The sequence below is a fragment of the Magnolia sinica genome, chromosome 18 (assembly GCF_029962835.1).
Source record: "Magnolia sinica isolate HGM2019 chromosome 18, MsV1, whole genome shotgun sequence".
NCBI lineage: Eukaryota > Viridiplantae > Streptophyta > Magnoliopsida > Magnoliales > Magnoliaceae > Magnolia > Magnolia sinica.
Genome location: NC_080590.1, coordinates 8,398,649 through 8,463,601, shown reverse-complemented (window position 1 = coordinate 8,463,601; position 64,953 = coordinate 8,398,649). Strand labels below are relative to the sequence as shown.

At 42.1% G+C, this 64,953-nt stretch overlaps 2 protein-coding genes and 1 pseudogene across 8 annotated transcripts; 2 read left to right on the top strand and 1 right to left on the bottom strand.

Moving 5' to 3' along the window:
• The first annotated feature begins 21,478 nt into the window (after positions 1 to 21,478).
• On the top strand, positions 21,479 to 23,806 carry LOC131233001 (pentatricopeptide repeat-containing protein At5g46580, chloroplastic). Its single transcript, XM_058229552.1, has one exon. It carries the CDS (start codon positions 21,535 to 21,537, stop codon positions 23,683 to 23,685), a length of 2,151 nt encoding a protein of 716 aa, XP_058085535.1. The 5' UTR covers positions 21,479 to 21,534; the 3' UTR covers positions 23,686 to 23,806.
• A 1,139-nt stretch (positions 23,807 to 24,945) lies between these two features.
• On the bottom strand, positions 24,946 to 53,413 carry LOC131233555 (protein phosphatase 2C 29). Of its 7 annotated transcripts, XR_009165277.1 has the most exons (5): positions 51,473 to 53,413; positions 45,775 to 45,888; positions 45,233 to 45,497; positions 42,463 to 42,681; positions 41,951 to 42,376 (listed from the first exon to the last, which is right to left on the bottom strand). XR_009165277.1 is itself a non-coding variant. In XM_058230314.1 (4 exons), the coding sequence occupies exons 1-4, from the start codon at positions 53,321 to 53,323 to the stop codon at positions 25,577 to 25,579; spliced, it is 2,307 nt and encodes a 768-aa protein (XP_058086297.1). In that variant the 5' UTR covers positions 53,324 to 53,413; the 3' UTR covers positions 24,946 to 25,576. The 7 variants fall into 7 exon arrangements, 6 of the variants coding, with proteins under 6 accessions (XP_058086297.1, XP_058086295.1, XP_058086298.1 ...); XM_058230314.1 differs by lacking the exons at positions 41,951 to 42,376; positions 42,463 to 42,681; positions 45,233 to 45,497; positions 45,775 to 45,888 and adding exons at positions 24,946 to 25,648; positions 28,231 to 28,500; positions 28,779 to 28,892; XM_058230312.1 differs by lacking the exons at positions 41,951 to 42,376; positions 42,463 to 42,681; positions 45,233 to 45,497; positions 45,775 to 45,888 and adding exons at positions 24,946 to 25,648; positions 28,236 to 28,500; positions 28,779 to 28,892.
• On the top strand, positions 38,489 to 40,816 carry LOC131233556 (pentatricopeptide repeat-containing protein At5g46580, chloroplastic-like; annotated as a pseudogene).
• Positions 53,414 to 64,953: the final 11,540 nt, after the last annotated feature.

Here is a 64,953-nt window from a genome sequence, read left to right as displayed (position 1 = left end):
ATACTTTTCGCCTCTCCGGTGAGTTTCAACTCTTTCCCTCCCCTTCATTTTTAATTTTCACAGTAATGTGAGGTTCTCAGAGCCCCCGGGAGGGAGCCTCTAGTAATGAGGGCGAAGCGAGACATTTTTTGAATGTCTCAAAATCACCCTCGCTGTTGGCGGAGATGGCGATCGGTGCCAATGAAGCTTTCCAATTCTCTGAGAGAGTATCTGGGACTTCAGCGGAGCGTCCTACTTCGGCAGGTCCTTATGGAGGTATGTCGCTGGTGACTGCCTCTAAAAGACTCAATCCTCCTAGAGATGACGTGAAAGAGGAGGATAAGGAGATTGAGGGAACTACTGGGGTGGTTCCCACTAGGAGGTCGGCACAGATTACTGAATCGGGTGCCGAGGAAGGGGAGGTCGCCGAGGAAGGGGAGACTGGAGATGAGCAAAGGGGTCCGGTTCCTTCGGTCTTAACTGAGGTGGACTTGGACAGGATTAGAATTGGGTATCATGTCCCGGACTCGGTCATCCTTCGCCTTGCTCTGCCGAGTGAATTACCCGACCATCCTCTTGCTGGGATGGTCGTAATTTTTCAAGTCGCTTTATAATGCGGCTTGCGTCTGCCCCTCCAACCCGTTGCTTGGGATTTTCTTTCCCGACTCCAAATCGCTCCCTGGCAGATAGTTCCGAACAGGTGGAGGAACTTGTTCGGGTGCTAAGAGTTGTGGGCTAAGATAGAGTAGCCCCCATTGACTATCGACGAGTTCCTCTATCTCTACCAAGTACGGCCGAACCCATAACAGCCCGATTGGTACTTTCTATGTGCTTGGCAGAACAAGGGTGGTCCTTTGATAACCGACCCTCTTACCTTCAATAAGCACTTGAGAGAGAGATGGTTCTGGGCATGTGGTCTCTGGGAGACTGCCGAGTCAGGGCTCTTCGAGCCTTGTGTTCCTTGGGCGTTCTCTAAAGCAGGTGACTCGGTATGTCCTTTATATGTCTTTCTTCGTTATGATACTTTTGAGTCTGACTAAATGTGTCTTGTAAATATCCTCAAGAAAAGGCTGAAGCTAGAAGCCGGCGCTCTAGCTCGGATCAAGGATTTGAAAACGCTAAGTTCGGAGGATCGGTCTTGGAAGGTTCTTCTTCAACCGGAACGTCTTCTTCTCTCGAATTTGGACTCAGTTGTGACAGGTACTTTCTGTAGTCTTGATGCATTTTCTTGAATTTTATCTAATTCCGTGCTTCTACTGATGTAGAGATGAGTGAGGCTCAGCCCCTGCTAAAACATGCTTCCAAAATGAAGGCCCCTCTGAGGTTGGCACTTCTATCAGAGACTCGACCTTCAAAGAAGTTGAAGGCGGCTCTAAAGGCCAAGGAGCCAGTCGCCCTAGTCATCCCGACCGTGGTCGTACTCTCCAATCCGAAAGAAAGGGTGGAGGAGGCGGACGCGGTAGCTACCGAAGCCCAGATGGCTCTCGAACCAAGACCCATTGCAGAGTAGGTCTTGGAACAGAGAGAGGAGTAGAGATGAGAGACCTCTGGAAGGAAGATAACTCAACAGGAGCCTTCGCTCCTCCAGCGGGCTGTGTCAGACATGGTCCCTTGGGCCATCTCTTACGAGGGTGAGAAAGACTTCGTTGGCCTCATCTCCTTCCTCTCGAGGCGAACTCTTGCTCATGCGGCGAAGGTGTTGCTCGAGGTAATGTCTTTGATCTCGTACTTTGCCTTGAGCCTTGCCCTTGTCTCGGCGACTTAGTTCTGACTTAAAGTTTTCCTTTTGTAGTTTGCCCCTTGTGTACTTAGAGGTAGCTCGGATCTTGCCGACACCGAGAAGCGAGTTGCAAAATTGGAGGCACGGCTTGAAGTTTCCATGGCTCAGGTTGGCTTGCTATCAGGCAACTTGGGGTTTGCCAGGAAGGCTGCTGATACTGTCAAGGCCAAGTGTGCCCATGTAGCCTTACTGTTGAGAGAGGCTCAGGAGGAGAGTCGGTGACTCCATCAGGCTCATGCCTCTTGCGATGAGAGGCTAACTCAGGTCAAAGCTGAGGCCAGGGCAGCCATTGAGCAGGCCAGAGACCAGGCCAAGGATCAAGCCATAAAGGCTTTTCTCGAGTCCTGAGAGTTTTCGGACGAGAGGGATCGCTTGTTTCAGGAAGGGTATGCCGAATGTATCCGAGTGATGAAGCAATCCTTTCCTGATCTTGATCTCTCGGGATTCGATGATGATGCCACTGGATCTGAGGATCTAAAGGGTGAGGTTACCGAGTCTGCTAATGCTGCAGCTGGTATCGAGGTTGAGCCTGAGGATGCTTCTAAGGGGGCACCAGAGGTCGCTCCTAGCGGCGGCAGCAGTTGAATCCGAGCCACTTCCTGTGTTAACTCCTGATGAACCTTGGGGATAGTATGGTGTCAAGCACTTCAAGCACACCAAGCTTCAAGGCAAGCTCGAGAGCACCTGTAGCCGAAAGAAGACATACCGCGTTGTGGCCGACTCCTTTTGCTTTTATCTTTATGATTTTATCAATGTAATTCCACCGTGGACACTCATGTAACCCGAATCATTTGATGAATGAATGTACTTAGTCTTCTTACTCATTTGATTCATGAATGCTAAATGCCCGACTTATGGATAATAGAACTTTAGATGCTCGGCGTTCCATGGACGGGGCAACAATTGACCAGTTAAGTCTTCCAATCGGTACGTTTCCGGTCGGATGGTGCTTGAGATGACATAGGGTCCTTCCCAATTGGGTCCCAGTGTGCCTGCACCAACTTTCTTTGTGTTTAGGAACGTTTTTCGGAGGACCATGTCCCTAACTCGGAAACGTCTGATCTTGACTCAGGCGTTGTAGAACTGAGCTATTTGCCGCTGCCGAGCCATCATTCGCAGCCGAGCTCTTTCCCTCTGTTCTTATATGAGGTCGAGTCTGAGCGCCAGGAGTTCTTCATTGTCTTGCTCATTGAACGAGCTGACCTAGGCTGAGGACAGTCCTATCTCGACGGGGGTGACAGCTTCCGATCCATACGTGAGGTAGAAGGGAGTCTCTCCCGTGGCTGTTCGAGCGATGGTTCAGTATGCCCATAATATTTTAGGAAGCTCCTCGACCCATGCTCCTTTGGCTCAGTCGAGCTTGGTTCAGAGATGCTGTTTTATAATTTTGTTGACTACCTTAACCTGTCCATTAGTCTGAGGGTGATGGGGGGATGAGTAAACGTTTCTGATCCCGAAATTAAAGCACATTTCTCGGTACTACTTGTAACGCCCCGATTTCTAAAACCCGAGTACGAGACTCGTTTTCAAAAATTCAGGAGTTAATGAATCAGAGAAACAGCGGAATGTAAACTCAGAGTGTGATAGCCAAAAGAAGCATGTATATTCATGAGAGCTCAAAATTTGACCCGCTCAGCTGGGGGTCTTAGTTACAAAAATTCATAAGTCCAAAATACCAAACCACTGAAATATAAAGTATCAACTATTGATTAACACCAAAATACGCCGCTGCATCCTGATGCGGCTCGCCCTCGTAATACTCCTCCTCTGGCTCTATAGTGGCATCATCAAGGCTGGCATCGATGAAACACATGATCTCAGTGGGTCCCACAGATTACATGCATGCACAATATAATATTATGTATATCCATACAGATATCTACATATTTTTTTTAAAAAAAACATCCAGGCCTAACGTCCTTTGCTGGACAGCCTGGATGTGCCAAGTCATCAGAGTGGGGCCATATACACGGCCCACCAACTGTAGTAAGGTGGGGTCCACCTGCTGATGCAGGGTGCAGCCCACCTGCACGTGTGCAAGGCCCAAAACCAAGTCATTCCACCGGTTTTTGGGTGAGGCCCACTTGCATTTGTACAGGGCCCACCTGCATTTGGTGAAGCCCATGTGCAACCCTCCTTGGTCTTCAACGTGTACAGCGCCCTACTCCCTGTGAACGTGGAAACAGCCACCGTTGCAGACCATTTTCGAAGGCTGTTTCCGGCCCAATCTTGGCTCAAGCACAGTATCCAACCAGGCCATTTTTCAATCCATCTCAGCACACAACGGGACACAGTGGTAGCCACCACTATCAGCCAAGGGACGATCCTGAGCAGAGGCACTTTCTTCCTGATTAACGGACTATTTTCAGTCTATCTTTTGGTGCATGTTGCAGCTCAAACAGAGCTCGTTTTCAAGACGCTCTCCCCGCCATTTTCAATACGTTTTCTCCTGTTTCATAGGCTATTTATGTGGCTGATTACAGGCCGTGTTCTCAGCTGCTTCTCAGCTAAGAAACCCATTGTTTACACGTTTGTTGGGCGTCTGATTTTGCTCTCTGTGTGGCCTACCTCTGGGCCATTTTTTGGTCCGGTTTAGAGCTCAAGCAGGTCCTGTTTGAGGGCTGCTCCAGGGCCGAGTGTCAGCCCACAGCTGAGGCCATCTTCCTGTCCGCACTTAGGCTGGTTTGGCCTTAAAATAGAGCCTACACGAAGGTCACGTTCGACCTTCAAACAGAGCCTGTTTTTGGCTCCACGAATGGTCCTTGTTGATGGGTGTCTTTCAGCCAAGGTGAGGTGTGATGGGGCTTAGTTTAGGTCTATCTTAGAGTTTCTTTAACAACAAGGGAGGGAAAGGTTCTACCTTTCACTGTTGGGTCCAATCCGAACTTTGGGCTGGCGCGCAAGCACCCACCGCTTCCTACTCCTTCCTCTCCTTTCTCTCTCTTTTCTTTCTCTCTGCCACTCAAGTGGTGTGGCTGCAAACTCACACTGACTCGGCTCGGTCCGTCTTCCACGGACTGAGTAGGGACAGTGCGCGTTGAGCTCACCAAACGCTCACCCTATCACTCTATTTTCTCTCTTTTCTCTCACTGCTAACCTCTTCTCTGTGTGGAGGCTAGGAGGGCTTAACCTTACCTTATATAGGCAGAGAGGGAGAAGGCTGACGGTAGGTGTTATTGCAGCCTCGAGAGACAGCAGCTGCGTCGCCGCCCTCCCCATCCTAAAAAAAAGAGAAGTTTCAGACCTTCTGCCTATCCTCATGATGGGGAATGGACGGTCCATCTTCATCTCTCTTGTTCCTATGAGCAGGTCTAAACCCTTATATGGTTTTGATTAGGGGACCCATGTGAGTGAAATGGACGGTGTGGATCGTCCAGAAAATGACCAGGGTGGGCCACCTAGAAGCTCAAAGGTCGATTCTTTTAAATAGGGCGCTGGCGGGAACGTTCCTAAGAAATTTGTTTGTAACATGGTTCGGTTAACCGTGGTTTGTTATTAAGTAATCATCCAATACACCTTGTGCATTAGTATTTGAGGTGTACATGCGCCTAGCTTTGAGGGCTCATCACGACTCTGGTGCTTGATCCGCCCCGCTCAACTGTCTTGGGGACTGGTCATAAGGGTCTCGGCCCAATTTGGGGCAGGGCAGAGGCCCAGGTGGGTCGTATCATGCCTTTTAGGGGTGAATTTGGCCCGAATGATGTGATCTGTTGGTTAATTGAGTTCGATACTTGTTTTCAACGATTAAATATGTGTCTTCAACGCAGAGATACCCTATTGACTATTCGTTGACTCCCGGGGATTTAGTCCTTGAAATAATGCCAACACAAGTTGTCTTAAAAATTTGATCTAGCTTAGGTTATTTGATCATGCTTACCTCTTTGATCGGTGTGGAGCGTAAGTTGAGTCTCCCGAGTCGTGGCGGATGGTCTCAATGCTGCTTGGGAAATCCTGTCCTGGGCATGTTAAGTTAAGTTGTTAGGTTGACGGGTCTCAAGTTTTAATAATTGTCCATTTAAAGGGTAACACCCGAGTATCAGAGGTACGGGGTGTTACACTACTTGTTATCGAACCGCTTTCCGTTGTCCGATATAATGGTCCGAGGTATTCCGAATCAGTAGATGATATTTTTTCAGACAAAGTCTATGATCTTTTATTCGGTTATCTTTGTCAATGAATCAACTTTGGCCCATCTTGTGATGTAGTCCACCGCGACGACGGCAAACTTGGTCTATCCTTTCCCCAAAGGGAGCGGCCTGATGATATCGATTCCCCACTATGCAAATGGCCAAGGACCGGCCATGGGAGTCAGTTCTTCGAGAGGTTGTCTCAAAACGGCCGCGAAATGTTGGCACTTATCGCAGCTTTGGACAAGTTTGCGCGCGTCGTGCTGGATGATAGGCCAGTAATATCCTTGACATAAGACCTTGTGCGCGAGTGATCGTCCACCTGAGTAATTTTCGTAAATACCCTCATGAATCTCCCGCAATACATAATCAGCTTTGTTGGGGTTCAGACATCATAACAAATGAGCAAAAAATTCTTTTTTATACAATACACCATTGAGTATGGTATAACAGGAGGCTCGGATCTTCAATCGTCGGGCCTCAGCACGATCCTCGGGCAACTCTCTACTACCGAGATATCGGACGATTGAGTCAAGCCAAGTAGGTTCTGAATCGATTGCATGTATAGTCGAGCTAACCAGATCATCCATACTTGGTTTAGCAACGTACTCGATCGGGATGGACCTAGATATATCGTCCTCGTCGGCAGAGTCAAGTTTTGCCAAAAGGTCGGCTTTAGCATTTTCTGTTCGAAGTATCCGAGTGACAATACATAGCTGAAAACCTTCGATCAAATATTTAGCTTTCTTCATGTATGCTTTCAGCTACTCTTTTCGTGTCTGATACACACTAGTGACCTGATTAACGACCAATTGCGAATCCCTGAAGACATTGAGATGAGTCATGCCCAGACTTGTTGCAAGTCGGAGGTCGAGCAACAAGGCTTCGTATTGTGCTGTATTGTTCGATGCTTGAAATCTGAGTCTTAAGACATATTGCGTGTAAGCTTGATCGGGAGTTTCTGAGACGACTCCTGCCCCGCTTGCCTTATAGTTAGAAGAGCCATCGACATACAACTTCCAGGGTTTCGGGTCGACCGAGGATTCAGGAGAAGTTACAGTCGATTGATTAATTGATTCATCTCCAAGCTCGGTAGTTAGATTTAATGGTGGTGTCACTTCGGCTATGAAGTCGGCTACAGCTTGTCCTTTAATAGCTACCCTCAGTTTGCATTGAATGTCGAATTCGCTAAGCTCGATCACCCACTTTGTTAATCGGTCAGACGCTTCTGGTTTCTGATGGATCTAGCGCAGTGGGAGGTCTGTCATAACAATGATTGTATGAGCTTGAAAGTATGACCGAAGTCATCGCGAGGAGACGACTAAGACCAGGGCCACCTTCTCAAAAGGCGGATATCTTGTTTCTGCTGGTAACAATGCCTTGTTGACGTAATAAACCGGCAATTACTTTCCTTCGTGTTCGCGTATCAAAGCCGAACTAACAGCTGTGTCGGATACAGCCAGGTATAGCAGTAGAGTTTCTCCTGACTCAGGTTTTGATAAGAGAGATGGGGATCCGAAATAAGACTTTAATTGTTGGAACGTTGCTTCACTTTCTTCCGTCCAATCTAAAGTTTGTCATCCTTTTAACTGTTTGAAGAATGGGAGGCATTTGTCGGTAGCTCAGGAGCGAAAACGGTTGAGTGCGGCTATCCATCCGGTCAACCTTTGCACGTCTTTGATTGTTCTCGAGGACTCCATATCAAGCGGTGCTTTGATTTTCTCTGGGTTCACTTCGATCCCTCACTAACTAACAAGGAATCTGAGAAACTTTCCCGAGCTCACACCAAAGGTACACTTGTTCGGGTTTAACTTCATTTGAAACTTGCGACGGATTAAGAACATCTCTTCTAGGTCGGCTATATGATCGGTCGCGTATATACTTTTGACAAGCATGTCATCAATGTATACTTCCATTTTTCGACCAATCTGCCAAGCAAACATTTTATTCACCAATCATTGATAGGTCGTCCAGCGTTCTTTGAACCAAATGGCATCACACGGTAACAATAAAGTCATTTGTTAGTGACAAAGGTAGTCTTAAATTTATCAGATTGATGCATTACAATTTGATTGTATCCAGAATAAGTATCCATAAAGCTAAGGAGTTCATGTCTTACTGTGCTATCTACCAGCTGATTGATTCTCGGAAGAGGGAAGCTATCCTTTAAACAGGCTTTGTTTAGGTCGGTATAGTCAATAGAGACTCACCACTTTCTATTGGCCTTTTTCACAAATACGACATTAACTACCCATTTCAGGTAGTATATCTCCTCTATGAATTTAGCCTTGAGGAGCTTGCTGACCTCTTCTTCAATGATAGCATACCTTTCAGGGCCGAGGGGACGTCGTTTATATCGGATTGGCCGGTAGGTCGGATCAATGTTGAGTCAATGAGTTATCACTGAAGGATTAATTCCCGGCATGTCTTCATGACTCCATGAAAATACATCAGCATATTGTCGGAGTAGAGTTATCAGCTTGTCTTTTAGGGGAGACTGCAGAGATGTGCCAATCTGCACTATTTTGGACTCGTCTATCTTGACCAAAGGCACCAGGATAAGGTCCTCTACCAGTTGTCCTCGCTCATGGGTTCGGTACGAGGATCCAATGATTCAATCGTGGATACCTCGATTGGAGCTTTCACGGCCATGGCATAGCAGCGTCTTGCGTCCTGTTGGTCGCCTTTAATGAGTCCTACTCCCGACTCGGTCGAAAATTTCATGAAAAGGTGGTAAGTCGACACCACAGCTTGGAAAAGACATAGAGAGGGTCAGTCGAGTATGCATTATAAACTGATGGTTCATTAACTATCAGAAAGTCAACCATCACTGTTACTTGATGGGGAGGGTTCCCCGCAGTGAAAGGTAACGAAATGACTCATTCAGGGAGTGTTCGTCCTCTCGAAAAGTCGATCAATAGGGTGTGAACCGGCCACAAAGCTGATCGTTTGATTCCCATTTTGTCGAATGCTTGAGTGAACAGTACATCTGCAAATGACCTTGTATCAACGAGAATGCAGAATACCTTTCGGTTTGTTATAGTCAGCGTGATGACCAATGTATTATCGTGTGGATGATAGATGCCTTGGGCGTCTTCATCGGTGAAGGATATGCAATACTCTCCCTTTTCTTCTCCTTTGGGGGCCAAGATAGGATCAGGATTTCGGGCTCAGGTCGACTGATGTTCCTGGCATAATTTTTTCGAGCATTGTTTAAGTCACCCCCACCTCGAGGACCACCTGCAATTGTTTGGATTTCCTCACTGGGTCGGTTATCACCCTGACGTTTGTCTGTTGTCTCGGTCCTCTCGACATTCTCTCTAAGTCGGCCTTCTCGGATAAGCCTCTCAATTTCTTCTTTTAAGTGATAACAGTCACTTGTATTGTGGCCGTGATCGCGATGGTAATGACAATATTTGTCTTTACTCCGTCGGTTTAGATTGCTTCGGAGTTTATTTGGCCAATTGACGAATCTTTCACCCTTAATTTCCAATAACACCTGCTTCTGCAGTTTATTGAGTGGAGTGTATGTTGAAAATTTGTAATCGGGTCGCTTACCTGACCTACGCTCATCACGTGCCCTATCTTCCTTACGCTTCTTTCCTCCGGCCGAATCAACTTCTTTTTTTGCTGACTCTTTGGTCAGTATTTTTGCGTTCTGGTTCATTTCGCGCATGATCCGAATTTCCTCGACATCTTCATACTTATCTGACCAGGCCATGAATTCAGCCAGAGTCAGGGGTGGATTTTTGTCCAGAGGCGCTAGGAACGGTTTGTCCCTAACGCCTTGCATGATCGAGTTAAGGGTTGTTTCGTTTGAATGCTTCTGGACTTAGAGCAACTTAAAGTTAAAATGCTTGATATAGTCTTTTAGTAGTTATCCCTCCTTCTGAACTATGTTGTTTAGATGTGCGGGCGGTTTCAGTTTCTTTTTCCCACCAATGAAATTAGTGAGGAAAGCGTCGCTAAGTTCCGTGAATGAGCTGATGGATTTCGGTTTTGACTATTTGAACCAAAGTCGAGCTATGTCGACCAGAGTAAGAGAGAAGGCTCGGCACATCACACAATCTGAGACATCCTGTAGTTCCATATATGTTCTAAAGGATTCAATGTGCGGGAGACGGAATTGTTCGGGCAGCCGAGCTTGCATAATTTCTTTTATGAACGGGGACGCTTTTGCCTCAGGCCTCGTCTAGTGTGCATCATGACCTTGTTTCATGTCTGCAATCTCCTCTCGTACTTCCCTCCTGAAGTCCTGGAGGTAGACTTTCCAGGGCTCATCGCTTTCTGCAGTTCCCTCAACCGGAGGCCTGCTATGCCTTCTTCGATCTATTTCATGTCGAAGATCGTTGTTAGGCAGCGGGGCAGTCACAGAATAAGCGGGTATTGGCTTGGATGGGCCATGGTGCCGACTTTGCTGAGGGGCAGATTGTGGAGCAACAGGCTGGGGGTCTGCAAATTGTTGTAGAGCGTTCGTCGCCTGACCTTCCATACGCGGCGGTAACAGGAGTTGTTGGCGATGAATCTGTTCCAACATTTGCTTCGTGACGTTTATATCAGATCCGAGTTCCTGAACCTCCCTGTCCAAATGTCCATTGCCTCGGTTCCACTGGGTATTCTTAGTCGCGGCAGAGGTTGCCGGACAGGCAGCGAAATCATGGCGATTTTTGGGTCGATTCTAAGCTCCTTGGGCTCCGTTCGTACTCAATGGTCTTGCGGTTGTAAGCGGTCCAGTGGCAACGACCTCATTCGGCTCCCCTTGACCAGTTCTTCTAGTTATTGCCATTAACACTCGTTTGAAGCTTCTGAATAGAGCCTGAAAAATGACTTTTCGTATCGTTTCCCACAGACGACGTCAATTTGTTGATGCAAAAAACTGTTGCATCCTCTTCCCACGTCTGGCCACCTGCACAAGAAAGAGACGAGGGAGATCATAGCTCAAGCCGGGGAACCTCCGATGCTAAAGTCGGCGCTAGGACTGTGTAAGAGAAGAGTTTTTGAGAGATTTTTCTATGTACCTTTCATCGTAGAGATTTCTTGTTTTTATAGGAATGGGAGGTTCCCGTCGTGCAGGGATTCTCTTCCAAATATCTCAGAAATTTAATTTTGTTGTAATCTGTTTATGGATTCTGCCCGATCCCGAGATCTTCGGGGTCGGGAATCCTTTTCACAAAAGTTTCGGGACGGTATTTATATTTACACCGTCTCTTCCTTGCCCGGCTCAGCCTTAACCGACCATGGTGATAAACGAGTCTCGGTTGGCTGTAAGGATGAGACTTCTCGCCTTCTGTCGGATGAAATAGAATCGGTCTATAACCAATATCCTTTCTTAATCCGATAGCTGACGTTGTAACCGACCTAATATGGGGCGGTTTTATAGTTGGTCAAAAGACTTCTAGCGTTCGGATCTTAATCGGCCCCTTTAGACGTTGCTGCCTCGTTATCCAAGTTAACTTTATGCGTCTTATGTATTTTGCTTAAGACTCATGACTTTGTAAGTCTCGGTCGAAGTTCATTCTTCACCATTCGAGCTAAGTCTCTCCCTGAGGCATTTAATTCTTTTACCTTGGTCAAGCTTATTGCCTCGGAATCCCGAGCAGTGTCGATAGAGTTAGTCCATTCTATAACTGGGTTTCCGGACTTGTTATATTTTTCCCCCAACAATTATTATTATCCATCTCATGTGCATAATATTATAACATATATGTTGTTGCATAAATAAACGTGTGTAGTGCAAAAAATAATAGGAATAGACTATAAAGATGATGCTCTCAACATTTATGGAAACGAAAGTAAAAAAAAAAACAAAACAAAAGAAGATGACGTAGAGAGAGAGTAGCTTCGTAGTTACCGTTGGCCTTATTCCACAAGCTCTATTAACCAAATAGCTTTATAGCCAAAACTTTCAATTTTTATAATTATTCATTGTAAAATTTTTTAGAACAATTATATTCTATGTAAATGCAATTGAGTACACGAACTTAAAAAATTGTCACTGAGTACTAATAAAAAGTAAAATGACTAAGAAAAGAGTCTTAGCATCTATGAAATGAAAAAGAAAAAAGACAAAAAAAAAGTATATAAAGAGCAAAGAAAGAGAAAAGGACAAAAACTACTCCGTTAAGAGAGAAAGAGACTTGTGGCACATGTGTTGCATACTCAATAACCATCTGTTATATTGAAAATGGTATTTCTAAATCTTATTAACATCACAATTCTAAGAAATAAATTTTTTAACTAATTAATTTTTCAATTTAATTTTAACTATAGTTTATTTAATGACTAACCTAATGAAATTAAAACATGACAATAATTTTTAACATTTGAGGACTAATATTTCACATTGGTGAGAAAAGCTATACATCTCTAGTGACCTACGATTAGGATTACTGACAAATAAAACTGAGAGGGAGCAAAGAGAAATTAGATGGTACAGCTTTAGTTTTCCTCGATAGGCATGGGCTTCATAGTCTGTAGTTGATTTTGCCTTTCTAGCTAGCCAACTAAAATGGCCAGGTTTGGCTACTTGGATAACATTGAGTAAGACTGAGCTTAAAAGAAAATTACTGGGATGGTGCTACACTATCTTCACCTTTATTAGGACTCTTTAGTACCCAAACTAAAATTAAAAATGGGTGTTTATGTATCAAAAAGAGGTGTAAATTTCAGCTACAAGGCACCAGAGCAACATCTAGAAAGAGAATTAAGCTACAATACCAAAACTAAAAATTGGGTGTGTATGTATCAAAAAGAAAGGGTGAGTATATCAGTTACAAGGCACTGAACCAACATCTAGAAAGAGACTTAATTAATGGGGTGTTTATGTATCAATAAGAGAAGGTGCAGATATCAGCTACGAGGGACTGGAGCAACATCCAGGAGGAGAATTAAAGCCTACAATGCCAAAACTAAAATGGGTGTTTATGTTTCAAATAGAGAGGGTGCAAATATCAATTAAGAGGTCAGGCACTCGAGAAACATCTAGAAAGAGAATTGAATGGCACAATGCCAGAACTAAAAATGTGTGTATATGTATAAAAGAAGAGTGTGTAAATATCAATTACAAGGTACTATATTACAACATAAAAAAAGAGAATCAAAGGGTACGACTGTACAAGGGCCATTCACATGAATGCAAAACCCGTCTAATTAAGAGACTTGGAACATAGGTATGAAATGGCCAAAATGTTAAAAAAGGCCCATAAAGGGCGTGGTCTTCTATAATGACAAAAAATGAGATGGGGCTTATGGGGATGTGTGGACCTTATCACCTGTCGCTTTTGGGCCTACACTTTCGGCCCCTTTGTCTATGGTGCGATGTATCTCCAACGGTTGTCAATAAACGTCACCAGCCCATAGAAAACTACAAGCTTTATTTTTTATATTTTTTCTTTTAGACCATTAAGTCACTGTTTTTGTTGTTTAGCAGTATTTTGATAATAGAAAATTGGAAAAGGGCACGTCCAAACGCTATACGAAAAAGCCAAAGTGCACAAAAGTCACTTGCAATCCAATTATCAGTGAAAGATGTCTCTACTGCTTTTTTAGTTTCGTCCTTGCATTACTCGAGAAACACATGAGCACGTCCGAGGCTATGCTATGAGGGCGTCTTGAGTTATAGTTCTAGTGGGCCTGGTGCTTGTTTGGCATCATGACCATCCATCATGTGTGGATGGATGGGGTGGTCCACCATCCGATGATTGCAACCTTTCTTCTTCTGTCCATTTCCGTGGAATATGTGATGCGATGAGAAACTCGTGATGGAGCTGTCGATCTTTCCCTTTGATTCTGGGTCATTGGATGTTTTGTTTCGAGATATCTGCTTTTATGACACCAATCAACGGTTGAGATCAACGATTAAGCATGATTTTTATATCACGACCACTTCGTCCTAGCGCTTAGTGGATGGATAGATCTGATCATCCACCAATCATTGATTGACACGTGTTGGTTAACATGAGTCGCGATAAATTAAGAACCTAGTATGTAGGCACGTACTCGTGCATGGATACATGTGCTTGTACGTGCCTTGGGAGAATACTTTTAAGCGTTGGCAACTCGAGCCTCATGGTTCGTGACCGGACTGTTGATCTAACGGACCAAGTTCCACAAAAATCTCCAAGATTGGAAGATCCTGACCTTTCCACTTTAGCACGTGTACGACAAAACCGGGTAGCCATCTCAAAGGAACGTGTACGCTTATCATTAACTCCAAGACGAACAAACCCACGTGTGATCTCACTGCAGAAAAAATGCATGTCCCATCCCTGTCACCTCACCAAATGAATGTTGCTGTCTAGTGAACGTTCCACTCAAGTGGCTTCCTTATGTATACAGCTGTCACAGACGTGCGGGATCCAGACCGTTCATCTATTGTAACCTCGACCATACGTGGGAAATCACAACAGTAAGATGATACAGGCAATCGGTTGGAAGATTTTTGCACGTTGAACACCAACAGGTGGTTGGACTATTTCCTAACCACCCATTTATATTCATCGTGAGTCCTTCAATCAGCGGCTAGGATTGTCCAGATTTTGGGGCACACCCTATCCATGTTAGGGCCAAAAAATGAATATCTGGCTCTCGGCTTGTACTGAATGAGAGCTGTATATCCTCCTAGCACGGATCGCGGTAAATCAGCTTGTTTTGATCTGAGGCCGGTTCCCCTGAAACGTTGCAGAATAAATTTATGTATGGGGCCACCATGGAGCGTTTGTGACATTCAACTCGTTCAACAGGGTCTCCCGCCATCAAGCGGACAAAATCAGGCCATTCTAACTTTCACGTGGGCCACATGAATTTGAGTGTTTTTGGATGACTGTTCATTTTTTTCAATGGTGGGACTCATGGGATGATCGATGATTAGCTAAAATTTTGGAGACATTAGACGAACTGTAGTTGGCCTTCCCTTAAGTGATTGGTGCATGGTGTTCCTGTGCCAGGTCCACTCTAATCGAAAGATTCACCGTTTGGCTATATTATATGTTTTACAGGGTGTATACAGCATCTTTTTTTTTCTTTTTTCTTTTTTCTTTTTTTTTTTTTATAACACACGCACACACACCCCACACACTCACGCTAGGGGTGTATACAACATCTGGTATTGCAAGAAAAGGAGCGGTTCAGATCAACTCGAAGGTGTGCACTTCATGTTTCCTAGATCAACAAAATGGTAACTAGTTGTTTTTCTTATCGATGTTACAAGTGGGGCCAATTTTTCATTAATGCAAGTAATTTGCATTAGTGTACTGATTTATGTACTTGTTTTTTTAATAATGTGTGTTTGTGTGTCAATGAGTCAGTTGAGTCATTTGAAAATGAAGATCGAAAATACAAAAGAACAATGAGCATTAAGATAATGAAAAACAAGTAAATGAGATGCTTGATAACCCTAATCTTAAACCAAAACCAACATTAATCTCTAAATGATCCTAACCTTTATAAATAAATATTATTCGATCATCACATAAGCCTACATAAGCCTTAAAATCCTTATTAGATCACATTTAAATTGGCTTCAGAGGTTTTGAGTTACTAGTAAACAAATTATCCAAACCAACAAACTCTGAGTGAGTTCAATCGAGCTCGATCTCGATCTATCAAACAAGGTCAAAACAATCCAGCGAGTTCACTGGACTATTTTGGCCTAACTTGATTGATCGAAGGTCAGGCTCAATTGATTGAGGCTATTCGTTTAATGATTATTTTATGACTGTTGGAACTCATTTCCTTTATATATAGTATTTGGTTCTTAAGCATTCTGATGAGTTTTTTGTGCAATTAGAGGCTATGTGATTTTTCACTCATATCACACATCCTAAACTCTATTTCAAAGAGTTTCATACCAATCTTCTTATAATTATTTACTTTAATGAGTATTAATTCATGTTCTTATTCATAGTATTGAATGAACTCTCACATTTTTAAATATTAGACATTATGTCGATAGTCAAATTCTTATCTAAACCCTCAAAACTACTCATTTAGGTGAATTCCTTAAAATTATAATATTCTCATAAGTAATAAGAGATTCTACTATTATTCCATTACCTTTGTCACATCAATGGAGCATCGCATACAAGATGTTTGTTCATGGAGTTGAACCATCTGCATCAATGGATATGTAAGCAATTGAGGAGTGAATTCAAGCACAAAAGAGCTTTGAATAAGCAACTCAAGTAAAGTGCTACATAGAGTTCAATCTCACAAGTAAGTTGTCAAGTGTGAGTCCATATATTTATTCATTATGTAAGTTTGAATATATGAATTTATAACTCAAATTCAATAGGTTCTTATGTAAGACTTAGGCTCTTATGTAGGGCCGAATTCACCAATATGGGTGTATACATGGTCCACCAAGCACAAGTGCGTATGTATTAGTTTTCGTAAGAGCTTCCGATGTAAGTGTACGAATTAGGACTACTAGTGGTTGTTAGTTAACCGATAAAAAACTAATTTAAGCCTCGTGTGAGAGCCATCAACATGGGTGGAAATGTATGCCTTCGACACTGGAAGATGCGTATATTTAGATCCTTTCATAGGACTATAAAAGTTAGATCCGAGCATGATTTAAAATCTCTGATAGTAAATATATGTACATTTAAAGAAAGTACATTCGTCGAAAATAAGGTATGGAAACCAAACCATTATATATGCTTGTATTGAAGATTATAAATGTTTGCAATTTTAATAGACAACCACAATAATTTAAATTTGCCTGCTAGTCTCATTGTGTATGAGCCATACCCAAGTATCTTCTCCATCAGATGATTCTAGTCACGTATGAGCCATACCCAAATATCTTCTCCATCAGATGATTCTAGTCATCCGATTGAACAATCACAGTCCGCAAGTAATGGTAAACCATTCCAATTGTTAGAAACATCTGATGGTGGGGATTTCTAGGATGGCACACCACCCTATGAGCGGTTTGGATCACGAAAAGGTGGAATCAACGTATGCAAGTTGTAGGGCTGAGCCAATTTATAAAATGAACATGTTGAGAGAGATTAAAGAGATGAATCGGGTCACACATGCCAATGTTGAACACGTGTGCAATATGAAGGCCGGTTATTAGGTGTTGCTGATCATATCCTGGCGCATAGATCTGTTCAGGACAGCGAACGGCTCTTCTATATGGAAGATGGAAAGGTGGACAATGGTCCATGTTCAATATACCATTCATAGCCCCCACTGAGTAGTCCGGCACTCGCTTGATGGACGGTTAAAAATACCAAAGGACTATATTCACGTTAAGCCCCACCTGTTAAATGTCCTGGGTTTCTCACACGTGTGCAACATTCGGTAGGTGTGCAAAAAATCAGGAGATCTCTCTTCGCCCACTTAGCTTCAAGTTGCCAAACAGCTTAGACAGAGCTGACCCTTTGGCCCAACCACCGGACCACTCGTCTAGCAGGTCACATCCAATGTGATGACTGAATTTTTTCCACGTGAGCCGTCTATGTTGGGACCTTCTACATGAACGGTCTTGATCATTGGTTGGTGGGGTAGAGAGCGCAAGCAGCTTCTGCGAGCCTTGAACGGCTAGAATTGTCCGATCGGTTTATTTTCAGTCGTATGGCCCATCAAGACTTGGATTTAAGCCCAACCCAACTATTTCATCATGGGCTTGGGCCTCCTTTAATAAGCCCATACTGGAGTTCGTGAGCTCGGGAGAAGGCCAGGCTCAGGCCTAATTTATCCCGGCCCAATCCTGGTCCATTACCACACATAGAAAAATCACTTTGACGGTTTTCTCGAATAAATTTCACAAGTAAGATCGCACCAGTCATATATTATGTGACTTTCTAGATGAACGGTTTGGATCATCAATGGATTGGGGGAGTTTGTAGGAGGCCGGCCTTGTAGGCGAACTTCATCTTAGCAAGCTTAGTATCTTAGTTTCTTTCCTTCAGTAGCAACTGCAAAAACGACAAGCCGTCTGTTTGGCAGGACTCAGTAAGCATGGCAATGGAATGGATATGGCCCGAGCCAACTAGGCCCGGCCTGGACGGGCCCAAACCTGAGCCTTTAGAAAATAGTTAGGCCCCAGCTTACAGCCTGGACTGACCCTAAAATGATCAAGTCGACATTCACCTCTGTGAATTTTCATAATCCATCTCTTGATCAAGTGGGCCACACATGCATAAAAACCAACTGGACATGTGAAGATCCATGTATTGAACTGATTATTGTATAAAGCCTGGCCCAGTGAACTGCAGCCATCTGTTATGTAAATGATGAGAAAAGCTCCGGACCTAGTGTTGTTCATGCCTAGCCCATTGGCTAAATACTCTCTGACCAGGCCTAGACGGCAACCCTGTTGGCCAAGTATCTATTCCAACGGATTTTAAGCAAAGTCATTCGGGCCTTATGCATTTATATCGGGCCTCTGCCATCTAGTTGTTGGGCCTCAAATGTCGTTCTTAACCCCAACTTGTGGATTTTTAACCTCATGCCAAATCCAGGCCAAAGTGGGACTGGATATAATCTGAAGAGTTCAGGCCCACCACATAGATTACTCGGCAGAATTTTTGCTAATGTCTTCCATCTCCATTGTTTCTCAGTGAATAAACGGTTCTGATTACTGAGATTCTTCCCCATGTATTTTTTTTGGCGGTCCCACATACTACAATTTACAGTACTCATGCATTCCTCCTAAAAAAAGAGGAAAAATCTACAGACTACAGCCCCTGGGCACGAGTCAAGACTACAACGGGCGTTCACCTCAACTAACTATATTGGAGCAACTCATCCAACGTACAGTCGTTTATATGCATGCCAATCGGACCGTCCAAATCGTACGATCAGAATTGGATGGTTCATACAACGAGGGACCCACCGATCTAACGATTTAAACCCTCTGATTTTTTCCGCTGACTTTTCAGAGCATATTATTAACCGCCCATTCCAAACAAACCCTATTTTTCCAAGTGAGGGAGATACACCGAAAAATAGCAGATCCATCTCTCTACATGACACATGGCAAAGTGACTTATCATTTGTGACCATCCATCTAGTTTTCCCACCGTGAGTACTAAAATACTCAAAATTACATCCATTGAATGTTCCTGTCATCTGATCAGTGGCCTCCAAAGCAGTGGCAGAAAATAAATTGGTTAATGGTTAACCTTAAGTGCTGAAAGGAGATGAAAACTGACAGATAGAATCCATGAAAAAGGTGTAATCTTTTGATAAATGGGTCATCCAAAATATTCCACGCTTGATGGACCATCCAGATTAAAGCATTAACATGCCACGTGTAAGAGAAAAAGAGAGGTCTTCCATATTCTGGTTCTACCTAATCCACCATATCATCTCCCTTTCAGATGAACGAAATATCCAAAAGAGAAATTTACGACGGTTCGACCCCCTTATGGCCCATTTAGGAGACTAAGCCCACCTCATTTTCCCTTGCGAGAATACGCCCCAGCTGTACGGATGGCTTGCCAAAGGTCGAAAATGCCCCTGCTTGTTCCGTCAATCGGATCGGTGGTGCTCGAAGACGAGCGCTGACACTCCTCGAACTCCGAGTTGTACGAACGGTTCAAAAGATATCAAAGTTACATGGGCCCCACAGTTACGTATTTATTATATCCACAGCGTTCATCCATATTTCGAGATCATTTGGGAGCATTATCAAAAAATAAATCATATCCAAAGATCACCTGGACCACACCACAAAGAGCAACTGGAAAATTGATTTTCACCTTTAAAACTTTTGTAGGGCCCACCATAACATTTATTTTCCATCCCATCTATTCATAGGGTCACAAAAGCATGGATGAAGAGGGAAACAAAATTTCATAATAATCCAAAACTTCTGTGACCCCTAAAAGGTTTTCAATGGTAGACGTTCAATCCTCCACAACCTTTTACAGTGTGGTCCACTTGATAGCTAGATCTGTCTCATTTTTCATCTCAAGCCTTAATACAAGTCTGTCCAATATATGGACGGTTTGGATATAACACATACCTCATCATAGGACCCATAAAAAGCGGTGGGGATTACAGAAGTAAAAAATAAACACGGAATGCATGCAAATGATCGTGAAGTGAAGGGAATTGACCATGAAATGCCGCGAAACGACCGTGAATCAATACGAAATTGTTTGGGACGACCGTGAAATGTATGGAAACGATCATGGTTTGAAGCAAATTGACCGCGAAATGCATGAAAATGACCGTGAAGTTAAGGGAATTGACCATAAAATGCCTCGAAATGACCGTGAATCAACACGGAATAGTTTGGGATGACCGTGAAATGCATGGAATTGTCCATGGTGGAAGGATTTGACAGTGAAATGCATGAAAATGACCACGAACTGATTGAAATTGACCGCAAAGTGAATGAAATGGATTTTCGACCATCGACCTGATGGAATCTTGGAAAATAACTAGGTTAGTTGGCTAAAGTATCTTCTCCTACCCCAAAATCATATACGGTACATCAAGTAACTAATTTTGGTTTAGAAGATACTCTTGTTAAATGAATAAAGAAATAAATGAAAAAATGAGAGAATTTTTTTATATATACATATTTATATAAATATGTATTAGATAAAATTGTAGGTAAAATAAAGTTCTCCATGTAAAAAATAAAAAATAAAAAATAAAAAAATAAAAAACTTTGCGTAGACTTTTACGAAATGCAATTATGGCTACGGCTATAATCTGTAGCTATATCTTCGATACATATCGAATACACTTCGATTAATCGAAAATTGCAAGATTTTTTATGCAAAGTTGTTGGACAGTTTTGGACCTTTTTCGATTAATCGAAAGACATTCAATATATCGAAGTACATATCGAAAGACCTTCGATGCATGGTAGAGGACATATTGAAAAAGCATTGGCTGCGGTTATCTCTACGGTTATAATCCGTAGCCACAGATACTAGACTTTTTTTTTTCCTATTGTAATCCCCACCGCCTTTGTGGGTCCTTTTATGAGGTATGTGTTATATCCAAACTGTCCATCTATTTGGCGAACTCGTACTATCGCTTGGGAAGAAAAATAAGATAGATTTAGCTATCAAGTGGACCACACTGTAAAAGGGAGTGGAAGATTGAACGTCTACCATTGAAACCCTTTTAGGGATCCCAGAAGTTTTGGATCATTACAAAATTTGTTTTTCCTCTTCATCCAGGTCTTTGTGACATTATGAATAGATTGGATGGAAAATAAATCTTATGGTGGACCCTACAAAAGTTTCCAAGGTGAAAATTAATTTTCTGCTGCTCTTTGTGGTGTGGTCCAGTTGCTCTTTGGATATGATTTTTTTTGCTTGGATAATGCTCCGAAATGATCTCGAAATATGGATGAACGTTGTGGATATAATAAATACGTAACTGTGGGGCCCATGTAACTTTGATATCTTTTGAACCGTTCGTACAACTCGGAGTTCGAGCAGTTTCAGCGCTCGTCTTCGAGCACCATCTATCCGCTTGAAGGAACAAACAGAGGCATTTTCGACCTTTGGCAAGCCATCCGTACAGCTGGGGCGTATTCTCGCAAGGGAAAATAAGGTGGGCTTGGTCTCGTAAATAGGGCCATAAATGGGTCGTACAGTCGCAAATTTCCCATATCCAAAACCTCAGCCTCTCCGGAAGAGGAATAGAAACCTCTCCCCAACACACACACCCATGGCAGCACCTACAGCAGCAACTACAACGACTCCAGCATCCTTACATTCCAATTTCCCAAAATACCCCTTCCTCTCCCCACCACCTCTGAAACTCCAAACCACCACCACCAGATTTACAATCCTCTGCCACTCCACCAAATCCCCTCCAAAACCCCCTCCAAACCTATCATCATCAGATCCTAACCGTCCATCATCAAATTCCACCCTCTCTGACCAGCTCAAACCCCTCTCTCAAACCATCCTTCCCTCCACCCCACCTTCTCCCAGCCTCACCTCCAAGCCCATCTCCACATGGGCCAACCCCACCAAGCCCAAGCCCACGTCACTCTCTCTCCAACGTCACAGGCGCTCTCCATACTCCCATAACCCCCACCTCAAGGACCTCAAGCTCTTCTCTCACAAGCTCAACGACCCAGATCTCTCCCCCCAAGATTTCACATCCACCCTCCATTCCCTTCCCCACCCACCCACCAGAGAAAACGCCCTCCTCATCCTCAATTCCCTCAGACCATGGCCCAAGACCCTCCTTTTCCTCGATTGGATCAAGACCCAGAACCTCTTTCCGCTTGAAACAATCTTCTACAATGTCGCCATGAAGTCCCTGCGGCATGGGAAGCAGTATCAGCTCGTTGAAGACCTGGCAAACGAGATGGCCCAGCAAGGCATTGAATTGGACAACATTACCTATTCCACGATCATCACCTGCGCCAAGAGGTGCGGCCTCTTCGACAAGGCGATCGAATGGTTTGAGAAGATGTACAGGACGGGCCTCGTGCCAGACGAGGTCACTTACTCCACTGTCTTGGATGTTTATGCCAGGATGGGGAAGGTGGAGGAAGTGTTGAGCTTGTATGAGAGGGGGCGGGCTGGCGGGTGGAAGCCGGACCCTGTTGCATTCGCCGTCCTGGGGAGGATGTTCGGGGAGGCCGCCGATTATGATGGGATCCAGTATGTTTTGCAAGAGATGAAGGCAGTTGGCGTGGAGCCCAATTTGGTTGTATACAATACCTTGTTGGAGGCAATGGGCAAGGCTGGGAAGCCTGGTTTGGCTAGGAGTCTTTTCGAGGAGATGGTTGTGGCCGGGGTGACGCCGAATGAGAAGACGCTAACCGCTCTAGTTAAGATTTATGGTAAGGCGAGGTGGGGTCGCGATGCTCTGCAGCTTTGGGAGCAGATGAGGTTGAAGCGGTGGCCAATGGATTTCATTCTGTATAACACGCTGTTGAGCATGTGCGCAGATCTTGGGTTGGAGGAGGAGGCAGAACAGCTTTTCGAGGATATGAAGGGGTCGAAGCAGTGTCGGCCCGACAGTTGGAGCTACACGGCAATGCTTAATATATATGGCAGCGGGGGGAAGGTCGATGAGGCAATGAGGCTGTTTGAGGAGATGGCGGAGAGTGGCGTGAAGCTCAATGTGATGGGTTGCACCTGTTTGATCCAGTGTCTGGGGCGAGCCAGGCAGATCGACGATGTGGTGAGGGTGTTTGGGATTTCAATGGAGAGAGGAGTGGAGCCTGATGACCGGCTCTGTGGGTGTTTGTTATCGGTAGTAACTTTTTGTGAGGACAGCGAGGTGGGCAAGGTTCTCAACTGTTTGGAGAGGGCTAATCCCAGGTTGGTTGAGTTTGTTAAAATGCTAGGGCGAGAGGAAGTTGGCTTCAATGAAATTAAAGAGGAGTTCAGAGGCTTACTCAACGACGCTGCAGTTGAAGCGCGGAGACCATTCTGCAATTGCTTGATTGATATATGCCGAAACCAGAATCGTCCTGAGCGGGCCCATGAGCTGCTCTACTTGGGCACTCTCTATGGCCTGTATCCTGGTTTGCACAACAAGAATGTCAATGAATGGGCATTGAATGTGAGATCACTGTCGGTGGGTGCAGCTCATACGGCGTTCCAAGAGTGGATGAGGAGTCTCTCTAAAGCTGTGGAGCGCAAGGAGGAGCTGCCCAAGTTGTTTTCCGTTCATGCCGGTGCCGGAACTCACAAGTTCTCTCAGGGACTGGCGAGCGCTGTCGCTTCGCATTTGAAGAAGGTGGCAGCACCATTTCGGCAGGATGAAGAGAGGCCTGGTAGTTTCTTTGCTGCCCAAGAAGATTTGATCTCATGGGTGCAATCTGGAGGTGCATCTGCTTCTATGACGGCATAGAAGGTCGAACTGAAAAGAATTACCAAATTCCCAATCAGTGCTTAAGAGTTCTGAGTTGTCTGTTTTTTGTCCAGCCTTTTAATGTTTTTTTCTCTCAAGTAAATTGCAAGTTTGAAATTTATATGCTTTCATAGCCATTGCCTCTTTAGATTTTCTTCGCTTGAGTTTACAATTTTATACTATCTATGGATGGATTCAAGTGATGGAGATAAAATGAATGTTAATCTTACCATGCAACCCTTGCTCAGCACGTGTTGAACCAGGCGTGCATGCAGGATTAGAGGTTTATCAGGTGGGCCCCATCATGTATATGACCCTACCAAAAACTCAGGTTGTTTGGACACTTGAACAATCCTAACAACTTGATTTGAGGAAAAAGATTGAAACTGTTGATGGATGGTCCACATTGAATGATCAAATTCACTGTTTACAATTCTGACCAGCCTGTCTTGTTAATATGGTTACATCTAGGGTGTAACTTGGTAGTGTTTCCCATATATAATTATACATGTTGCATGCTCAACCCAAGCTCAACCCGACCTGGTTTCATGTTGATGATTTCCAGCCTGAGCCCAACCAATCTTTTTTTGTTTTTTTTGTAACACACGCACACAACCCCCACACACTCACGCCGTAGTGGAATTTCACCACCTATGGGTACTGGAACCCTTGCCCAGGTGTTGAAACTCCTAAGAGTCTACCACCGGAGCCAGAGTATGGACCCATCCCAATCTCAAGCTTGGGTTTTCTAGGATTTCATGCAATGGCAACCAATGATCTTTTTGGTGCACATGGCCCACAACTTCAGCTGTAACATCCCAATCTGAGATGAATATGAAGTTGAATGAGGCTTTAGTTTAAGCCGTTGCTGGGAAACTCAATCCTATGTCCTACTTGATGCCAGCTTGAGAGGGCTACCAACTCGAAATGACTTGTAGTGACTCTGACAAAGTCACTGTTATTTTCTTTTTATAAAATTCTAAGGTTGATGAGAGGTATCAATCCCACAACCTCCAATAGAGGAGAGACTCACATATCCATGGTGTCATCAAGTAGCAGGATACTTGAAATTTTGTTTTATTTTCTTTATGCTAATACCATTTAGATGTTGAGTTGAGTTTTCCAGCTAAAACTATGGTTTTTCTTAGTTCATAATCTTTGGTAATTTCTACTTATCTTGTGAGAATGGCCTCATCTATGTGCCTCTTTAAACACCCTTTGTTGCTCTCAGCAGATGAAGAAATGAACAAGTTCCTCGAAAAATAAAAATAAAAATCCACCTTTATAGAATTCTTTGGTGAGACACCACCTACAGATTACAGATGCTCGCTTACAACAAAAGGGGAATTGAACAAGATCGCCCTAGTATTTCCCCCTGAAAAACCCTTTTTCCTCTGCAGGGGAAAAAAGAAAGAAAGGAGAAAATAGAAAACCATGTGACAATGAACCTCCACTCCTGTGCATTGCCAACCACAGAGGTAAACCTCTCCCCAACGAAGTTCACAACAAATCATCTGCTTTCCCCATTTTCCAATCCCCGAACAAGTCTTTGCATCTGGTTGCTGAAGAAGCAACCTTAGTGTGTGTTGAACCCCAGCCTATACCAATTAGCCTCCAGTTCCCTCCAGGTGTTTCTCACATGCAACCAATTGATTGTCCTATGGGCAAAACAAAAGAATCCTTGTGAGACCCACAAAAAATCAGCCAGTGAGACTTGTCACATGAAGAAGAGACAGCCCATGACCTTCCACTCGGTTTTGAGATTTCTTCGGCAATGAGCTGCAGTCACTTGTATGCATAAGAAACTGCTACAAATGCAGCCAGCTGTCTGGAGCGCTTCACACATACTTCCCTGAGGATTTCCAAATTCTTCCTTCCAGCGATATGACCATTACTGTAACATCATCATGGTACTTTCTGCGGTCTCCTTGCGGTATGTCCAATAATTCATGGAAATCCATTCCTGCTGGCAAGGATGGTTAGCATGAATGGGCAAAGATCAATGAGTTAAAAGTCATCGTTAGAGAATCAAATATACTCTCATCTCAAAGAAAAAGAAAATCTATATAAACTCTTCTTCTATTTTTTGAAATATAAATAAATAAACATTGAGATAATGTGAAGGAATTCTCAATAATCTATTCTACTTGTCGGTTAGTTGGAACAGTTCCAGTGAAAACCTATTGACTTACAATTTGGTCTTGGAATGACAAGCAAATTGAATGGTCTCACTGAGTGAATTTCAACCATATGGCATCACATGATGGTATTTGATTTCCACATATTATGCAGTTTGAAATTGTTGTGACGTGACCCTTTATGTGTCACAAAGGACTGAAATAAGTTTCTTTGGCACTTATAGTAGAGGTGACCATCCCAAGTACCCTGACCCCCATTCCATCCATCACCATTCAAACTGCCTAGCATTAAAAAGAAAGAACTAAGCAAGAACATGCATTTTTTGCTGATCACCTTAGTTGTATGTATTAAAGATAGCTGAATTTATTGAGAAAACACAAGTTACAGCTTAAAGGAGGTACAAAGAGCTGATAGCACAAGTGGCCCTCTTGCTGTTCCCTCTTTCACAGGAGAATCTGCAATCTCATTCACATCCGTCAATAAAAAAGCTATATTCAGATGAGATGCTAGAGCCTAATCTCCAAGATTGCAACAGCAATTTTTCACGGCCCTCTATCCACCAGAGATGCTTATTTGATAGGGTTTCTAGAATTTCCTTCAACAATTTTTTTTAAAAAAAAAGTAATGAAGAAGATTTATTAAAAGAAAAGCAGAATACAAAGAGGACTGCTGAGATAGCAGACCGAAGACAAACTAAGAGCTGTGGAAATCAAAGAGGACAGCAGAATTTCCTTCAACAATGAGTATCATATCTCCTTGGTGTTCCTCAAAGTAGTGTTTCCAGACATTGGCTGGTGGGAGTTTGCATGATGATTTCCTTTAGACTTCTCTGAAAGTGAATGGCTAATTTCCAATCTCAGAAGAAATCACTTCAACAAGCATCTTTGACTCAGGCCTTCTGAATTCCCAAGCCAAACTCTTTATCTTCCTCCTGATATTTTTCCACTTAGGAAACTGTCACTGAGAATTCTACCATTCCATTCTATCTGCAAGCCTGACATAACAGCTAAGGTATCATTTCTCATCACATGTTACCTCTAGTAGCGGAAGGACCCACAAGGTTTGCCTGTGTGTTTGACACCAACATGCCTAGTTATGTGGGGCATGACATGTCTACCCATTACCCTCCCCTCAGATCCATACATGCGTTTTGTTATTTTAGAGAAGAATTTTTGTCACTCATAGAAAAAGAAAACAAGCCGTCACACCACATCACAACTCCGGATTCAAATTGGGAAAACTATTTTGGAAACTAGGGTAATAACTAACAATGATTGAAGTCATAATGGTTCCTTGAAAGAAGGCATCATCAAGCGGGGGTCAGGACAGGGCAGTTTGTGAGGATAAAATATTTGTTTTTTTGAACTTAGTGATGGCAGCATCATTCCAAAAACTCACCGACTTGACTTGAAAGTCAGCCAAGTCAACTTGACTCAGCAATAATTGAAGCCAAGTTGCTGGGAAACTTAGTGCTGAGCCTGACTCGGCCTGGAGTTGGTGAGACTCATCAAGTCAATGACTTGGTTGACTCGCTCGACTCAGTGGGAGATGAACCATGTCACTCACCTCCTGGGTGATTTTTAGTTTTTTTAAAGGAAAGTGGGATTCAAACCCCCAACCCTAACCCGAGGAACCAACGCTCTTAACCAGTAAGGTATTCCTGGAGTTGTTGATTTGAATTATGTTCTTTATACTTTATACTCAATTTAACTATTTTAAATATCTATCTACACTACTAATATTTTCTACATGGAGTAGAGTTGGGTCGAGTCTTCGAGTCAACTGAACCCAGCTGAACATCAAGTCGAGTCTAGTTTTCAGGTTTTTGAACTATTGAGTAGCAGAATGAAAGTTATAGATAGACTGCTTCACAAATCCTGATTATGAACACTGGGAAAGTAGTAGTAATCATTAATTGATTATATTATGCTTGCCTCAATATTTAAGATAAGATGATGATCATCATCATCAAAGCCTTATCCCAACTAATAAGGATCAACTTTCATGATAAAAGTTGTGGCATAAGATTATCATTCAAAAAAGAGAAATATGTGTCATAAGATTTCAAGTAACCAAGTCTCACTTTCCTTTTATACAACCTTATGAAAGAAAACAAATTGACAAATACGGAACACGGAATGGGCATCCAGGAGATTCTTGATTAAGAAGTTAATAAAATATGACTTCTTTCTACATTCTTTTTTTCTTTTTTCTTCTTCTTTTTTTTTTTCTTTTTTTTTTTTCACCTCTCTCCATTTTAACAATATTCTGAAACTACAACTTTGAGGTTCAAGGGAATGAGTACCACCACAGGGTCAAACCGAATTTCCTTACTACAGTTTGTTGTATTTCATATAAAGAATAGAAAGCTTATGAATGAGCTGATGTGCAAGGTTAGAGATTCACATTACCAGCTTTCCTGGCTGCACGAAAAAGAAGCTCCTCAATCAAATGTTGTGCAGGGTCTCCATCTGGAAACTTCTCCATAAAATTTTCAACATGAGGAATCACTTCCTGATTGCTCAGATACTGATAGAGGCCATCAGATGAGAGTACTAAAAACTGGTCATTTGGACCAAGTTTATGGTGGCAGAAAGAAGGAGAACAGGTTATGTATGGTGCTGTACCAATATACTCATTCCGAAACATTTCCAGCAACATGTTATTCCATTTGGGCTGCAACACACCAGATATGGCAAGTCATGCAAATCTTCATGAAATTCATGCTGAAAAAAAGCATGTGAGAGAATCACATGAGATATTGTAAATAAATAAATAAAACATAATGATAAAGTGGTAATCTCCATAAAGCATGCGTGCATTGGTATACCACTTTTTTCTTCCACTATGGAATAAAGCACTTAGTGTCATCTATAAGCAGAGATGGGGTATTTTAGATCAAATGGGCATGGTTTTAAGAGGAGGAATCTTTAAAAGAAGAAATAGATGCACACCTGTTTAAGAAATCCAGCTCCAAATGCTCGAGTGACCTTAAGACGACCTTTCACCCTATCATTGACGATACATTGACAGTCATCCGGGTGTTCTGCCTTGATTCTCAAAACCTCCTACAGAAATAAACAAACATCAAACCGGGAGCAAAGAATGCTAAAAGAAATAGGTGACAATATACATCAATAATGAAAAGGAAAAACTGATGCCAACATATTATGTACCAATCTTTTGAGGTTCTCACATCTAAGAGTGCATGAGATACATCAAAATGAGTAAATTACTAAATGATGTTGCAGGCAAGGTAAGCAAGTAGGCAACAAAACAGGGTACTACATTAACTTTGTCACCTATGCAGATCTGAAATATTCACAATAAAAAGAAAGAGAAAAAAAAAAAAAATCAGCATCCAAACTCTCACATAAACAAGCATTCAAAATGAGATTTGCAACAGGAGTAAACATAGGTGCATTTGGCTCCGTAATCTGCAAATCATAGCATCACTTATCAATCACTTATGAATCCTGCAGTCTTTTTTACTTCTAAATCATCAAAGATCGCCAATGAACTGCAGGCTTCAGTTACATGTGACCCAAATTTTTTAATAAGCTACCATGTTAATTCCTAGAACTCAAAACAAGCATGCTTAGATGAAACCCAACCTCTCATGCTGTGGTTGAGAAAAACAGAATTACTGGCCAAAACAGATCTACCCTATGTCTGACAAAGGTAATGAGACCCTATCCAGAATGTGTTTTGTCCAGTTCCCTAAAACGAAATGATAGCTAGGTCCTGACTGCAGTGGTTGCTCCTATACTATGGTTTTATGCTAACCTCTGCAACCATCTGCAAATGCTGATTACTCCAACAGACGAAGTATGGCAGCTTCCATTGCAACAAACTTAGATAATCGAGCAACTAATAAGAAGTTTGTATGCTTGCCTTCAGGAAATCACGTAAGGATACGGACACCCCCCTTCAACACCATTGTCAATGTTCAGAGGCAGTAGTGTAGGCAAATAAACGCTTCTGTCAAGATTTTCTAGTAGGTCAAGGACTATTATCAAAGTGGACTCCATTAACTGGTAGGAGGCTGATGGGAGTACTCCATGTCCAGTACAGAAGGATCAGAGAGAGCAAAAATTCCCCAGACACTGACAGATACAAAAACATGAAATAAGAAAACCAAGCGTTACACAAGCCTTGCGCATAATTACAAAGTTGCATCACATCTTTATACACCTGGTAGGAGGCTGATGGGAGTACTCCATGTCCAGTACAGAAGGATCAGAGAGAGCAAAAATTCCCCAGACACTGACAGATACAAAAACATGAAATAAGAAAACCAAACGTTACACAAGCCTTGCTCATAATTACAAAGTTGCATCACATCTTTATACACCTCTGACTGCTTGTGCTTGGAAGATTAACCAATCCCAGATTTTTTGCCTTTCCCTTCAGTGCTTCCTGCATTGATAGCTGCTACTAAGAAGACTCAACTAAGGAGAGAACCGTAGAAAAGAGTCATGCATAACAAAGTGATGAATTGGAGGTTCAACGCTACAAGGCCTGTAGATTATCATGACTTCAGTGCCCTATATCAGGACAGCCTAATCTGTTTGCTTAATGGAGAAGATGCTCTTCTTGCCTGACGGGACAACCATAATGTTTCAGGCATGGAAAAATCAGCTGTCAAGTGGTAATTATTAGTTGGCTCATCGTTATTACCACCTTCAGTAGGTATTGGAAGCACTAAAGAAACTGGAGTTCGGAGTCCCAGATTGCAATTAAAAACTGTAGTGAAAGGGGCCCTGACAATACCTCCAGTGGAACCACTGTTCGATGCCACCAATAGAAGCACTGAAAGCACAAGCAGAACTAGTGCTAGGAGTCCCAGTTTGCAGCTTAAATGTGAAATGGACAGTCCTTGACAATTACCCTCTGGATTGGAAAAGGGGATGCAGTAGCCTAGTCTATCAGCTGCTCAAAAATAGAAATTTCTAAGAAGACTAATTCCTAGAAACAATGGTCTTAATAGTGGTCACAAATCTTTAAAAAAATCAATCTGGCACTAAAAAAAACACAATTTGACTCAACTTGGTACAGCCCACGTTAAGTTATACATGCAGCATGGCCTTTTAGAAAACCAATACAAACTTGTAAGTACTCATAACATTTGAGTCTTTATCAACTTTCAGATTTTCCCAATTTGAAAGGAAAGAGTTAAGCACGATCCTATAGTCTTATTTATGGGATTCCTCTAGACATCGTTTTAAATTCAAATTTGCCCATGGGATGAGGAAAATGAAATTAAATGTCAAAGAAAAGGACAGTAGAGGATAGGAAAAACTTCTCTCCGCCTCCCTTTTGAAAAGGCTAATAAGATCTGATATAATGTAGACAGTAAGCTCACGGACCACTACCAAAGTTAATTATACTCTTTAAAGACAGGCAAAAGATGATGACTAGAAATCTAGGATGGTAAAGTTTTCTCACTGGTCCAATATGCAATCTGGCATATTCCATGACATGCACTACACTGAAAGTTGGAACTCGGTCCATAACTGTAAGTTTTATTAAAGGGGCACAATGGGCTATCTTTTGTAAGTTTTATTAAAGGGGCACAATGGACTATCTTTTGTAAGTTAAAAAGCTTTCATAACCTTTCTCCCAACCTCTATCTGAGTCCTTTTAGGTGTTCCATCCCTCCTTCCAGGCCCTTCAACTCTAATCAAAATTCCCTTCCATTAAATAAATAAATAAATAAAGAGCCCTGCCTTACTAGTGTCATCTCTGGTTTCCTTGGGACATTGCCGAACAATCTCAATCAGCCTGCCATTTTATCTCTCCAACTGCGACTTCTCTCAAGTTGCTTCAAATGGCTTCACTCTTAACTCTCTCTTTCCTATTCTTTCCACACATCCATCTCAAAAATTCTCAATAGCTCATCTCTGCAAAATCATCCTCTGCATGTCTCCTCTTAATTGCTCACACAACCCCACAGAATAGTTGGTCTAATATCCGTCCAGTAAAATTTTCCCTTCAGTTTCTTTCGCATGTGGCTATCACACAGCACTAGATAAGCATATCTCCTCTTCATTCACCCAGCTATAATTCCATTGAAAACACCTTTCTCAATCTCTCTATAATTTTTAATGATATAGCCAGGACACTCAAAGATCACTTTGAGGAATCTGATAATCTCTTTGTTATCCAGTTTACCTAAAGCCTCACATCTATGGCTATTTCTAGTGTAGTTGCAAAACAGATGCTGTCTTAGTAATGCTAATTCTTGAACCATGTTTTATCCGAATCTCTAATCCAATTTAGCATTAACCCCCTTTGTAGTCTCATCGGCCAACACTGCATTATCGGCAAACAACATACACCAAGGGACCTCATCCTCTATGCAAGCACTTAATTCATGTATTACGTGTGTGAAAAAGCCAGTGCTTGATGCAAACCACGGTCCACTACTAGTGGAGATCCACTGTTTCCAAATATGCACCTCCCTCTCCAAAAGTCAGTCTCACTCCTATAACAGCAGGCAGCCTCACACGTTTAATGATGTGAATACATCTCCCTAGGATTCCTTTCCTGCTCATCAATCCCACCACCTAATCTGCCTCGGTACTCTATTGTATACTTTATTCAGGTCGACAAATTACTCCTCTTCCCTATACTGTTTCCCTAATTGTCTGAGTGAAAAATAGCTTCAATCGTTGATATCCGTGGCATTAAGCCAGATCATTCTCTAATGCCATTGTTTCTTGTCCTAGCCTTTGCTCTGCCACCCTCTCAAAGAGCTTCATAGTGTGCATGACTCATAAGCTGATAGTTGATGACTCTATGTGCATCTCCTTTATTCTTATAAATGGGTTCCACCACTCACTCACCTAGCATTTCATTTGTCTGCAAAATTTTGTTAAAAAGACTAGTTCCAAGCTAATCCAATTTCACCAGCTACCCTCCACACTTATAGAAGACTATAATCACACAGCCTTTCCTTTCTTCATCCTTGTTAAGGTCACCTTTACTTCCTTGGCTGAATTCTCTGACAATAGCATGCCCTCCCAATGCCCTAGGATCTGAGGCCAGTCCTCATTCTACTCTACAATACCAATATGGTTGGAAATTTGGAGGTCACGGGATAGAGGGATTTAGTGATATTAGGGAGAAGACTTAGATAAGATTAAAATGAGTGACGAAATATTGTTTTAGAAGGTGCTAAAATTTGTTGGATTAGCAAAAAGGGTAGGACTGCAAAGCACAATCAACAATGAAATCAGAAAATGTTGCACCAAGGACGGTTGGAATGGAAGTGGAGAAAATAATAGAGTTTCTAAAAGAGAAACCTCTGAATGCCTATGGCAATACCGGCAACAATTTACTGTGAATTTGTTATAACAAGCTCAACATAGCAACCAAAAACAATTGAGACACCATGGAAAGATGACATACAAAGAAGTTCCAATGTGTGAGGGATTTGGTGCACCAAGGCATAAAGCCAGCACAATACTCAGCCATTTCCCTAATGATAGTTGATTCCTTGACCAAAGGGGCTTCTGGAAAGCGCATGATGATTTAACAAGAGAATATGGAACGTAAAATCTACAAAATCAAATGTTCCTATGCCACTGTCTAAGGATGGACAATAATCAAATCATCATGAATGACAGTAGTGAAAGCAATGGGATAACATTTCTGACTTGGAACCGAGTCTCGCTAAAGGATCAACATGATCAGAAGAATCATATAATATGGAAACTCAGCTGAATAAGTAGAACCAGACATCCTCACTCTTCTACAAACATTTGTTGCGCACAATATATAAAGACCTGTGTTTGGGAGCTTGGAAACTGAAAGGAGAGAAGTGACATTATCTTTGAAAGTTATTTTCCAAGAAAGCATTCTGAAAGAACAAAAGAAGAAAAAGAGAGATAAGACTGGGAAAAAGCTTTTAGAACTTTTTCTATGAAAACACATTCTTTGAAAATGTTCCCAGCCAAAAAGTGAACTCCCAAACAGGGGAAACTGTCATTTGCGGGGTAGCGGGGGTGGCTAACATGGAGTGTCTGCACTGACATGGTGTGTACTAACAAGCTAACTCAGGAAAAAAAAAAAAAGAAAAAAAAGAAAAGAGAAATGAAAACTGTCATTTGCGGGGAAAATATTTTCCACCACCAAAATACCTTCCAAGCTCCCGAACAAGCCCTAAAATATTTTTCTATCTTTTAATTCATTTATGTGTCTATTTATTCAACAAGCATATCTCCTAAACTAGAATGATTTACTTAACATACCACATATGATTTTGGGGTAGGAGAAGCTAATTTAGCCAACCAACCTAGTTATTTTCCAAGATTCCATCGGGTCGATGGTCGAAAATCCATTTTATTCACTTCGTGGTCAATTTCAATCACTTCGCGGTCAAACTAAAAATTAAGTGGGGCAAAAATGAATTTCAGCGGGGCAAACTAAAATTTGAGCGGGGCAAACATGAAATTTAGCGGGACAAACATTAAATTGAGCGGGGCAAACTAGAAATTTAACGGGGCAAACATGAAATTCAGCGTGACAAATATGAAATTGAGCAGGGCAAATATGAAATTGAGTGAGGCAAACTAGAAATTGAGCGGGGCAAACTAGAAATTGAGGGGGGCAAACATGAAATTCAGCGGGGCAAACATTAAATTGAGCGGGGCAAACTAGAAATTCAACGGGGCAAACTAAAAATTCAGCGGGGCAAACATGAAATTGAGCGGGGCAAACTAGAAATAAAGCGGGGCAACCTTTAAATTGAGCGGGGCAAACTAGAAATTCAACGGGGCAAATATGAAATTGAGCAGGGCAAACGTGAAATTGAGCAGGGCAAATTAGAAATTCAACGGGGCAAACATGAAATTGAGCAGGATAAACATGAAATTGAGCGGGGCAAACTAGAAATTCAGCGGGGCAAATATGAAATTGAGTGGGGGTAAACTAGAAATTCAACGGGGCAAACATGAATTTGAGCGAGGCAAACATGAAATTCAGCGGGTCAAACTAGAAATTCAGCGAGGCAAACATGAATTGCAGCGGGGCAAACTAGAAATTCAGTGGGGCAAACATGAATTTTAGCGAGGCAAACATGAAAATCAGCGGGGCAAAATAGAAATTCAGTGGGGCAAACATGAGGTCTGTGTTAGGGACCGAATGAATTTTATATAGGGAAGTGGCTATGGGAGAGAGTCCACCCATTGTAGAACTCTTTCACTTACTTACGTCTTCTCAATCTCTCACGTACAAGGAGAGAAGTCATTCTTCAATACAATTCTATCTTGAGTTGTCTATAGTACTTCATGTCTATAAAACCGTATATATCCAATGTGATTAATTTACACCAATCATTGCATTACCAGATGAAAACATACCATACATGGCCAATGATTCCAACATTCTCTAACTTGGGATAATCATGATATTCTTCAATATGTAATGTATTATATGGTAATTCATTAATGATCGAGATTCTACTAGATATTTTAATGGATCCTGTAAAGTATCCTGAATTATTTGGTCGATTGGAACTATCAACACTAGACCACAGTAATCATCACCTAATTTATCAAAGTGGGACTAGGCGTGATCACAATGTCAGCATTTCCAACGACATAAATACTAAAAACATTAGTGTAAAACATGAAAATCTTATGCTAGGTGTAACTGGCATGCACACTTCTAAGTAGTCCAATTATCTCTATCAAGAGATGCCTTAGCTTCAATTATAACCATTCATAACTATTCATTTCACCTTATGCATGCATAATGAGTATATCTTAATAAACAAAAATCGAAACTTAAATCAGCGATTAAATCTTAATTTACTGAAATGCGTATGCCAACTTAATATTTGTACTCGCACTGAACATGAGCATCCTACGATACAATTATCAGATAAGGTTTACAAACAATATTTAACGATTACAGATCATCTTTCTTTAAAAGAACCTTAGTGTATGCTCATTTGTACTGCATTATCGATTCGAAGACCCATGAGAAAAATCCTATCTTTTTCTTTCTTCAAAAATCATTTCAAACCCTCCTTTTTTTTTGGGGCTGTCAGTGTACACTCCACTATTAGCCACCCCCACTAGGGAATCGATATCAAGACCTCAATGTCGAAATGAGGTATCTTCACTTAGTCTACCGCTTGAGATATGGTCCAGGGTGTAATCCTTTCAAACCCTTAAGCATGTCTAGCAGTAACCCTAATATCGATTGCACCAGTATATATAATCAAAACTAGAAATAGAAATAAATTGCATAAAAACACTCAAAACTGTGTAACCTATCTATCCATCGAGTTAATCGGTCGAAACACTTTGATCGATCAGGTCGACATGTTAACTAAAGCTTTCGACATGTCGAAAACTCCAAAAATTGTCTAAATTTTTTTGTCAAAAATTTAAATTTCTTTGATAACCTTCAACCTTTATGTTTTCCCTGCTCAATTTTCGGTTTGCCCCACTGAATTTCTAGTTTGCCCAGCTGAATTTCTAGTTTGCCCCGCTCAATTTCATGTTTGCCTCGCTCAAATTAGAAATTGAGCGGGGCAAATCGAAAATTGAGCGGGGAAAACTAGAATTTGAGCAGGGCAAACTGAAATTGAGCGGGGCAAACTAGAAATTGAGTGTGTGGGATCCAATTGTAATGTCGTAGCTTTCAAGGTAACTTGAAAGAAGCATAACTGTGGTTTGAATTTTTAGTTTGCCCCGCTCAATTTCATTTTTGCCCCGCTCAATTTCATATTTGCCCTGCTGAATTTCTAGTTTGCCCCACTGAAATTCATGTTTGCCCCGCTGAATTTCTAGTTTATCCCGCTGAATTTCTAGTTTGCCCCGCTCAATTTCATATTTACCCTGCTCAATTTCATGTTTGCCCCGCTGAAATTTATGTTTGCCCCGCTCAATTTCTAGTTTGCCCCACGCAATTTTTTGTTTGCCCCGCTCAATTTCTAGTTTGCCCCGCATAATTTAATGTTTGCCCGGCTCAATTTCATTTTTGCCCCGCTTAATTTCCAATTTGATCGCGAAGTGATTGAAATTGACCACGTAGTGATTGAAATTAACCACGTAGTGATTGAAATTAACCATGAAGTGAATGAAATGGATTTTTGACCATCGACCCGATGGAATCTTGAAAAATAACTAGGTTGGTTGGCTAAATTAGCTTCTCCTACTCCAAAATATTTTTATATACTTATATATACATATTTACATAATTATATATTAGAGAAAAATGTAAGGGGGGTAAAAAGTTCTGCTCATGTGTATATATATATATATATATATATATATATATATATATATATATATATATATATATATAAGAAAATAATAATAATAATCGGCAAACTGCCGCGACCGTCTTTGTTTCTTTTTTTTTTCTTTCTTCTGTGTTGCTTTTGTGGGTCCCATCATGAGGTCTGTGTTATATCCAAACCGTCCATCTATTTGGCGAGCTCATATTAAAGCTTGAGGCAAAAAATAAGACCGATCTAACTATCAAGTGGACCACACTGTAAAAGGCAGTGAGGAATTGAACGTCTACTAGTAAAACCCTTTTAGGGGCTACAGAAGTTTTGGATCATTATGAAATTTGTTTTTCCTCTTCATCCAGGCCTTTGTGACCTTATGAATAGATTGGATGGAAAATAAATGTTATGGTGGGCCCTACAAAATTTTTAACGGTGAAAATCAATTTTCCCGCTGCTCTTTGTGGTGTGGTCCAGTTGATCTTTGGATATGATTTTCCTTTTTTGGATAATGCTCCGAAATGATCTCGAAATATGGATGAACGTTGTGGATATAATAAATACATAGCTGTGGAGCCACGTAACTTTGATCTCTTTTGAGCCGTTCGTACAACTCTCGGTTGAGGAGCGTCAGCGCTCGTACTCGAAAGGAAGGGAGGGGTATTTCCGTCCTCAAATTCGCTGTCCATACGAGCAGGTCTAAGTTCGCAAGTTTAGTTTGTATTGCTTCAAAAAAATCATTGGATAAAAGGTTGGGTCCACAGTCGCAAATTTCTCAAAAATCTACATCCCTGGGCACGAGTCAAGACTACAACGCGCGTTCACCACAACTATTGGATCGACTCATCCGACGTACAGTCGTTTATATGCATGCCAATCGGACCGTCCAAATCGTACGATCAGAACTGGATGGTTCATATAACGAGGGACCCACCGATCTAACGATTTAAACCCTCTGATTTTTTCCGCTGACTTTTCAGAGCATATTAGTAACCGCCCATTCCAAACAAACCCTATTTTTCCAAGTGAAGGAGATACACCGAAAAATAACATATCCATCTCTCTACATGACACGTGGTGAGGTGACTTATCATTTGTGACCATCCATCTAGTTTCCCCACCGTGAGTACTAAAATACTCAAAATTACATCCATTGAATGTTCCTGTCATCTGATCAGTGGCCTCCAAAGCAGTGGCAGAAAATAAATTGGTTAATGGTTAAACTTAAGTGCTGAAAGGAGATGAAAACTGACGGATAGAATCCATGAAAAAGGTGTGATCTTTTGATAAATGGGTCATCCAAAATATTCTACGCTTGATGGACCATCCAGATTAAAACATTAACATGCCACGTGTAAAAGAAAAAGAGAGGTCTTCCATATTCCGGTTCTACCTAATCCACCATATCATCTCCCTTTCAAATGAACGAAATATCCAAAATCCCATGTCGAAAACCTCAGCCTCTCCGGAAGAGGAATAGAAACATCTCCCCAACACACACCCATGGCAGCACCTACAGCAGCAACTACAACGTCTCCAGCATCCTTACATTCCAATTTCCCAAAATACCCCTTCCTCTCCCCACCACCTCTGAAACTCCAAACCACCACCACCAGATTTACAATCCTCTGCCACTCCACCAAATCCCCTCCAAAACCCCCTCCAAACCTATCATCATCAGATCCTAACCGTCCATCATCAAATTCCACCCTCTCTGACCAGCTCAAACCATCCTTTCCTCCACCCCATCTTCTCCCAGACTCACCTCCAAGCCCGTCTCCACATGGGCCAACCCCACCAAGCCCAAGCCCACATCACTCTCTCTCCAACGTCACAGGCGCTCTCCATACTCCCATAACCCCCACCTCAAGGACCTCAAGCTCTTCTCTCACAAGCTCAACGACCCAGATCTCTCCCCCCAAGATTTCACATCCACCCTCCATTCCCTTCCCCACCCACCCACCAGAGAAAACGCCCTCATCCTCAATTCCCTCAGACCATGGCCCAAGACCCTCCTTTTCCTCGATTGGATCAAGACCCAGAACCTCTTTCCGCTTGAAACAATCTTCTACAATGTCGCCATGAAGTCCCTGCGGCATGGGAAGCAGTATCAGCTCGTTGAAGACCTGGCAAACGAGATGGCCCAGCAAGGCATTGAATTGGACAACATTACCTATTCCACAATTATCACCTGCGCCAAGAGGTGCGGCCTTTTCGACAAGGCTATTGAATGGTTTGAGAAGATGTACAGGACAGGCCTCGTGCCAGACGAGGTCACTTACTCCACTGTTTTGGATGTTTATGCCAGGCTGGGGAAGGTGGAGGAAGTGCTGAGCTTGTATGAGAGGGGGCGGGCTGGCAGGTGGAAGCCGGACCCTGTCGCATTTGCCGTCCTGGGGAGGATGTTCGGGGAGGCTGGTGGTTATGATGGGATTCAGTATGTTTTGCAAGAGATGAAGGCAGTTGGCGTGGAGCCCCATTTGGTTGTATACAATACCTTGTTGGAGGCAATGGGGAAGGCTGGGAAGCCTGGTTTGGCTAGGAGTCTTTTCGAGGAGATGGTTGCGGCCCGGGGTGACGCTGGATGAGAAGACGCTAACAGCTCTAGTTAAGATTTATGGTAGGGCGAGGTGGAGTCGCGATGCTCTGCAGCTTTGGGAGCGGATGAGGTTGAAGCGGTGGCCAATGGATTTCATTCTGTATAACACGCTGTTGAGCATGTGTGCAGATCTTGGGTTGGAGGAGGAGGCAGAACAACCTTTCGAGGATATGAAGGGGTCGGCCTGACAGTTGGAGCTACACAGCAATGCTTAATATATATGGCAGCAGGGGGAAGGTCGATGAGGCAATGAGGCTGTTTGAGGAGATGGCGGAGAGTGGCGTGAAGCTCAATGTGATGGGTTGCACCTGTTTGATCCAGTGTCTGGGGCAAGCCAGGCGGATCGACGATGTGATGAGGGTGTTTGGGATTTCAATGGAGAGAGGAGTGGAGCCTGATGACCGGCTCTGTGGGCGTTTGTCGTAGCTTTTTGTGAGGACGGCGAGGTGGGTAAGGTTCTCAACTGTTTGGAGAGGGCTAATCCCAGGTTGGTTGAGTTTGTTAAAATGCTGGGGCGAGAGTAAGTTGGCTTCAATGAAATTAAAGAGGAGTTCAGAGGCTTACTCAACGATGCTGCAGTTGAAGTGCGGAGACCGTTCTGCAATTGCCTGATCGATATATGCCGAAACCAGAATCGTCCTGAGCGGGCCCATGAGCTGCTCTACTTGGGCACTCTCTATGGCCTGTATCCTGGTTTGCACAACAAGAATGTCAAGAATGGGCGTTGAATGTGAGATCACTGTCGGTGGGTGCAGCTCATACGGCGTTCCAAGAGTGGATGAGGAGTCTCTCTAAAGCTGTGGAGCGCGAGGAGGAGCTGCCCAAGTTGTTTTCCGTTCATGCCGGTGCTGGAACTCACAAGTTCTCTCAGGGACTGGCGAGCGCTGTCGCTTCACATTTGAAGAAGGTGGCAGCACCATTTCGGCAGGATGAAGAGAGACCTGGTAGTTTCTTTGCTGCCCGAGAAGATTTGATCTCATGGGTGCAATCTGGAGGTGCATCTGCTTCTGTAACAGCATAGAAGGTCGAACTGAAAAGAATTACCAAATTCCCAATCAGTGCGTAAGAGTTTTGAGTTGTCTGTTTTTGTCCAGCCTTGTAATATTTTTTTTCTCTTCTCAAGTAAATTGCAAGTTTGAAATTTATATGCTTTCACAGCCATTGCCTCTTTAGATTTTCTTTGCTTGAGCTTCCAATTTTATACTATCTATTGATGGATTCAAGTGATGGAGATAAAATGAATGTTAATCTTACTATGCAACCCTTGCTCAGCACATGTTGAACCAGGCGTGCATGCAGGATTATAGGTTTGTCAGGTGGGCCCCATCATGCATATGACCCTACCAAAAACTCAGGTTGTTTGGACACTTGAACAATCCTAACAACTTGATTTGAGGAAAAAGATTGAAACTGTTGATGGATGGTCCACATTGAATGATCAAATTCACTGTTTACAATGCTGACCAGCCTGTCTTGTTAATATGGTTACATCTAGGGTGTAACTTGGTAGTGTTTCCCTAATATAATTGTACATGTTGCATGCGCAACCCAAGCTCAACTCGACCTGGTTTCATGTTGATGATTTCCGGCCTGAGCCCAACCCATCTCTCTCTCTCTCTCTCTCTCTCTCTCTCTCTCTCTTGTGTAACACACGCACACAACCCCACACACTCACGCCATAGTGGAATTTCACCACCTATGGGTACTCGAACCCTTGCCCAAGTGTTGAAACTCCTAAGAGTCTACCACCGGAGCAAGAGTAAGGACCCATCCCAATCTCAAGCTTGGGTTTTCTAGGATTTCAGATTGGGTTTTCTAGGATTTCTTGCAATGGCAACCAATGATCTTTTTGGTGCAAGTCACTCACATGGCCCACAACTTCAGCTGTAACATCCCAATCTGAAATGAATATGAAGCGAATGAGGCCCGTTGCCGGGAAACTCAATCCTATGTACTACTTGATGCCAGCTTGAGAAGGCTACCAACTCGAAATGACTTGTAGTGGCTCTGACAAAGTCACTATGTTATTTTCTTTTTATAAAATTCTAAGGTTGATGAGAGGTATCAATCCCACAACCTCCAATAGAGGAGAGACTCACATATCCATGGTGTCATCAAGTAGTAGGATGCTTGAAATTTTGTTTTCTTTTCTTTATACTAATACCATTTAGATATTGAGTTGAGTTTTCCAGCTAAAACTATGGTTTTTCTTAGTTCATAATCTTTGGTAATTTCTACCTATCTTGTGAGAATGGCCTCATCTTGTTGCTCTCAGCAGATGAAGAAATGAACAAGTTCCTCGAAAAAAAAAATTCCACCTTTATAGAATTCTTTGGTGAGACACCACCTACAGATTACAGATGCTCGCTTACAACAAAAGTTGAATTGAACAAGATCGCCCTAGTTTTTCCCCCTGAAAAACCCTTTTTCCTCTGCAGGGAAAAAAAGAAAGAAAGGAGAAAATAGAAAACCATGTGACAATGAACCTCCACTCCTGTGCACTGCCAACCACAGAGGTAAACCTCTCCCCAACGAAGTTCACAACAAATCATCTGCTTTCCCCATTTTCCAATCCCCGAACAAGTCTTTGCATCTGGTTGCTGAAGAAGCAACCTTAGTGTGTGTTGAACCCCAGCCTCTACCAAATAGCCACCAGTTCCCTCCAGGTGTTTCTCACATGCAACCACCATTGTCCATTGATTGTCCTATGGGCAAAACAAAAGAATCCTTGTGAGACCCACGAAAAATCAGCCAGTGAGACTTGTCACATGAAGAAGAGACAGCCCATGACCTTCCACTCGGTTTTGAGATTTCTTCGGCAATGAGCTGCAGTCACTTGTATGCATAAGAAACTGCTACAAATGCAGCCAGCTGTCTGGAGCGCTTCACACATACTTCCCCGAGGATTTCCAAATTCTTCCTTCCAGCGATATGACCATTACTGTAACATCATCGTGGTACTTTCTGCGGTCTCCTTGTGGTATGTCCAATAATTCATGGAAATCCATTCCTGCAGGCAAGGATGGTTAGCATGAAAGGGCAAAGATCAATGAGTTAAAAGTCATCGTTAGAGAATCAACTATACTCTCATCTCAAAGAAAAAGAAAATCTATATAAACTCCTTTTTCTTTTTTCTTTTTTGCTTTTTTTTTTTTTTGAAATATAAATAAACAAACATTGAGATAATGTGAAGGAATTCTCAATAATCTATTCTACTTGTCGGTTAGTTGGAACAGTTCCAGTGAAAACCTATTGACTTACAATTTGGTCTTGGAATGACAAGCAAATTGAATGGTCTCACTGAGTGAATTTCAACCATATGGCATCACATGATGGTATTTGATTTCCACATATTATGCAGCTTGAAATTGTTGTGACATGACCCTTTATATGTCACAAAGGACTGAAATAGGTTTCTTTGGCACTTATAGTAGAGGTGACCATCCAAAGTACCTGACCCCCATTCCATCCATCACCATTCAAACTGCCTAGCATTAAAGAGAAAGAACTAAGCAAGAACATGCATTTTTTGCTGATAAATCACCTTAGTTGTATGTATTAAAGATAGCTGAATTTATTGAGAAAACACAAGTTACAGCTTAAAGGAGGTACAAAGAGCTGATAGCACAAGTGGCCCTCTTGCTGTTCCCTCTTTCACAGGAGAATCTGCAATCTCATTCACATCCGTCAATAAAAAAACTAGATTCAGATGAGATGCTAGAGCCTAATCTCCCAGATTGCAACAGCAATTTTTCACGGCCCTCTATCCACCAGAGATGCTTATTTGATAGGGTTTCTAGAATTTCCTTCAACAATGAGTATCATATCTCCTTAGTGTTCCTCAAAGTAGTGTTTCCAGACATTGGCTGGTGGAAGTTTGCACGATGATTTCGTTTAGACTTCTCTGAAAGTGAATGGCTAATTTCCAATCTCAGAAGAAATCAGTTCAACAAGCATCTTTGACTCAGGCCAGACATTGGCTGGTGGAAGTTTGCACGATGATTTCGTTTAGACTTCTCTGAAAGTGAATGGCTAATTTCCAATCTCAGAAGAAATCAGTTCAACAAGCATCTTTGACTCAGACCACCCGAATTCCCAAGCCAAACTCTTTATCTTCCTCCTGATATTTTTCCACTTAGGAAACTGTCACTGAGAATTCTACCATTCCATTCTATCAGCAAGCCTGACATAACAGCTAAGGTATCATTTCTCATCACATACTACCTCTAGTAGCGAAAGGACCCACAAGGTTTGCCTGAGTGTTTGACACCAACATGCCTATTTATGTGGGGCATGACATGTCTACCCATTACCCTCCCCTCAGATCCATACATGCGTTTTGTTATTTTAGAGAAGAATTTTCGTCACTCATAGAAAAAAAAAAAAAACAAGACGTCAAACCGCATCACAGCTCTGGATTCAACTTGGGAAAACTATTTTGGAAACTAGGGTAATAACTAACAATGATTGAAGTCATAATGGTTCCTTGAAAGAAGGCATCATCAAGCGGGAGTCAGGACAGGGCAGTTTGTGAGGATAAAATATTGTTTTTTTGAACTTAGTGATGGCAGCATCATTCCAAAACTCACTGACTTGACTTCAAAGTCAGCCAAGTCAACTTGACTCAGCAATAATTGAAGCCAAGTTGCTGGGAAACCTGGTGCTGAGCCTGACTCGGCCTGGAGTCAGTGAGACTCATCAAGTCAGTGACTTGGTTGACTCACACAACTCAGTGGGAGATGAACTGTGTCACTCACCTCCTGGGTGATTTTTAGTTTTTTGAAAGGAGTCAAACCCCCAACCCTAACCCAAGGAACCAACGCTCTTAACCAGTAAGGTATTCCTGGAGTTGTTGATTTGAATTATGTTCTTTATACTTTATACTCAATTTAACTATTTTAAATATCCATCTACAGTACTAATATTTTCTACATGGAGTAGAGTTGGGTCGAGTCTTCAAGTCAACTGAACCCAGCTGAACATCAAGTCAAGTCTAGTTTTCAGGTTTTTGAACTATTGAGTAGCAGAATGAAAGTTATAGATAGACTGCTTCACAAATCCTGATTATGAACACTGGGAAAGTAGTAGTAATAATCTTTAATTGATTATATTATGCTTGCCTCAATATTTAAGATAAGATGATGATCATCATCATCAAAGCCTTATCCCAACTAATAAGGATCAACTTTCATGATAAAAGTTGTGGCATAAGATTATCATTCAAAAAAGAGAAATATGTGTCATAAGATTTTAAGTAACAAAGTCTCAATTTCCTTTTATACAACCTTATGAAAGAAAACAAATTGACAAATACGGAACACGAAATGGGCATCCAGGAGATTCTTGATTAAGAAGTTAATCAAATATGACTTCTTTCTACATTTTTTTTTTTTTGCCTCTCTCCATTTTAACAATATTCTGAAACTACAACTTTGAGGTTCGAGGGAATGAGTACTGCCGCAGGGTCAAACCGAATTTCCTTACTACAGTTTGTTGTATTTCATATAAAGAATAGAAAGCTTATGAATGAGCTGATGTGCAAGGTTAGAGATTTACATTACCAGCTTTCCTGGCTGCACGAAAAAGAAGCTCCTCAATCAAATGTTGTGCAGGGTCTCCATCTGGAAACTTCTCCATGAAATTTTCAACATGAGAAACCACTTCCTGATTGCTCAGATACTGATAGAGGCCATCAGATGAGAGTACTAAAAACTGGTCATTTGGACCAAGTTTATGGTGGCAGAGAGAAGGAGAACAGGTTATGTATGGTGCTGTACCAATATACTCATTCCGAAACATTTCCAGCAACGTGTTATTCCATTTGGGCTGCAACACACCACATAGGGCAAGTCATGCAAATCTTCATGAAATTCATGTTGAAAAAAGCATGTGAGAGAATCACATGAGATATTGTAAATAAATAAATAAAACATAATGATAAAGTGGTAATCTCCTTAAAGCATGTGTGCATTGGTATACCACTTCTTTTCTTCCAATATGGAATAAAGCACTTAGTGTCATCTATAAGCAGGATGTGGTATTTTAGATCAAATGGGCATGGTTTTAAGAGGAGGAATCTTTAAAAGAAGAAATAGATGCACACCTGTTTAAGAAATCCAGCTCCAAATGCTCGAGTGACCTTAAGACGTCCTTTCACCCTATCATTGACGATACATTGACAGTCATCCGGGTGTTCTGCCTTGATTCTCAAAACCTCCTACAGAAATAAACAAACATCAAACCGGGAGCAAAGAATGCTAAAAGAAATAGGTGACAATATGCATCAATAATGAAAAGGAAAAACTGATGCCAACATATTATGCACTGATCTTTTGAGGTTCTCACATCTGAGAGTGCATGAGATACATCAAAATGAGTAAATTACAAAATGATGTTGCAGGCAAGGTAAGCAAGTAGGCAACAAAACAGGGCACTACATTAACTCAGTCACCTATGCAGATCTGAAATATTCACAATAAAAAGAAAGAGAAAAAAAATCAGCATCCAAACTCTCACATAAACAAGCATTCAAAATGAGATTTGCAACAGGAGTAAACATAGGCGCATTTGGCTCCGTAATCTGCAAATCATAGCATCACTTATCAATCACTTATGAAACCTGCAGTCTTTTTTACATCTAAATCATCAAAGATCGCCATTGAACTGCAGGCTTCAGTTACATTTGACCCAATTTTTTTAATAAGCTACCATGTTAATTCCTAGAACTCAAAACAAACATGCTTAGATGAAACCCAACCTCTCATGCTGTGGTTAAGAAAAACAGAATTAATGGCCGAAAAAGATCTACCCTATGTCTGACAAAGGTGATGAGACCCTATCCAGAATGAGTTTTGTCCAGTTCCCTAAAACGAAATGATAGCTAGGTCCTGACTGCAGTGGTTGCTCCTATACTATGGGTTTATGCTAACCTCTGCAACCATCTGCAAATGCTGATTACTCCAACGGACGACGTATGGCAGCTTCCATTGCAACAAACTTGGATAATCGAGCAACCAATAAGAAGTTTGTATGCTTGCCTTCAGGAAATCACATAAGGATACGGACAACCCCCTTCAACACCATTGTCAATGTTCAGAGGCAGTAGTGTAGGCAAATAAACGCTTCTGTCAAGATTTTCTAGTAGGTCAAGTATTATTATCAAAGTGGACTCCATGGTAGGAGGCTGATGGGAATACTCCATGTCCAGTACAGAAGGATCAGAGAGAGCAAAAATTCCCCAGACACTGACAGATACAAAAACATGAAAAAAGAAAACCAAACGTTACACAAGCCTTGCACATAATTACAAAGTTGCATCACATCTTTATACACCTCTGACTGCTTGTGCTTGGAAGATTAACCAATCCCAGATTTTTTGCCCTTCCCTTCAGTGCTTCCTGCATTGATAGCTGCTACTAAGAAGACTCAACTAAGGAGAGAACCGTAGAAAAGAGTCATACATAACAAAGTGATGAATTGGAGGTTCAACGCTACAAGGCCTGTAGATTATCATGACTTCAGTGCCCTATATCAGGACAGCCTAATTTGTTTGCTTAATGGAGAAGATGCTCTTCTTGCCTGACGGGACAACCATAATGTTTCAGGCATGGAAAAATCAGCTGTCAAGTGGTAATTATTAGTTGGCTCATCGTTATTACCGCCTTCAGTAGGTATTGGAAGCACTAAAGAAACTAGAGTTCGGAGTCCCAGATTGCAATTAAAAACTGTAGTGTGAAAGGGGCCCTTGACAATACCTCCAGTGGAACCACTGTTAGATGCCACCAATAGAAGCACTGAAAGCACAAGCAGAACTAGTGCTAGGAGTCCCAGTTTGCAGCTTAAATGTGAAATGGACAGTCCTTGACAATTACCCTCTGAATTGGAAAAGGGGATGACGTAGCCTAGTCTATCAGCTGCTCAAACATAGAAATTTCTAAGAAGATTAATTCCTAGAAACAATGGTCTTATTAGTGGTCACAAATCTTTAAAAAAATCAATCTGGCACTCAAAAAAGCACAATTTGACTCAACTTGGTACAGCCCACGTTAAGTTATACATGCAGCGTGGCCTTTTAGAAAACCAAGACAAACTTGAAGTACTCATAACATTTGAGTCTTTATCAACTTTCAGATTTTCACAATTTGAAAGGAAAGAGTTAAGCACGATCCTATAGTCTTATTTACGGGGTTCCTCTAGACATCGTTTTAAATTCAAATTTGCCCATGGGATGAGGTAAATGAAATTAATTATCAAAGAAAAGGACAGTGGAGGATAGGAAAAACTTCTCTACGCCTCCCTTTTGAAAAGGCTAATAAGATCTGATATAATGTAGACGGTAAGCTCACGGACCACAACCAAAGTTAATTATACTCTTTAAAGACAGGCAAAAGATGATTACTAGAAATCTAGGATGGTAAAGTTTTCTCACTGGTCCAATATGCAATCTGGCATATTCCATGACATGCACTACACTGAAAGTTGGAACTCGGTCCATAACTGTAAGTTTTATTAAAGGGGCACAATGGACTATCTTTTGTAAGTTAAAAAGCTTTCATATCCTTTCTCACGACCTCTATCTGAGTCCTTTTAGGTGTTCCATCCCTCCTTCCAGGCGCTTCAACTCTAATCAAAATTCCCTTCTATTAAATAAATAAATAAAGAGCCCTGCCTTACTAGTGTCATCTCTGGTTTCCTTGGGACAATGCCGAACAATCTCAATCAGCCTGCCATTTTATCTCTCCAACTGCGACTTCTCTCAAGTTGCTTCAAATGGCTTCACTCTTAACTCTCTATTTCCTATTCTTTCCACACATCCATCTAAAAAATTCTCAATAGCTCATCTCTGCAAAATCATCCTCTGCATGTCTCCTCTTAATTGCTCACACAACCCCACAGAATAGTTGGTCGAATATCTGTCCAGTAAAATTTTCCCTTCAGTTTCTTTCGCATGTGGCTATCACACAGCACTAGAGAAGCATATCTCCTCTTCATTCACCCAGCTATAACTCCATTGAAAACACCTTTCTCAATCTCTCTATAATTTTTTAATGATATAGCCAGGACACTCAAAGATCACTTTGAGTAATCTGATAATCTCTTTGTCATCCAGTTTAGCTAAAGCCTCACATCTATGGCTATTTCTAGTGTAGTTGCAAAACGGATGCTCTGTCTTAGTAATGCTAATTCTTGAACCATGCTTTACTCCGAATCTCTAATCCAATTTAGCATTAACCCCCCTTTGTAGTCTCATCGGCCAACACTGCATTATCGGCAAACAACATACACCAAGGGACCTCATCCTCTATGCAAGCACTTAATTCATGTATTACGTGTGTGAAAAAGCAAGTGCTTGATGCAAACCACGGTCTGCTACTGGTGGAGATCCACTGTTTCCAAATACGCACCTCCCTCACCAAAAGTCAGTCTCACTCCTGTAACAGCAGGCAGCCTCACACGTTTAATGATGTGAATACATCTCCCTAGGATTCCTTTCCTGCTCATCAATCCCACCACCTAATCTACCTCGGTACTCTATTGTATACTTTATTCAGGTCGACAAATTACTCCTCTTCCCTTTACTGCTTCCCTAATTGTCTGAGTGAAAAATAGCTTCAATCGTTGATCTCCATGGCGTTAAGCCAGATCATTCTCCAATACCATTGTTTCTTGTCCTAGCCTTTGCTCTGCCACCCTCTCAAAGAGCTTCATAGTGTGCATGACTCATAAGCTGATAGTTGATGACTCTATGTGCATCTCCTTTATTCTTATAAATGGGTTCCACCACTCACTCACCTAGCATTTCATTTGTCTGCAAAATTTTGTTAAAAAGACTAGTTCCAAGCCAATCCAATTTCACCAGCTATCCTCCACACTTCTAGAAGACTATAATCACACAGCCTTTCCTTTCTTCGTCCTTGTTAAGGTCACCTTTACTTGGCTGAATTCTCTGACAATAGCATGCCCTCCCAATGCCCTAGGATCTGAGGCCAGTCCTCATTCTACTCTACAATACCAATATGGTTGGAAATTTGGAGGTCACGAGATAGAGGGATTTAGTAATATTAGGGAGGAGACTTAGATAAGATTAAAACGAGTAATGAAATATTGTCTTAGAAGGTGCTAAAATTTGTTGGATTAGCAAAAAGGGTAGGACTGCAAAGCACAATCAACAATGAAATCAGAATATGTTGCACTAAGGACGGTTGGAATGGAAGTGGAGAAAATAATAGAGTTTCTAAAAGAGAAACCTCTGAATGCCTATGGCAATACCGGCAACAATTTACTCTGAATTTGTTATAACAAGCTCAACATAGCAACCAAAAACAATTGAGACACCATGGAAAGATGACATATAAAGAAGTTCCAATGTGTGAGGGATTTGGTGCACCAAGGCATAAAGCCAGCACAATACTCAGCCATTTCCCTAATGATAGTTGATTCCTTGACCAAAGGGGCTTCTGGAAAGCGCATGATGATTTAACAAGAGAATATGGAACATAAAATCTACAAAATCATATGTTCCTATGCCACTGTCTAAGGATGGACTATAATCAAATCATCACAAAAGACAGTAGTGAAAGCAATGGGATAACATTTCTGACTTGGAACCCAGTCTCGCTAGAAGGATCAACATGATAAGAAGAATCATATAATATGGAAACTCAGCTAAATAAGTAGAACTAGACATCCTTACTCTTCTACAAACATTTTTTGTGCACAATATATAAAGACCTGTGTTTGGGAGCTTGGAAACTGAAAGGAGAGAAGTGACATTATCTTTGAAAGTTATTTTCCAAGAAAGCATTCTGAAAGAGAGAGAGAGAGAGAGGACTGGGAAAAAACTTTTAGAACTTTTTCTATGAAAACACATTCTTTGAAAATGTTCCCCGCCAAAAAGTGAACTCCCAAACAGGGGAAACTGTCATTTGCGGGGAAAATATTTTCCACCACCAAAATACCTTCCAAGCTCCCAAACAAGCCCTAAAAGTCTGCAGGAACATGGGAAAACCATATACAAGTTAGTTGTCTACACTCGCAAATTTGAGGATGCTTGCAACCAAAAACCTATGGCAATAGTTGGTCGAAAGTGATGGTACAAGTGAATCGAATGGTGAAATGGCACAACAGATATCTACAAACTAGATTGCCACTCCATCTGAGACAAATGAATGGTCAGGGTCAAGTCACTCATGTAAAGCCGCCAATTGTTAGAAAAGGAGCCCCACATGACCAGGTTCCCCCATAGCGGAAATCCACCTCCAAGAGCATTTAAACCATGCATGAAGAATGTATCGTTGATTCAATGCATTAGCAGTATATATTCAAAGACCTAACCGCAACTCTTTCGACATTATGTCCTCTTTCTTGAAAGATGACGAATTTTATTAAAAAAAAGCACGAAACAACAAACAACAAACAAAGAGGGGAGCAAGGATGCTGAGACGGCGACCCAGCTAAAACCCTAAGAAATCCAAATTAGAGTTTGGGGGCAGCCACAGCCCATTCACAGACTAGCAATCTGATTCGAAGAGAAAAACCATCTGCCGACATTATATCCTTCGATGTAGAAATTCTTAATTTTGCTAGTGAGTGAACTGATGTCTCAATATGAATTTTATGCCGCCAGTACTGTGTGACAGGAAACAGTCATTGTGATACAGAGACATATCATAACAACATTCCTTTTCACGCCCTGCAATCTATCAATGGATACAAAAAAGAAAAGATTGGAAGTAATAAATACACTGTAAAACTATCCCTGGGCTTGAAGAAAATCATTGTTCCTTTGAATGAAATCTTACTTCTTCGATGCTCGTGCTGTGATCCATGGACAGTTGCAATGCTGTCAGCTTCATTATTTCATCAGTTTGCTCAACCTCCACAGGTTCCGCACCATCTCGAAGACCACCAGATTCTTCAACAATACCCTCTGACTCCAGACCATCTTTTCCTTGTCCCTTCAGCTCTGAACAAGACCCAATCGGTTGTGGCTTATATTGTGCCACAATTGCACGACTATCGCCCACATTCATTACATATACATCCTCGTCCTTCATCAACACAACCAATAAACACGAACCCATCAATGCCAGCTCCGGATTCCGATCAAGAACCTTGTCCGTCATCTCAAGATATGAGACCTCAGTAATATCGAGCGCCCTTGAGAGAGCACTCAAAACCGAGTCATGATCAGCAGGACCAACTTTACATCTCCTAAGACTCCGCTGCAATTTCTCCTCAACTCTATTGTCCACTTCGATCTTCTCTTTCTCCTCCCAATCAAATCTACATGGAAACAACTTCCTTTGACTTTCCTTCTCCCTACTAGCCCCGAATTTCAGCTTCGAAAACAGCACTGATCGTCTACTTGCGACGGAAGAACCATTCTTCACACGGAACAAATTATTGATTGAGAACGAGAAACGATCCGAACCCGAAAGATCCAATCCTTCATCCTCGTCAACTTCTGCAAGGAATTCCCAAAGCGTTTTCCCTCTTCTCGAATCCATCTTCTGCTCAGACTCAAACGTCACTCTTTTAACTGACCCACAACTCAAAGGTGGCGGAGACAAGTCTTTACTGCATTCTGAGAATTCAACACTGTCATCTCCCGTCTTATTACAACAATCTTGTTCTCCATCGGCAATATCCCGCGACAGGTTTCTTTCATCCACAACCACTGCATTTTCCAAAATCCTGTTGTCCTCTTCCTGCGTAAGCACCGAAGAACTGTCTTCTTCGATGGTTTCCCAAAAGAGCCCCTCGAGCTCATTGAAGACAGCCCGGTAGAGGTGGCCCATGAGGAATTCAGGAGCATCCGGGCCATTGAATCCGTCATAGATCCCGACAAAGAGCCATCCGTGATCTTCCGACACAACGACGTGGACCCGATCCTCCCCGGCCTTCCCATGGGCCCACTGAACATTCTCGCTGTTCGCTTCCAGATCAGATGCTTCCGCTGCAGCAGTAGAATCCCTCCGCCCGACAAAATTAAGGACAGGGACGACCCATGGCCGCTTCTTCTCCGAAAAACTCCGGGACAGAGCCTTCCGGACACTGCCACCAGGGAAACCCTTCTTCTTCCTATTTTTTACATAAACGCCACCGAGTGGAGCAGAGAAGTGGATGTCGCCGCCAGTGGCGACATCGAGTGGTCCCGAGAGTGCACCTCGCTCGATCGGGCCAGACATGAAGAACCCGCGATCAAGCGGGCCGGAGGCATCCGATGGGGCGCAGAGGCGCGGGACAGGCTGTAGAGGGAGGGAGCTGAAGGAGGCGCTGCTCTCGAAGCCGCTGGAATTGAGCCTGGCGAGGGGGTCAGTGGCATTCTGGTAAATAACGTCGGGTTGGAGGATGGTTCTCGGGGTGGAGGTGTTGGCGCCGACGGAGGCGCCGGAGATGGACTTGAAGGCAGTTTCGGAGGACGGGGCAGTTCTGGTTTTCAAGGCGGTTTCGGAGAGGCGGAGAGAATGGGAAGGGGAGAGGAAGCGGCGGGAGGAGTGAGAAGGAGAAGAGGAGCGCACGTAGCAGAACGAATGGCCGAGAGTTTCGTCCCAGGGCTCGGACGAGGAGAAGATGAGGTCCGGATGGTGGTTTTCCGGGGCGGTTTTGAAGCAGGATGGAACGACGAGGCGTGAGAAACCGCTTCCCATTACATCGATGAGTGGTTTTGGGAGGGAGCAGAGAGAGCGGTAAGCGGTTTCCCGAAGCGAGAGAGGGAGCGAGGGAGAGAACTCGGTGGGGTCTTTTTGTGGGGTTTTTATAGGGGTTTTGCCACGTCATCTGAACGTCGGATGGATGAGTGAGATGAGTGACTTGGCTGTTGAATTTCAGGACAGTTCTGCTGACCTGAGCCGGTAGCATCGCTCGGTTCGAGCTCACCCTCATGTTTTTGAGTTTAGACGAACGTGTCCCCAGAATGAGCTCGGTATCTCCATTTTCTTCTAGGGCTTTTCAGTCATTTTCTAAAACTGCGATGCACCGGGTTTCGGTTTTGTCTACAAAATAGATATATCATTGGTTAGATCATCATCTGGGAAATGGGCCCTGCATTGAAGGTGGATCATTGCTTTTTTTGTGAATTGTCCATTGGTATTTCATGATGGAAGGGCCAGGATCTTCTTATCTGGGCCATCCAATCTAGTTGGGATCCAGCACACCAACAGTCCGGATCACCAAACCACGGTGTTCCACATGTTTGTAACCTAGTCTCCTCCGGAAGCCATGAATCCAACATGAAGGGGAATAATGGGGCCTGGTGCATCCGGACATTAAAACGTGAATACGATCCTGATGCGACAGTTTGCACATATAGGCCCCGTAACTCGGGGATCCAGACCGTTGATCTGAAGTAACGCGCAATAGATTGGCCGTTCCTAAAAAATTCCAAAGATTAGATGATTCAAGCCGGTCCATCAGTGGCCTACAAACAAATACTTATGGAACAACGATCCAGAATAACAGTCATGAATTGGATGGACAGGATCATCCAATCAGGAAACTTGTGGGCCACGCTCCATCTACACTGGGAAAGTAGTACCAAGACATTACCAAACACCATTCGCGACGGGCCAAGCAAGGACACGTCCATCATTTGATTAAACACGACAGGTCCCCAAATGGGCCTAAACCAATAGAGCCAGGCCCAAACGCTAGGGCACTTGCCACGCACGAAACAAGGGCCAACCAGCCGACTATTGAACGGCTGTGATTGAATCTTCGGGAATGAGACGTCCCCATCCCATAGTCAAAATGCACAAATCCACGTCTCCTCCATTTGTCGGGATTTCTCTTTTCTACAGAGATTTTCTTTTTCTTCGCACGTATTTTCGTTGGCGAGCATTGAATGCATTCCCACTCAGTCAAAATCCTTTTAATTATTCACAAAAACTTCGGCACTCAGGCAGAGTGTGAAGATTGATACACACGCACTTAGAAATTACTTAAATTTGCATACGTGGAAAATAATTAATTAAATTGAACCGTCAAAATTATGTTACCTAGTGTCAACATATGATAAACCAAAAACTAAGCATATTTAATTATCTGACTATCACATTGTTGTACATTTATTAGATGGTTAAAAACAAAAAAATCCAATGGTCTTATTTCCACTAACAAGCGTCCACGAATCAGAGATTAAGATTATTGAAGCAATATGATCTTGGGATTTTAATCCTGGAGACAGTATTATGAATAATCTAGTCGGTTTTATTTGAGTTGATGCATCCTCCGTCTAAAACTTATGAGTGCCTGCGTATGAAGCATCATAGGCAGCTGAGTATAATATAATTCTACTTAATTATTGAAGAAAGCGGGAAAAAGGAATTCTAAGAAAAGAAAATAAAATATAAAATTTCCTGCAAGTCAATTGACTTTGGTTCGTACCCCCATCTCTTTTCCCGTTTTCCTTGTTTCTCTGTATTCCAGACGTCGGAAAAACGACAAAAGCACGTCGGGACGAAAGAAGACCCGGCACAGGTGTCACATGCACCGCGTCTGCCCTAACCCTAACCTGGTTTTACTGGCGGGTTGGACCTCAATTACTTTTGTCTAATCCTGCTTTTCTAGTGGGTTAGATTAGCTTTTCAAAATATATTTAAAAAGTGGGGCGTGGGGCCCACCTGTCATCAGCAGTCAACCGGCAGGTGACAGATACGGATGTGTGGGGGCCATGGGCAAAGACCATAGGACATGATGTCATGGTTTAGAATACCCTTTTTTTTTTCTTTTTTCTTTTTTTTCTTTTTAGTATTGATCGAGGACGTCCTTGACCGTCCATCCACTGGACCCTGTTATGCCACAGTGCTATGGTTGAACCAGTTCAGTAGCCCATAGGACCATCGGAACAGAATCTTTCATCTGATGATGGGCCCTTCTGTGGATGAGCAACTGCAAGTGGACACCGAACTGAGCAAAACTCGGTGCGGTCCACCATGAATTATGTGTCTTATCCATCCCGGTCATATGTTTTCCTAGATCATTTTAGATTATGAGAAGCCCAAGTGGACCACATCATGGGAAATAGTGGGAGTTGAACCTGTACCATTCAAAACTCATCAAGGACTACAGAATTTTTATATCAAGATGATATTTGTGTTTTACCTTCATACGTGTCTGTGTTATCTTATAAATAGGTTGGATGACAAATAAAAATCACTATGCCATAGAAAGGTTTCAATGGTGGATGCCATTATCCCCACCGTTTCCAGTGGTATGGTACACTTGAGCTTTGGATATGCTTCGATTTTGGCTTCATGCCCTAAAATGATCCGGGAGAACGGATGGACGTTGTGGATAAGATACAAACATGCACGGTGGGTCCCACGGCGTTTGCTCAGTACGCTGTAGCATACCGAGTAACTCAGTACGCAATCCGCTTCCCGAGCAACCATGCAAAAACTGTACAGATCCTATGATCTTATCGGCCCATTCGGTGGACTTTTACACCGAGAATGTGAAATGGCCGTGACTTTAGAATTAACTAATGGTGCCGGTTCCCCTCCACTACCAGCAAAAAAGGTTATTTTACCATTATGTGTGGGCCCCACCTTGATGCTTGCATAACATCCTCTCCATCCGTCACGTTTGCCTCATGTTCTTATTGAGCCCAGAAATAAGGGGAGGCGGATTGGCTAGTGACCTGCCACCAGCCGGTAGCTAGTGGTCAGTGCTCTGTGGCCCCCACCTTCATATATGTGCTTCACCCACATCATTTATTCATTTTTTTCATATCATTTTATGACACGAGCCTCAAAATAAAAGTAGATCCAAATCTAAGTGGACAACATGACAGGAAACAGTGTTGATTTAAAAGTTTTTTGGGGCCATGTAAGTTTTATATATTTTTTCCCTTCATCCAGTTCCGTGTGACCTATTCAACAGTTGGATGTGAAATAAACAATAAATCGCTGCTGTTTTAATGTGGTGTCGTCCACCTGAGATTTAGATCCACATCATTTTTTGGGATCAAGCCCTAAAATGATGTGGGAAATAAGTGGATGGCGTAAATAAAACACACACCATAATGGGCCCACAGATTACCAACAACTACCCACCTAGCTTGTAGTAGCGTCACTAGCCAAAGAGGGTCCGAAATAAGGCTAATCCCAAACCCAGGTGTGCCCCACCATGTGACATGGTGCAGACACTTGAGTTTCGGAATGGCTGGTGTGTCCATTCATCATGGTAGGGCTCGTTTTATGAATGGATTGGATGGCATATTCAAAACACACCAGCCCCATCGCAGTGGTGTGACCCACCTGTGAAATTGAAGAGGTGCACCCTACGAGGGAGCGCATGTGGGCCCGACATCAGTACAGGGCCACCTGCAAATTGGTAGGATAATCGCCATCCATTTGAGGATGCAGAATGAGGTGTTCTAAACATTGGGTGGACCTCTGCAGACAGCCTCACATCTTTTTACCTTGATTTAGTTTTCTACATCCAAAACAGAGCAATACAATTGTTAGGAATTGGGATCACTCAACCTTTGGAACTCGAACACAATGGCCATAGTGAGGCCCATCGATTGGACTGCTTAGATTTCATATGTTATGCCATGTGTACAAAGTTGATAAGGTAGAGAATAACAAATGCTAAGGGGGTTATTTGGCTCCTTGAGATTATTGAAAAAAAAAAAAAAAAAATTTGATTTCAATTGCAAGGAGCTGAATTTTTGTTTAGGTGATGGAAGGCGTTGAAAATGAATTCTCATAGCAATTTAATTCTCAAATTTTGTCTTTTTTTTTTCATTTTTTCTTTTTTTTAATGATTTCTGCTTTAAGATAAGTTGTGTATTAAAAAAATAAATAAAATCTCACCCACTTGTCATATTTAAAAGAAAAACAATAAAAGATGCTTCTCCACTCTCAACTACTCTTTCTTAGTAATCAAACATTCAAACTAGATTCTTAAGAAGAACTTTTCTAGTGCCCAAACATCAGAGACAAATCTCTTTCGCTGTGAATCTATTTCCTAAAAAGGCATTCAACTTTTAAAATTTTTGATTCTTTCGTAGATAGACCCCTCTCCTTTTGGTATATTACAAAAATTGTGTGTTTATGTATTTGTAAAAACATCCTCCTTTTTAACATATATATTCAAATTATATCCTAAGTTACTTCTTACGGTAGAAAAAGCAACTCATTAACAAACTTTTCAAAATGACAATACTAATGTTCTTTTTATCCTTTCTTTTTTCCTTCTCAATATCCCTCAATTCTCAATTAAGTTTCTGGTACCGATTTAGGAATTGTTGTAAAACAGATGTTTTAAATCTTTTTTACCGCGCTGCTCGACTAGTCGAGGGACTGGCTTGACCGGTCAAAGCCCGTTCAACTTGAAGTCGAGCAACGGTGTATTTAAGAATTTCAGGACACTTGACCAGTCGAATGGGTCCTTCAACCAGTTGAAGCCCAGGCTTGACTAGTCGAGGGTTACGCAGACAGTGCGCGGTTTATGCGCGAAGTGCGTAAATTTGAGGCGGTTTGTAGGGAGGTGCGTAAGTAGGGTTTCCCTATTTATAAATAGAAGTCCTTAGGGTCATTCTCATGTATGTTAAAGCTTTCTAAAAGGGTTCTAAGAGTTCCTAAAAGGGTTTTAGGATTTCTAAAGAGTGTAGCAATGGTGAGATTCGAAGTTGTTTGAATCGAGTAAATCTTTTCTTTTTGTAATTTCTATTTTCATAGTGGAATTCTGTCGCTTTGTATCGTGATTTTTTTCTAAAAGGATTTTCCATATTAAATCTTTGTGTTCTCTTGTAATTACTTGGTGCTCTTAGATTGCTACCATAGATCTAGATTCGTGTGATTCCGTAGTCCAAATTCCAACAAGTGGTATCAGAACTATCGTTGGGTACGGATCTGAATTTGTAGGATTAGCAATAATGGGAAGCACTAGGTATGATATTGAGAAATACTCAGGGAAAAATAACTTTGAATTATGGAATATGATCAGTTCTTTAATAAAGCAAGGCGAAAATGGTGCTCTTGAGGAGCGAAAATCTACCATGACTAATGATGATTGAAATACTCTTGATAATAAGGTCTTATCTTCGATCCATTTATGTCTCACAGATGAGGTTTTCTACAATGTCATGAGAGAAAAAACTGCGACTAAGTTATGGGCGAAGTTAGAGGATGTCTATACGAAAAAAATCCTCTGAAAATCGCCTACACTTAAAGCGGCAGTAGTATAACTTCAAGATGATAGAAAATGGAGATCTGGAGGCTCACATTAGCAACTTTAATAAATTGGTTTGCAAATTGCTGAATATGGAGGAAGTAATGAAAGATGAAGAATAAGCATGTATGTTGTTGAATTCTCTTCCGGCATCACATGAGTCATTTAAGGACACAATGTGCACCACGAATAAAACCCTGAGTGTCGACACCATTATCTCACCCCTTCAAGGGAAGGCTATGAGAAAGCTTAATGATAATATGGGGACATCTTCTAATTCACTAATTACAAGGGATAGAAATTTTGAGCAAGGTACAGTATCTTTAGGGTCAAGATCTAGGTCTAAGGGCAAAGGCAAGATAAAATGTTGGAACTGTGGGATGGAAGGACATGTGAAGAATGATTGTACAAATTCTAAATCTAAGAGAGAAGAATATGAGGCTTTGTACAGGGAAACCAATGCTGTCACATCAGATGGATCGAGTGGATGTGATGGTGACGTCTTGTCTGTGTTTACAATCAAACGGCCATACGATGATCGTAAGAGCGAGTGGGTTCTAGATACAGGAGCATCCTGTCATATGACTCTTCATCGGAGTTGGTTCACCAGTTACGTGGAGTGCGATGATGGATAGGTATTTATGGGCAATGACAGTGCTTGTAATGTTATAGCTGTTGGTACGGCACATGTCAAGATATTTGATAAGAGAGCGTACCTTGATTGGGGTGAGGCACGTTCCTGACACGAAGAAGAGCCTGATTTCTCTCAATGCACTCGAGACTATGGGGTATATGTTTACAAGTAGTGATAGTGTCTTTAAAGTATCTAAGGGGGCACGTGTAATCATGAAAGCGCAACAATTTGATAATGTTTACAGGTTGATTGGGAGCACTTCAACAGGTGGAGTTGTTGTGGCTATAGGGGATTCCACCTTTACACGTGTGTGGCATGTTGGGCATGACCACATGAGCGAGCAGGGCATGAAGGCTGAGACACGCGGACATAGATACAGAGCAAGTGGAACAGTCACCTGTGAGAAGAATCAATAGCATAATCGCAGGATATCAGCAAGGTACATGGACGACTTCAATATCGCAGGGGATCCATCTTCTATTCAGATAGCTCTAGATGAGCCTGATGTTGAGAAGTGAAATGTGACTACAGGCGATGTGATGGACCCGTTGTACCAGATCGACACATGGGAGCTGGTGGAGCTTCTAGTGAGCCGAAAAATAGTTGGATGTGGGTGAATCTTCAAGGAGATAAAGCATAGATACAGATCTAGTTTGGTAGCGAAGAGTTATGCTCAGAGAGAAGGGATCAACTTTTTAGAGATATTCGCGACAACGGTAGAGCAGGTGTCTATAAGATTTGTATTAGCGCTGGATGGCTAATACAATCTTAAGCTAGAAAGAATGGACATGGAGTCTGAACTTCTGTACAGGAAATTGAAAGAGCATATCTACATGAAGTAACCAGAGCGGTTCGAAGTTAAACAGGCTAAGAAAAAAGTTTACAGAAGGTCATGGTACGACCTGTTGCCTAAGCAGTGGTTTGATTCCTTTATAGTGAGTTAGGAATTATATGCTAATGACACGTAGATCGCCAATTATAACATGTTTGCAATCAATGTAGTGAAGACTCGGTTAAGTAAGACATTCAAGATGAAGGATTGAGGGGTTGTAAGGATGATTCTCGGCATTGAGAATGAAAGAGGAGTAGACTTTGGTTATCTCAGGTAGAATACCTTGGGTAGGTATTGATCAAGTATATGATGGACCAGGCAAAGCTGGAGAGCATTCCTTATGCGTCTCTCCTCAAGTTTTCCTCAGGACATGTCCTAAAACAGATAAGAAAAAGCAAGATATGTCTCATGAGCCTTATTCGAATGCTGTTGGCAGTGCATGCCAATGTCTGTATTAGATCGGTTATTTCATAGGATATCGGTGTTGTGAGCAAATACCCCAACAAGCAATATTGAGTAATAATGAGATAGTAAGAAGACTACGTTTTTACTTTTGGGAAGACAAGAGCAAAGGTGGTTGGGCATATGGATTTAGATCCAGCAGACATGCTCACCAAAGTCGTTCCTGTAAAGAAGTTCAAATTCTATATAACTTCTCTGGGCTTGACGATAGCGTAAAAGAAAGACGGAGTGTGCACGAGAAGCTATGATGTGATGCAGAGATAAGAGAAGAGGTTAATAAGCTACAAGGTTAAAGATTGAAGATATGGTGGAGATTGTTGTAAAACAGATGTTTTAATTGAAGGGGTCATTCGACTCGAAGTCCAGCAACTGTGTATTTAGGAATTCTGGGACGCTTAACCAGTCGAGGGACAGACTTGACTAGTCAAAGGGGTCCTTCGACTAGTCGAAGCTCAGGCTTAACCAGTCGAGGGTTATGCAGACGGTATGTAGACTGCGTAAATTTGAGGCGGTTTCTAGGGCGGTGCGTAAGTGAGATATCTCTATTTATAAATAAGAGTCCCTAGGGCCATTCTCATGTATGCTAAGGCTTTTTAAAGGAGTTTTAAGGGTTCCTAAAAGGGTTTTAGGATTTCTAAAGGGTGTAGTAAGGGTGAAATTCAAGGCTTTTGGAATCGGGTAAGTCTTTTCTCTTTATATTTCCTATTTTCATAGTGGAATTTTATCGCTTTGTGCCATGATTTTTTCCTAAAAGGTTTTCTACGTTAAATTTTTATGTTCTCTTGTGATTGCTTGGTGCTCTTGGATTGCTATCTTAGATCTAGATCTGTGCGGTTCTACAGTCTAAATTCCAATAGCAACTCATGAAGGGTTTAGTAGATCCCATTATCTCAAAGCTTGAGAATTCATTTAAAGCATTCCAAAGACTTGTACTAGCAAGCAATTCCAAGGGGAGAGTGAGACCTGACTTCACTAGGATGGTGCAACCCTTACTCTAGTGTTATCATGGAGCTCACCTTAATGTATGTTTTCTATACCCATGATGTCCATCTGTTTTTATAGATCATTAATGGACAATGTGGATACATAATACACACATCAAGGTGGGCCCCAAGGTAGCCCCACAATAAGGGCCGCACCATCTTGGGTGAGTTAGGGTCCCACCTAATCTACTCACAACAGAGACAAGGTAGGTTCTTTGTAGGAGGGGTTAAAAGGATGGCTTTTTAAATAACCATCTATTTCTTTTACTTAACCATGGTAAGCTAAAAACCTAATAGTTACAGTAGAGTAGTTTATATATATATATATATATATATATATATATATATATATATATATATATATATATATATATATATATATATATATAAGCCAAGGGGCAATTTATAAACATGAGAACTACAGGGTTCAACCACAAAATAACAAAAAGTGATGGTTCTTTTGTGCGAATAAAAAATAACCTTGAAGATTTAAGGGAGCCAAACGACCCCTAAAGCCTTGACCGATCCTGTGAAGTCCTACACTTGGTGACCAACTAAGATTGCTTACTATCACAGCAAATAACGAGTATTTTGTGTCCCACAATCATTATTTTTGGAAATGAGCCTAAAAATGAGGCAGATCAAATTATCAGGTGGACCACACCATACATAGATAGTGGTGATTGATCACCCCGTTAGAAACTTTTTGGACCCACTGTAATGTTTATTTGCCATTTAAAATATTGATTGTGTCATACATTGAGGGAAAACACAAAAATTAGCTTGACCCAAAACTTTTGTGACCTTTCCGAAGATTTTAATAGTGGGCATTCGATCAACACTTCCTCAAGTAGAGTAGTCCACCTAAGATTTTGATTTGCCGGGCATGTGGATTCATACCTTAAAATGAGCTGGTAAAATGAATGGACATTATAGATAAAATAAATAAATCATGGTGGGGCCATATAGCACCATCAAGTAGCCAGTCTAGCCATGTAGTAGGCAATATGCGTGCCTTGGTAACATGGCACTCGTAAGTGTGATGAAGGCCATTCATCAGGTAGGAACCACTGTTATCATGTCCTAGGTTCATCAGGTAGGAAGCACTGTCAAAGTGGGCCAGAACCACAGATATCATGTCCTATAGGTTCATCAGGTAGGAAGCACTGTGAAAGTAGACCACCTCTGAGAAATCCGCACAAAATGAATCAGGTGGGGATTCTTCTGATCATTTCCTGGGCCAAATTCCAGGGTCATCTACTTAATAGGATAGGTTGAAATAGGCCTATGTATTACAGGGGACGCGGTTTAGCTACTTACGGGTGGAGCAGCAAGATTCCCTACTGAAGTCACGTCACCAACTTTTGTGGGCCCACCATTATTTTATGGCATGATACAAAGAATGAGACAGATCGAAAGGTCAAGTAGACCCTACCACATAAAACAGTGGGGACAGTGACTCCCACCGTTGAAACCTTCCAAAGGCCCACCATGATGCTTATTTGAGATCCAGCCGTTCATAAGTTTACACAGACATAGAAGAAGATAAAACACAAATATCAGCTTGATCGAAAACTTAAGTAGCCCCAAGAAGTTTTTAATGGTAGGCGTTCAATCTCCATTGTTTTCTACGGTGGGGTCCACTTGAGCTTGATCTATCACGTTCTTTGTCTCATGCCTTAAAATAACCTCTCTAAATGGATGGACGGTGTGGATACAACACATACATCATGATAGGGCCCACAAAACTGGGTGACGTCACCACGGTAGCCGATCTGGCTACTCAACCCGTCAGGGCGCGAATTAGCTACTTATACATTGAGCCGCGAGACGCGACTCGCTACTGAAGTGGCGTCACCGAGTTATGTGAGCCCCACCATGATGTATGTTTTGTATCCACACCGTCTATCCATTCTGAGGGATCATTTTAGGGCATGAGACAAAGAATGAGAAGTTCCAAAGCTAAAGTAGACCCATCACAGAAAACAGCGGGTGAATGACGCCTACGGTTAAAAACTTCCAAGGACGACAAAAGTTTTAGATCAAGCTAACATTTATGTTTTGGCTTCTTCCATGGGTGTGTTAACTTATAAACAGGTTGGATCTCAAATAAACATCATGACAGACATTAGTAAGGTTTCAACGGCGGGCGTCACTCTCTCTCTTTTATGTGGTGTGGTCTACTCCAGATTTGTATCTACCTCATTCTGTGTATTCTTCCTTAAAATGATCGCTGCAAATGAATGGATGGTGTGAATACAACACATACATCATAGTGGGGCCACAAGACTTGGTGATGTGTTCAGTGGTGAGTCTGGCTACTCAACCGTCAGTAGCTAATCCGCGTCCACCCGTCAGTGGCTATTATAGGTAGCTGGTCAAGATCAGCATTCAATGTAGAGAAATTTGAGGCAGTGGTCCATTTATAGCCAGCTTGATTGGTAGTCTATCCTCTTGGGAGAGGGCATAACTAATGGGTCGTTTTCCCTACACTAAAATCCAACGGAAATCTAGGGCTGGAGATTTCACTTCTATTTCTCGTTGAACCACCCCACCCGCATCTTTTCTCACTCCTGGGATAGGTGCATTGGATCCTAATTTCCTATAAACCACCCCTGTAGAGGCACCAATTTTCTGTGACCTCGGGCCCACGAGATAGAAGCCTTGTGGGGCCCACAGAGATGCTTGTGAGAAATCAATTTCCCAAACTCCAAAAACCAGGCACATCCAAAACAGTGGGTATTAAGCGTCCACCATCATTAACTTTGTGGGGACCACAGAAGTTGTTTGGATGGCATTATAAAAAATCATGGCAGGCTCTAGAAAGGTTTTAACAGGGGTTGTTTCCAATCGACTGGCCCACTTGAGTTTTGATCTACATTTTTTTTTGAAAATTTAGATTTTTCAACAGAGGTTATTTCCAGTCGGTTACTGTCATCTGCACAGTGTGGTGATTGAGTTTTGCTCTGTCCTCAGGTCAGATATTTGGACGGTCTGGATTTCCATACGATAATTCCACAGGACCATAGGTTCGCAGTTCATTTTTTTGGGCCATATGTGGATGGTCTATATCTCCAAAGTCAGAAATGGTGGATTCCTCAGGCTGCTGATTGAAGATTGTCACCCATACTGACCGTTCGTTGGATCTTTTTAGGATCATCAACGACCGTTGTTCCATGCATGGGAGGC

Bases quoted from the DNA above. Each gene is read 5' to 3' on its own strand.
- LOC131233001 (XM_058229552.1), top strand. From the start codon at position 21,535: ATGGCAGCACCTACAGCAGCAACTACAACGACTCCAGCATCCTTACAT.
- LOC131233555 (XM_058230312.1), bottom strand. From the start codon at position 53,323: ATGGGAAGCGGTTTCTCACGCCTCGTCGTTCCATCCTGCTTCAAAACC. The intron at 28,893-51,472 runs GTAAGATTTCAT...TTATTTCTGTAG, and splicing joins ACAGCACGAGCATCGAAGAA to GAGGTTTTGAGAATCAAGGC. The intron at 28,501-28,778 runs GTGTGCATCTAT...GGTGTGTTGCAG, and splicing joins GAGCTGGATTTCTTAAACAG to CCCAAATGGAATAACATGTT.